General features: G+C 46.3%; 1 protein-coding gene across 2 annotated transcripts; it reads right to left on the bottom strand.

Annotated features, from left to right (window-relative positions):
• Positions 1-4,027: 4,027 nt before the first annotated feature.
• NYX (nyctalopin) lies at positions 4,028-22,821 on the bottom strand. Of its 2 annotated transcripts, XM_010334808.2 has the most exons (3): positions 22,648-22,821; positions 22,243-22,320; positions 4,028-6,170 (listed from the first exon to the last, which is right to left on the bottom strand). In XM_010334808.2, exons 2-3 carry the CDS (start codon positions 22,277-22,279, stop codon positions 4,762-4,764), a joined length of 1,446 nt encoding a protein of 481 aa, XP_010333110.1. In that variant the 5' UTR covers positions 22,280-22,320; positions 22,648-22,821; the 3' UTR covers positions 4,028-4,761. The 2 variants fall into 2 exon arrangements, with proteins under 2 accessions (XP_010333110.1, XP_003924078.1); XM_003924029.2 differs by having other exon boundaries at positions 22,243-22,821.
• Positions 22,822-60,948: the final 38,127 nt, after the last annotated feature.

Below are 60,948 nucleotides of genomic sequence, written 5' to 3'. Positions count from 1 at the left end.
CTTGACACCTTTTTCCCTTACCAAGCCAGTGATCCTAGAGGAAGGTTAAACTCGGCCATTTTGCCATTTTGTGTGCATATTTGAGTCCCCTTGGCCAGCTCCTGAGATCTTATCAGGACGCTGCTGATCACCATTTTCAGGTGTTTTCTATCTATCAGCAGCTTGCCTCTCCCTGGCACCAGCTGTGACAAATTATGATTTGAGAGCCACACCTAACAACTACCTGCCCATCACCTGATGGTTGCCTGCCATGCCTGGTAGGGGGAGGGCCCTCTCCTGCCCTGCTCATGTCTGACTGCCTACTCTAACATTATCATAGATTGCTGCAGCCTCAAACTCCTGGACTCAAGTGATCCTCCCATCCCAGCCTCTCTAGTAGCTGGGACTATAAGCACGTGTCACCACGCCTAGCTAATTTTTGTATTTTTTTGTAGAGACAAGGCCTCGCTATGTTGCCCAGGCCTCAAGTGATCCTCCTGCCTCGGCCTCCTGAAGTACTGGGGTTACAGTCATGAGCCACCACACCCAGCCTGAAGCATTACTAGTGTTCACTGATATTTCCAGTTCCCCTCTCCTGGGTGTACAGGGGAACCATGCTTCCTTGTCTCAGTGAAGTTAAGTCTGGCTATGTGACCTTTTTAGTCAATGTGATACAAGCAGCAATAGGTGTCACATCTGGGTGGAGGCATTTAACAGTGATGCATAATTCTACCAAGCTCTCTCCTCTTCCGTGGCAAGCCTTAGAGCCTCAGGTTTGGATAACAATGTCCTAAGATGGTGTATCCTTTGTCAGCCTGCGTCCCTGAATGGCTACACTGAGCAGAGCCCCGCTAACGATCCTACAATGGACAGGTAGCATGAGCAAGAAATAAACCCCCATAAGGCACTGAGCTTTGGGAGTTATATGTTACCGAGGCATAACATGGCCCATCCTGACTGGTACACATAGTTTTGTTCAACAGACTCTATGGTACCTACATTTACTTAAGGTACCAGGTAGCCAGTGATGGGGTGAGAGCCTAAATGAACTCAAAATGGGAATTCTTCGCTCCCTGTTTTCTCAGGAGAGCTCATAACAGCCACAAATTCACTGGGAACTCATTCCAGGCAATTCTGGGTCTGTTTGGCAGTAAGTAGCTCCCACGTTCCCAGAATTCTACTGGGCTGGGTAGCTCTATAAAAACCTGTTTCCCTGGAGGCTATTTTAATGCTGATACTCGTTCAAAAACATTCAGCCAAACAAATGTCCATTAAAAAGCTGGCCATCTAACCACCCAGGCAGAACCGGAGCAGCATTTTGAGGCTGACTCTCACAAACCCACGACAAATGACAGGAAGTACATTCCTCTCAAGGTGGCACCTCGTTCCTCAGTAACCCAGGCTGCGTGTCTGCCGTGGACTTCCATGGATACCTCAATGCAGAGATCTGGTCTCCAGGATTCTCATGATTCTCACTCAGTTACCATGGCCACAACACTCGGTTTGAGCAAGCAACATTTCTGCCCTCATCTGATTCTCACTTTTCAAAAGTAAGACATTTGGAGAACAAATTCACTTTGAAACATTACAATCAATGAACAGGTTTCTAGTTTTGAGTATTGTGACCAAAGCAAGCCATGACCTAGAAACCTCATTTTTCACCCACGGGAAAAAAAATGACTGCTTAATAATTTTGATAACTGTTAAAATTTCAATATAGAGTGATAGAGTGAATCTTTTTTTTTTTTTTTTTTAAGAGAAGAGGTCTTGTTCTGTTGTCCAGGCTGGAGTGCAGTGGCGCGATCATAGCTCAATGTACCTCAAACTCCTGGGCTCAAAGGGTCATGACGTTTGCAACTAACTCAAATTGTTAGTAAGAAATAATAATAAAATGGAAAGAGAGAAAGAAAGCAAATATGATAAAATGTCAGCAATTGGGAAACCTAGGTGAATGGCCAAAGGGTTCATTCTTGCAACTTTTCTGCAGGTTTGAAATTTTTCAAAATAAAAATCACACATGCTTCAGATCAGTAGCTTTCAAATTTTAACCATAACCCACAATAAAATAGAAACTGTACACAATAACCCAGTATACACACACACATATAATTTGAACAAATGCACATATATTAAAAAGTTTCACAGAACAATACTTAGTCTTACAATAGTACATGATGCTCTGTGACTTTTCTATTCTGTTTTTTGGGGTTTTTTAAAATGCTGGTTAAAATAATTTTTCTTTCTTTTTTTTAGACAGGGCCTTGCTCTGTCACCCAGGCTGGAGTGCAGTGGTGTGAACACAGCTGACTTGCAGCCTCAACTTCTTGGGCTCAAGACATCCTCCCACCTCAGTCTCCCGAATAGCTGGGACTATTGGTGCTCAACACCTTGCCCAGCTAATTTTTTGTTTTTTTGTTTTGTAGAGATGGGGTCTCACCATGTTGCCCACACTGGTCTTGAACTCCTGGGTTCAAGCGAGCCTCCTGCCTCAGCTTCCCAAAGCACTGGGATCACAGGCATGAGCCACTGTGCCCGGTCTGGTTTTTTAAAACTTTTAAAACCCATTGAGTTGATGACCATTAATGGTTGAAACATTTGAATACACCTGTCCTCAGCAGTACTTTGTGGGACATTTCCAATACTTAGTATTAAACAGAGACACGGGAGTGTCACCATGAAGAAGTGACAGCTTGGCCAGGCGCACTAGCTCACACCTGTAATCCCAGCACTTTAGGAGGTCAAGGTGGTCAGATCACCTGAGGTTGGGAGTTCAAGACCAGCCTGACCAACGTGGAAACCCCGTCTCTACTAAAAATAGAAAATTAGCCAGGTGTGGTGGTGCATGCCTGTAATCCCAGCTACTCAGGAGGCTGAGGCAGGATAATCTCTTGAACCTGAAGCCAGAGGTTGCGGTGAGCCGAGATCAAGCCACTGCACTCCACCCTGGGCAACAAGAGTGAAACTAAAAAAAAAAAAAAAAAAAAGAAGAAGAAGTGACAGCTTGGTGCGCCCTGAATTCATATGGGTTTTTTTTTTTCTTTCTGAGATGGGGTCTCACTCTGTTGCCCAGGCTGGAGTGCAGTGGTGTGATCTCGGCTCACCACAACCTCTGCCTCCTGGGTTCAAGTGATTCTCCTGCCTCAGCGAATTTTTGTATTTTTAGTAGAGATGGAGTTTCACTATGTTGGCCAGGCCGGTCTCGAACTCCTGACCTCATGATCTGCCCACCTCAGCCTCTCAAAGTGCTGGGATTACAGCGGTGAGCCACTGTGCCGGCCTCCGTGTAGGTTTTCAAAACCCATCTCTTCAAATAGAGAGGACATTAAAAAGATTACAATTTCCAGAGTGTTGACAAATGCAGTCATAGCACTCGCGTAGAGAACAGCTTGGGTTCTTGGGTAAGTGGTGAGCAGCATATGCACTTTTCTTGACTTGACTGCCTCTTAGTCTGGCAGGAATCTGTGCCTGTTGTGACCAGCTCAGGACGGTTCTGCTGCAAACCACAGAGATGGGCACGGCAGGCCAGCAGAACCCGCATTTGCAATTCAGCCTGCAAAGCCTTATTCTTGGAGCCTATGCTAAACGAGCTGCTGATCCTGAGGCGGACAAAACAGTCAAAAGCCATTCGTTCCCACTGCAACCCTGAAAAAAGCTGGGTTTGGTAGGGCCCCTAGGTGGGATTTGGTAGCCCCGCCCTCAGGCACAGCACACCCAGGGGCCGCGCATGCTCGCTGCAGGCCTGGCTGACCTTTGCCCTTGCAGTCAGGGGGAATACAGTTGGCCAACCCCCAACCTGAGAAAGCTCAAAATCCCCTTTCCCAGCTACTGGCTGCCTCCTTCCCTCTTGGCCATTAGTCAGCCTTGAAGTGTGCAGCCCATAATGATTTCCACACCTAATGGAATCATCCAAGCTGGAGCCTCCCTGCCCCGATTCCTGTGTCTTCCGGACATTCTTCCCACAAAACCCTAAGAAAAAAGGATTGTGTGGCCTCCTGGGAGATTCACAATGCATGTTAGCATATGAAAGACTCTGAAAAGTCCAGCACTGGAGAAACCGGCTTAACCTTTTTTTTTTTTTAATCCTCGGATTTTACGAATTTATTTGTCCACAAACACCCCCTGCTGCCCCCTTTTCCCCTACCCTTCCCCTAAAGTTCCTTTGTGGCTGGGGCCACCCCTGGGAAAAACTGGAGTAAATGAACTGGATCTTTGTTTTAAACGCCTCCTAATACATCTCAGACCCCAGGAACCACCGCCGCCCCTTGTCTTAAGTCTCTTTCCCATCTCCCTTCTCTCACGTCCTGCCCACTTTCCTGAATCCTAGTGTCCCCAGACCCCTGGGGAGGAGGAGGATTGTGGTCGAAAACAAAGGACTTGAGTATAAAGAGTTACCCCGCCAGGAGAATTGGCCTGGCTCTTAACTACTTAGCCAGTGGATGTCTCTCTAATTCAGGCCTTGCAGGCACTGTTGCCTGGAAGATGGGAGAAGGGGAGGGGAGGGGGTATGAAGCCCTAGAAGCTTCGGATTCCTAGTCTTCTCACGTGAGGACCCACGTTCATTCTTGCTTCTCTTTTCCAATGGATGCCCGTGTGACAAGAGCAGAAATCCATACCATCCTCCCCTCTCGAGTGGCACGTCCCTGTGTTCTCCCTGGGGCCATCTCTGGAGGCAATCTGCACCTCCCATCCTCCACTGGGATTTTCACCTCTGCCCCCCCATCCCTCTCCCTTACCACAAACACCCTCAAGCCTAGTTAAGCAAACTTTCCCCCTCTGGCCAGGTCAGTCCATCTGTAGGCCAAACACCACGTGCTGGACCACGCTGAGCAGGAGACAAGAGGCTAGGAGAAACCCGGGCTGCCGGCCCGCTCCTCCCACCCCACGGGAGGAGAGGCTGTCGGACAGGGAGGCGTTGGCCAGTCCCCCAGTGATGTTGGCCATCTCTTCCACCGGGACCCTAGGGGCCAGCAGCTTAGAGAGGAGGCTGCTGAACCTGCTCACGGTGGTGGCCGCTGGTTCTGGGGACGGGCCTGGACTGGACGTGGTGAGGTTCAGCTCCTCGGGGTCCACACAGAGGCCATCGGAGGAGCGCCCGAAGGCCACCTGGCTGAGGTCCAGACCAGCCACGGAGCCCGGGGAGGTGCATGGCACGTCGGTGACACGTCCAGAGCCCACCATCCAGTCCCGCAGCCACTCCAGGCGGCAGTCGCAGCACCACGGGTTGCGGAAGAGGAAGAGGCGGCCCAAGAAGAAGCCAGGCTGGAAGGCGGCCCAGGCGAGCACGGTGAGGTGGTTGCCATTGAGGTGCAGGGCAAGGAGGCCCGAGAGGTTCTGGAAGGCGCCCTCCTCCACGAAGGCGATGCTGTTGCGATCTAGGTAGAGCAGCTCAAGCTCGGCCAGGTCGGCGAACCAGGCGCGCGCCACGTGGTCCAGCGCGTTGCCACCCAGGTTGAGTGTGCGCAGGCGCCGCAGGCCGCGGAAGGCATCAGCCGGGAGTTCGGCCAGCAAATTGTCATTGAGCAGCAGGTGCTCCAGGACGCTGCAGTCCCCGAAGGCGCCGGCGTGTACGACGCGGACGCGGTTGGCCTGCAGGCTGAGCGAGCGCAGGCGACGAAGGCCCTGCAGCGAGCTGGAGGCGACCGCCTCGATGCGGCCGCGTTCCAGGTGCGCGTGCGTCAGGTTGGTCAGGCCGCGCAGCGCGCCCGGCACGCGGCGGAACAGGTTGTCGAAGGCTGAGAGCTCGCGCAGGGCCGGCAGCTCGGCCAGGAGGCGCTCGGGCACGCTGAAGAGGCGGCAGGCAGCCAAGTCCAGGCGGCGCAGGCGGCCGAGCGCCACGAAGGTGCGCGCGTGCAGGTAGCGCAGATCACCGTTGTGCGCCAGGCGCAGCTCGGCCAGACGTGGCAGACCCTTGAAGGCGCCGGGTGTGATGAAGGACAGGTTGTTGTGACGCAGCGACAGGCGGCGCAGGGACGGCAGTGTGCCGAAGGCCCGCTCACCCAGGAAGCGCAGGCCGTTCCGGTCGAGGTCGATAGAGACCGCTTCGCACGGGAACTCGTCCGGCACCCGCAGGAGGCCGGCGCGGTCACAACGCACGGAGCAGCCGCGCTCCATGGTGCTGCAGGCGCAGGCGGAGGGGCAGGCGCGCGCGCAGGCCCCCATGGCCTGGGCGCTGGGCAGGCCAAGGACCACCGCTACGGGGACGGGGCGCGTGGGGGTGGGGGGGAGGTGTTGGGAAGGAGGAGAAAAGAGAAAAAAGAAGCAACAGTCAGCCAAAGGTCACCCCAGGAAAAATCCTGCCTGCCCGGGCAGCAGGATGCATGCCCTCCACCGAGTTATCCTGTGTCCTGCACGTGGCCTCTCCCCACCTCCGTGGCCTTACACGCGTTTATCCACCTAAGACACCCACTCCTTTGCTTTCCAGTTACCTTAGTCAGTAAAACTCAGCTGCAATCCCTGCAGCTGACCCCATTCTAAACTCCCTCCTGCCTGTACCCCCCACTTGTGTGCTTCTAGTGTGGCAGGCCAGCTGTCACTCACGCAGCCCTCTATAACAACTATTTCAGCACTGACTGAATAGTTAAATATTAAAAGCTGGTGGGTCCCAGTGGCTGACGCCTGTAATCCCAGCACTTTGGGAGGCCGAGGCGGGCGGATCACCCGAGCTCAGGAGTTCACACCAGCCTGGGAAACATGGTGAAACCCCGTTTCTACAAAAAATACAAAAATTAGCTAGGTGTGGTAGTGGACACCTGTAATCCCAGCTACTTGGGAGGCTGAGGCATAAGAATCACTTGAACCCGGGAGGCGGAGCTTGCAGTGAGCCGAGATCACACCACTGCACTCCAGCCTGGGCGACAGAGCAATACTCAGTCTCAAAAATAAATAAATAAATAAATATTAAAAACTAAAAGAGCCAGTGCCCTTATACAAATGCTGGAAGGTAACAAAAGCCCAACAAGAGTTTTGCCCAGGCCTTTCCTGGGCCTTATAGCATGACAAGATAATGAAACAATTCTTAACAGGACCCATTTAGGACTAAATTTACTGGGGATCTAAACTCCCCAGACCTCCACAAACAAGTTTATTGGGGGTCTGAAGAAACTCCCCAAACCTCCATGATTTAGCAGGAGACAAGATATGGTTAATCACCTGGGCCCATCTAGATTAAGTCAATTTATTGAGGCTCCAAAGGAAGGTCTTCAAAACTCAGATTTTAGTTATAGATTAGAAGAAGTTATTCACTTATGTCTTTAGATGAATGCACACTTACGTGTAGACATATAGCTTAGAAGGTATATAAGTTCTGAGCCGGGCACAGTGACTCACGACTGTAATCCTAGCACTTTGAGAGGCCGAGGTGAGCATTTTACCTGAGGTCAGGAGTTCGAGACCAGCCTGGCCAACATGGCAAATCACCGTCTCTATTAAAAATACAAAAATTAGCCAGGCGTGGTGGTGGGTAATCCCAGCTACTCAGGAGGCTGAGGCAGGAGAATTGCTTGAATCCGGGAGGCAGAGGTTGCAGTGGGCTGAGATAATGCCATTGCACTCCAGCCTGGGCAAAAAAAAAAAAAAATTATAAGCTCTGGAAAACTTTGCAATTTTGAGTTAGCCTGTAGATAAATTTCCAGGCCTCCCTGTAACCAGTTACAGAAATAGTAACTCCCTCTTTTCCTAGTTCATCTGCATCTTGTTATTGGGCCATGAGAAATAGCAGCCCTGCCCTCAGTTTGGTCAGGGAACACTAGAATGCAGCCTTAAGGGTTTGTTGCCCTCAGTTTGGTCAGGGAACACTAGAATGCAGGCTTAAGGAGATCTCTGAGGGCATCACTGTAGCCTACTCTCTAGACCTGTGCTGCCAAATACAGTAGTCAGTAGCCCCATGGGCTACTAAGCATTTGAAATGTGGCCAACCCAAATTGAAATGTGCTATGCATAGAGAAGACACACCAGATCTCAAAAACTTAATACAAAAAAAAAGAGTAAAATACTGCATCAATGATTTTTTTTTTTTTTTTTTTTTTTTGAGACAGAGTCTCCCTCTGTTGCCCAGGCTGGAGTGCAGTGGTACGATCTCAGCTTACTGCAACCTCCGCCCCCTGGGTTCAAGCAATTGTTCTGTCTTAGCCTCCCGAAGAGCTGGGATTACAGGCCCCTGCCACCACGCCTGGCTAATTTTTGTATTTTTATTAGAGACAGCATTTCACCATGTTGGCCAGGCTGGTCTCGAACTCCTGACCTCAGGTGGTCCACCTGCCTCAGCCTCCCAAAGTGCTGGGATTACAGGCATGAGCCACCGTGCCCAACTGCATCAGTGATTTTTATACTGATTACATGTTACAATGGTATTTTAGATTTATTGGGTTAAATAAAATATTAAAATAATGTTAACTGTATTTTTACCTTTTCTAATGGGACTCTTCAGAATTTTTAAACATGTGACTTGTGTTATATTTCTGTTGGTACTACTATAGTCCCTCTCACCAGAAGAATAATTCCTGAGCATCCCCAGTGAGTAAATTATGCCTCAAGGAGAAGGGAGAATTAGGGAGCCAGAGATTGGGAATGAAAGAAAAGCCTATCAATCAATTTCTGTTTTTAACAGTCACTAAAATTCAGCCAAAAGGACAGGATACTAAATAAAATCAATGACCTTCTTGCACATCTCAAAAGAATTAATTTGACACTCTGCAGTGAAGTTCCATTCACCAGTTCTTGCCTGCTAGAAACTTTTTAAAATCATCACAGAAGAGTAAGTTGCTTATATTACTTTCTTTCTGATCATTTGAATGGAAGACCAGATAAAGACTTCAAAAGCCCATCAGTAGGCTTGCCACCTCCAGCAAAGTAGAATATCATGAGGCTGGGCAGGGTGGCTCACGCCTGTAATCCCAACACTTTGAGAGGCCGTAGCAGGTGGATCACCTGAGGTTAGGTGTTTGAGACCAGCCTGGCCAACATGGTGAAACGCTGTCTCTATTAAAAGTACAAAAATTAGCTGGGCGTGGTGGTGCACACCTGTAATCTTAGCTACTCAGGAGGCTGAGGCAGGAGAATTGCTTGAACCTGAGAGATAGAGGTTGCAGTGAGCTGAGATTGTACCACTACACTCTAGCCTGGGTGACAGAGTGAGACTCCGTCTCAAAAAAAAAGTACAATGTCGTGGCCTGCTAACCTGTGGAAGCCAGAGGCCCCAAGCCCAATCTTGAGGACCAATGGAAAAGGCAGCATGGTAGATGCACAATGTTTATTTCATGGCCAGGGGCAGCTCTATCTGAAATTCCTGCAGGGAAACAAATGGTCCTGATGTAAATATGCCCACTGATTCCTAATTTCTACCCCTCCTCATCAGTACTGCTGAATTCCTAGCAAACACCCCTGGCCTGCTGTTCACTTCCTCCCATTCTGTACACATTACCTGGCCTTGCCTACCCAAGTTCCTGCAGAAACCTGAAGGCCCCAAAAAGGATGTGTATAATATGCTCGGTGCCGCCTCTGTAGCTCTGCTTGGTTTCCAGTGTCTTTTCAGGTCATCTGTTACGGACACTCCATGTTTTCTAAGCAGCTGAGAAGTGGATCCAGCCCTCTCAGATGTAGCTGAAGAGCACTCAGGTCTTTGAGCAGCCCTTCAGTTGTAAACTGGAGCCACTTCAACATTCTGATGTTGAGGATGCTTGACTTAGCTTTTCCATCTCCCTAAAAACTGTGAGATAGACACCAGCTTCCAGCCAGGTTCTTGGGCTCTGTGCTGAGCCTGGCTGCAAACAGGGCTGCTGCTGAGCTGTTAGGGAGACAGGGCCAAGAATATAACCCTAACTCCAGGCTTCAGCTGGAAAGAGGCGGAAACTTTTTCTATCAACCCTTCCAACTAGGTCAAGTAGAAGGCATCAGGTTTCTTTACAAATAGTCCCTCATTCTACTCTCTTCTCCTTTCTAATTAAGAAAAGTACACTCTCAATCATTTGACTCATGTTTATACCCCGCAATAGCTAGCATTGTTCCAGGCACACTGTATGGCTCAATAAATGCTTGTAGAATTAAATGATGCCTTCCTCTGTAGGGATTCCTCCATTTATTTTAAAAACTGTTTGTTGGCCAGGCATGGTGGCTCATGCCTGTAATCCCAGCACTTTGGGAGGCCAAGGCAGTCAGACCACTTGAGGTCAGGAGTTCAAGACCAATCTGGCCAACATGGCGAAACCCTGTCTCTACTAAAACTAGAAAAAAAAAAAAAAAAAAAAATAGCCAGGCGTGGTGGCTCATGTCTGTAATCCCAGCTATGCAGGAGGCTGAGGCAGGAAAATGGCTTGAACCTGGGAGGCAGAGGTTGCAGTGAGCTTAGATTGTGCCATTGCACTCCAGCCTAGGCTGCAAGAGCAAAACTATGTTTCCAAAGAAAAAAAGTTATTTTAAAGCACCAGAGAACAACCAAAACAAGCAATCAGAGTCAATGCAACCCTTCAAAGAAGAGATACAAACTAGGTGAGAGGTGTATCTAACTGATTTTTCTCTTAGGACATTTTTTTTTTTTTTTTTTTTTTTTTTTTTTTTTTTTTGGTGAGACAGGGTCTCTTCTCTCTGTTGCCCAGGCTGTAGTACAGTGGTACAATCTTGGTTCACTGCAGCCTTGACCTCCCTGGGTTCAGGTAATCCTCCCACCTCAGCCTCCCAAGTAGCCGAGACTACATGTATGTACCACCGTGCCCAGCTAATTTTTTGTAGAGACAAGGTTTTACTATGTTGCCTAGGCTGGTCTTAAACTCCTGACCTCAAGAGATCCTCCCGTCTCGGCCTCCGAAAGTGCTGGGATCACAGGCGTGAGCCTCTGTGCCTGGCTCTCTCAGGGCATTTTCAAGTCCACACAGCACATGGGGAGTGGAGCTCAAGCAGAAAGCAAGTTGACAACTTAGAGGTCAGCATTTATAGCTGCCACAGTGGCTGGAAATTGAGGAGGGAAAACATGGAAAAGAGTGAGCCTCAAAAGAGGAGCCACAAAGTTAGTACACAGGTTCCCCTTATGTCCTTGGCTGAGTCCTGAAGGGCGTATGTGTGGGATGACTCCAAGGAGCCCAAGGGGAAAATAAGAACTAAACACCAAACCAAACACCAAAAGACCTAAACAGATTTCAGCAATTGCCCAGTGACAGGAAGCAGTTTAAGAGGCCAAGGTCCAGTCCAGGCACAGTGGATCACACCTGTAATCCCAGCACTTTGGGAGAGCAAGGCAGGCAGATCACTTGAGGTCAGGAGTTCGAGACCAGCCTAGCTAACATGGCAAAATCCCATCTCTACTAAAAATACAGAAAAATTAGCTGGGTGTGGTGACACCTGTAATCCCAGCTATTCAGGAGGCAGAGTAGCTGGGGGTATGGGATTATAGGCAGAGGTTGCAGTGAGCTGAGATCACACCACTGCACTCCAGCCTGGGCAACAGAGCAAGATTGTATAAAAAAAAAAAATTCAATGTCTGCCAGGTTAGAGGAGCTTGCCAAATACCTTGAGCTTTCCACTGAAACCCCAGAGCACCATGCCTCAGGAATGAAGACCATTTCCCAGGACTAAGGGTAAAACTCAAGTAAGCCTACCCTGAAAAAGCCTGAAACCAAGCCTTTTGGGTAACAAGGTGATCTGCCAGTAATTTAACTGAATACCAGAACAAAATTGTATACTCTTCAACAGAAGACAAGAGAGTCCAGAGTTTCTACCACTGCCATCCACAGTATCCAGTGTACAAACAACAACTACTAGACATGTGAAGAAGCAGCAAAACATGACACTCATCAAGACGAAAATGTCAGCAGAACCAGATTCACAGACAGCCCACATGTTGGAATTACCAAGCAAAGATTTACTGTAAATATGTTAAGGAACTTACAGGAAAAGATGGGTATCATGGGCAAAGACATGGGGAATCTGAATTTTAGAAGAGGTATGGAAACTCTAAAAACGAACCCAGTAGAAATCTTAGTACTGAAATAATACAATAGGTGAAATTTTAAAAATAACCGAACAAGATAAATAGCACGTTAGACACTGCAGAAGAACATCTTTATAAACTTGAAGAGAGGTCAATAGTTATTAACCAAAGTGAAGCGTAGAGAGAAAAAGAAAAAGACTAGGGGAAAAATTATCAAAGCCTCAATGACCTGTGGAACAATTTCAGGCAATTAGACTGATATACATGTATGTGGAGTCCCAGAGGAGAGAAGATAGAGAAGATGGCCAGAAGATAATGGATGACAGTTTCCAAAATTTGATGAAAACAAGCAGCTTAGCAAGCCCCAAGTCACATAAAACACATACACACGCACATACAGCACATCATAGCCAAACTGCTGAGAACCAAAGATAGAAACTTCTTTAAAGTATCCAAAACAAAAAGATATATTACATAGAATAAAAAATAGTAAAAGATAATCACAGTTATGGTCTGAATATTTGTGTCTAGCTTCCAAATTTATATGTTGAAATCCTAACCCCCAAGGTGATGGTATTAGGAGGTGGAGACTTTGAGAGGTGCTTAGGTCATGAGAGTTAATAATAACGGGATTAGGGCCTAGGCGCAGTGGCTCACGCCTGTAATCCCAGCACTTGGGGAGGCCAAGGTGGGTGGATCACTTGAGCCCAGGAGTTTGAGATCAGCCTGGGCAACATGGCGAAATCCTGTCTTCTACCAAAAAATACAAGACTTAGCTATGTGTGGTGGCATGTGCCTGTAGTCCTAGCTTCTTGGGAGGCTGTGGTGGGAGGATCACTTGAGCCCAAGAGACAGAGGACGCAGTGAGTGGGGATCATACCACTGCATTCCTGCCGGGCCACAGAGCCAGACCTTGTCTTTAAAAAAAAAAAAAAAAAAAATGGGATTAGCGCCCTTATAAAGAGACCTCAGAGAGCTTCCTTCCCTTTCTACCTCAGAGAACTTTCCTTTCTGTCACGTGAGAACAAAAAGAGAAGGGACCTGCAGAATGGGCCTTCACCAGACACCAAACCTGATGGTGCCTGGATCTTGGACTTCCCAGCCTCCAGAAGTGAGAGAAAGAAACGCCTATTGTTTATGACCCACCCAATTCATGGTATTTTTGTTATACCAGCCTGAATGGACTAAGACAATGACTGGCTTCTCATGAACAGTGGAGGCCGTAAGACAATAGAATGATATCTTTAAATGCTAAATGAAAAGCAAAATCTGGCAACCTAGAATTCTCTCTCTCTCCAGTGAAAATGTCTTCAGAAATGAAGGGCAATAGAGATACTTTCAGGTCAACAAAATCTGAGAAAATTCATCTCCAGCAGATCTTCTGCCCAAGACGTGAAGACATTCTTCAGTCTGAAGGAAAATGCTAGATGAAAATTAGGTCTACAGGAAGGAATGAAGAGCAATGGAAATGGTCAGCATGTTTCTAAATATAAAAGACTACTGTTTTCTCACCTTAATGGCTTAAAAGACAAGTGACTATTTAAAGCAAAAATAACAACATATTGTGGAGTTTATAACATATGTAAATGAAAACTATGATAACGGTTATGTAAAGGATGAGAAGGGAGGTGAATTTCATTGCACTCTCGTAACGATCTTATATCGTAGTTGAAGAAGTGTAAGATTCATTCAAGGTAGACCATGATAAGGATGCATAATATAATCCCTGGAAAGTGAAAAGAATCTTAACACGTACATCACACCATACACGACATTCATTTTAGATGGACCGTAAACCTAAATGTAAAAGCTAAAACTTATAAAGCTTCGTGGAGATGACACAGGAGGGTATCTTTGTTACTTAGAGGTAGGTAAAAATTTCTTGGGACAAAAAAGAGGAGAAGAAAAAGCAATAACCATAAAATTTTAAATAATAATAAATTAGACTTCATCAAAATGTCAAACATCATTAGACTTCTGCTCTTTCTTTTTTTTCTTTCTTTCTTTCTTTTTTGTTTTTGAGACGGAGTTTCACTCTTGTTGCCCAAGCAATGGCACAATCTTGGCTCACGGCAACCTCTGCCTCCCGGGCTCAACCAGTTTACCATGCCCAGCCAACTTCTGCTCTTTGAAAGACACTGCAAAGTGAATGAAAATACGGGCAATAGACTGTGAGAAAATATTTGTAAGTCACATATCTCATTAAAGACTTGTATCTAAAATATATAAAGAACTCCTGGCAGGGTGCAGTGGCTCACACCTGTAATCCCAGCACTTTGGGAGGCTGAGGTGGGCAGATCATGAGGTCAGGAGTTCGACACCAGCCTGGTCAACATGGGGAAACCCCATCTCCACTAAAAATACAAAAATTAGCCAGACGTGGCAGCACATGCCTGTAATCATAGCTACTCAGGAGGCTGAGGCAAGAGAACTGTTTGAACCCGGTAGGCAGAGGCTGCAGTGAACTGAGATCGAGCCACTGCACTCCAGCCTGGGGGACAGAGCGAGACTCTGTCTCAGAAAAAGAAAGAAAGAAAGAAAGAAAGAAAGAAAGAAAATATATAAATAACTCCCAAAACTCAGTAAGAAAATAAACAATCCAATTAATAAATGGGTAAAACATTTGAAGAAACATTTCACCAAAAAAGATAGAAGATAAATAAGCACATGAAAAGATGCTCAACATCACTGGTTGTTAGGAAGATGCAAATTAAAGTAGCCACCTATTAGAATGACTAGAATTAGAAAGACTGGCCATACTGTAAGAAGACAGCAGTCTGAAGCCCAGAAAAGAGCCGTCACCAGAACCCAACCATGCTGGCACCCCAATCTTGGACTTTCAGCCTCCAGAATTGTGACAATAAAAATTTCTGTTGCTTATAAGCCACTCAGTTTATGGAACTTTGACACAGTAGCCTGAAGGGACTAGAACAGGTGCCAAGTGTTGGAGAACTTGTGGAACAGTTGGGACTCTCTTACAAGGCCAGTGGAATTGAAAACGGGACTTCCCCACTGTAAACAATGAGGTTGTTTCTTTAAAAGTCAAACAAATGCCTACCTTATAATCCAGCCATTCTGCTCCTAGGGAAGTAAAAGCATATGCCTATACAAAGACTTTGGCAGCTTTATTCTTAATAGCCCCAAACTGGAAACAACGCAAATGTCCATCAAGAATTGAATGGGCAGCCGGGCGCGGTGGCTCAAGCCTGTAATCCCAGCACTTTGGGAGGCCGAGGCGGGTGGATCACGAGGTCGAGAGTTCGAGACCATCCTGGTCGACATGGTGAAACCCCGTCTCTACTAAAAATACAAAAAATCAGCTGGGCATGGTGGCGTGTGCCTGTAATCCCAGCTCCTCAGGAGGCTGAGGCAGGAGAATTGCCTGAACCCAGGAGGCGGAGGTTGCGGTGAGCCGAGATCGCGCCATTGCACTCCAGCCTGGGTAACAAGAGTGAAACTCTGTCTCCAAAAAAAAAAAAAAAAAAAAAAGAATTGAATGGGCAAACAAATGATGATATAGCCATATAATGGAATACTACTCAGCAATCAAAAGGAATGGCTATGGGAAAGTTCTCGAAAGAAGCAATACAAATGGCCAAAAAAACATGAAAAAAATGCTTGGCAGGGCACAGTGCCTCACACCTGTAATCCTAGCACTTTGGGTGGCCAAGGCGGGCAGATCATGAGGTCAGGATTCAAGACCAGCCTGGCCAACATGGTGAAACCCCATCTCTACTAAAAACACAAAAATTAGCCAGGCACGGTAGTGCGTACCTTAGTCCCAGCTACTTGCGGGGCAAGGCAGCGGGGGTGGGGGTGGCGCTGAGGCAGGAGAATCGCTTGAACCTGGGAGGCAGAGGCTGCAGCGAGCCAAGATTGTGCCACTGCACTCCAGCCTGGGTAATAGAGTGAGACTCTGTCTCAAAAAAAGAATTTGCTTAGGGCTAAGCTTACAATAGACATTAGTCCATTTAATATGACAGCCATGCAAGATAAGGATCATTCTTCTCATCTCATGAAGGAGGAAACTGAGGTTCAGAGTGGTTAAATGATGCCAACCTTTGGTTTTCACTATACTGTGCTATCTCCCACCCCACACACCTAGCCCTTCTGCGCTTTCATTGCTTTAACTATAAACTGAAGAAACTGCATACTATAGTTTGAATATGTTCGCCAAAGTTCACATATTGGAGACTTAAACCCCACTGCAACAGTGTTGAGAGGTGGGCTCTTTAAGAGGTAGTTAGGTCGTGAGGCCTCTGCTCTCATGAATAGATTAATATCATTATTGCAAAAGGAGATTGGTTATAAAAGCAAGTTCAGCCCCAGCTTGCTCTCTCACACTTCCACCTTCTGCCGTGGGACAGCACCCCACGAAGGCCTTCCCTTGATGTGAGCCCCTCGGTCTTGGACTTCCCAACCTCCAGAACTGTAAGAAATAAAAATCTGTTCTTTATAAATTGCCCAGTCTCTAGTAATAGCAGCACAAAATAGACTAAGACACTGCACTTCCTGGTCTTTGAGAGCCGTTGTAGCTTTCATTTTCCCTGGTTAGACAGCAGGTGTTACCAACCACTGCCTCTAAGAAAAAAATTCCCCACTCAGAGCTCCACGTGTCTCTGCCGCCTCCTCCCAGCCACAGCTGTTTGCACTGCAGATGAACACTTTGACCTAAACAGAGCTAATCAGATTCTTTCCTTCTCTGTGAAAATGGAATAGGCACTGAATGACTGGTCAGGAAGTAAGGCCACGTGAGCATCAGCCTTGTTTAGCTTTGGGGCTGGGGTTTGTACCAAAGCCATGTGCAGGTCAAAGTTATGGGGGAGCAGGAGCCAAAGGCAAGGTGAGGAAGCTGGTGTATTGTTTTAATCAGTTCAGGCTGCCGTAACACTCTACCATAGACTGGGTGGCTTACAAACAACAGAAATTGATTTCTCACAGTTCCGGAGGCTGGAAAATCCAAGATCGAGATAGATTCTGTGTCTGCCAAGGGCCCATTTCTTGGTTCATAGACAGCTGTCTTCTCACTGTGTCCTCACATGGTGGAAGGGGCATGGGAGCTCTCTGAGGACTCTTTCATGAGGGCACTAATTCCATTCATGAGGGCTCCACTCTCAGGACCTGATCGTCTCCTACAGGCCGCACCCCCTGATACCATCATCTTGGGGAGTTGGGTTCAATATATGAATTGGGTGGGGAATGGGGTCACAAACATTCAGACCATAGCACAAGCAGAGAGAGGAATAGATCTGATGTGAGAATCACAGAGATGGAGCTCACAAAGCCCATGGAGAGCAGGAAGCTGCTGGCCAGCCCTCTAGTTCCCATGAGACCCTACTAGAGTTCTTTCTATGGCATTTTTCTGGTTCCATTTCAGAAATTCACTAAAGACATCTTTGTGGACAAGTAGATTTCTGTTCCTTGCAAGCAAACCATCTCTGACTGTAGTCGACATTTGACATCTTTTCTGGCTCCCCAGCACCTTTTAAGCACTCTTTCCATATTTAGGGAATTTCTAACATCATACGTCCTGCCTCCTCAACATGGAAGTCGGAAACTCTCTTTCTCAACTCCCCTTCCAGTTAGGGCTCAGTCATGTGACATAGCTTTGTCAATCAGACACCCAGCAAGACTTGGATTCAGAAGTAGGCAGCAGGCAGAAACCACTGTCTGGCCAGAATGGTGGCAGAGGCTTTTAGGCTTGCATTTCTGGCACCCAGTACCCAACATGATTCCCTGGCGCTGCCACGTATGGCCACCAATGGCAGTGGCCACAGGCTTTTTGCTGGAGCTGCCCACTTCCTGGTTTAGGCATTGCTCTTGACAGGGTGGCCTCTAGTTGGAAGCCTGGGAATACCTAATGTCCCTAACTAAACTCCTTCTTGGCTTCAATGACCTAGAGTAGATGCTTTGCAACAAGAGTCCTGAGCAATGTTCTGAATCAGACAGGCTCCCTGAATCTCTCTAGAACCGTCTCCCTCCTCCTGGCCTCTCCACCTTTTCCTGAAGAACTATGTGATGCAATGGTGGGATCTCAGCTCACTGCAACCTCTGCCTCCCGGGTTCAAGCGATCCTCTTGCCTCAGCCTCCCAAGTAGCTGGGACTACTGGTACGCACCACCACACCCAGCTAATTTTGGTATTTTTAGTAGAGACAGGGTTTTACCATGTTGGCCAGGCTGGTTTTGAATCACCTGCTCAAGTGATCCACCCTCCTCAGCCTCCCAAAGTGCTGGGATTACAGGCATAAGCCACCGCACCCAGCCAGTGACCTCTTCACCTTGACAGAGAAAACAACTCAAATTCAGTACAGGCAGCACCCCTCAACCAAAAGGAAACTCCTCCCCATTCATTGACAGGAAATATATAACATGGAATCAAACACTGTTTAGGACACCCCTGGTTTTGCTGAATCCAAATGAAAAAATAGTCTTTCCCGGAATCAGCAGTGATCATTCCAAAAACAAATCTCCTTGGCCATTCAGAGCTGAGTTCCATGGGAATACCTTGGCCAGAAAAACATTTACCAAATTAAAAATAAAGATTACAGTTTGTGAAAAGAGAAGGTAAAACTCATTTGGCAGTTGCTTAGCAATTTCTCTTCTTGCACCGGTATTTTGGGGAAGGATCCATCTGGAAATTGGAAAAGGCTTCAGTCTTTTTTTTTCCCCAGCCTGAGGCAAGGAGGGGAAGATGGGAAATGTAGCAGGACTGGCCTGGGCTCACGATAGGTCCCTACTCAGCCAGCCTCTGTCGTTACTCCCGGATTCACATGCAGGGCTTTCCAGAACATTCAGTCTTAAAACACTCCCCCGAAGACACAACCTCTTGACCTAGTTCTCTCATAAACTCTGAGGACACTAACTCTCTTCCCTGTTCTCTCACACTGCTTTCTTTTTTTTTTTTTTTAAACAAACAAACAAACCTCAGGCTGGGCACGGTGACTCACACCTGTAATCCCAGCACTTTGGGAGGCTGAGGCGGGCGGATCACCTGAGGTCAGGAGTTTGACACCAGCCTGGCCAACATGGTGAAACCTTGTCTCCACTAAAAATACAAAAAATTAGCTGGGTGTGGTGGCAGGTGCCTGTAGTCCCAGCTACTTGGGAGGCTGAGGCAGGAGAATCACTTGAACCTGGGAGGCGGAGGTTGCAGTGAGCCAAGATCGCACCACTGCCTTCCAGCCTGGGCGACAGAGCAAGACTTTGTCTCAAAAAAAAAAAAAAACTTCAGACAACCTCTGTCTCTCGGTTTCCTCATCTGTAATGTGTAGACAGCTATGGGGGACAGATGCATCTCATTGCAGATAAATGTGAAAACACTGACCCAAGCTAGGCGTGGGTTCTATGAACCATTCTTGTCACAGGATTTAACCTCATCAAGGCACAAATTCTTCAAAGACCATGTGGAGGCCAGGGGCAGTGGCTCACGCCTATGATCCCAGCACTTTGGGAAGCCAAGGTGGGAGGATCACTCGAACCCAGGAGTTCAGGATCAGCCTGGGCAACATGACAAGACCTCATCTCTATGAAAAATACAACAATTAGCTAGGCGTGGTGATGCACACCTGTGCTTCTAGCTACTTGGGAGGCTGAGGTGGGAGGATTGCTTAAGCCAGGGAGGTCGAGGCTGCAATGAGCTGTGCCTGTGCCACTGCACTCCAGCCTAGGTGACAGAGTGAGACCTGTCTTTAAAAAAAAAAAAAGGGTTGGCTGGGCACGATGGCTCACGCCTGTAATCCCAGCACTTTGGGAGGCTGACGCAGGCAGATCACAAGGTCAGGAGTTCGAGACCAGCCAGGCCAAGATGGTGAAACCCCATCTCTACTAAAAATACAAAAATTAGCTGGACGTGGTGGCGCATGCCTGTAACCTCAGCTACTCGGGAGGCTGAGGCTTGAGACTCATTTGAACCCGGAAGGCAGAGGTTGCAATGAGTCAAGATCATGCCACTGCACTCCAGCCTGGGCAACAGAGTAAGACCCTGTCTCAAAGAAAAACAAACAAACAAAAAAAAACACAAAAAAACACATACACACAACCCCTGACCCTCTTTGAAGACTCATAGTGTAGAGCAAGTCACATAGGAAAGACCCTTTAAAGCAAGTTAAGAGGTTCCGATATTATGCTGTGAACAGCGGGAAGAGCCCAGGGGTTAACATGGGAGAAGGAGGTCGAGGTATTTGCACCTATGCATCTGAGAAGTGGGGCACTTCCAGGAGCCCTGTGTGTCCAGAGGAGAATTTCTCTTGCCCCAAATTTCCCTGCTGCGAGCCACTTCTGATTTCCCCAGGTCTTGTTTTGTGAGGCTCACTTAGTCATTTTTTTTTTTTTTTTTTTTTTCTGGCCAAGGAGGTAGGGCACTATCCCTGCCTGCTTCTCGGGAACATATTGTCCGTATTGCTTGTGACTTGCAGTCAGAGAAATATTCTCTGTGCTTGCTAGAGTGTGTTTTAAATTAAAGTGCCAGGGGATGTGGAGATGGTCATTAATTTTAAGTGCATCTATTGTTAGCAAATGATATCACTGCTGAGCTCTCCAACTTGTCACAAGAAGTCTGGATATATTTTGGGTTTCTGTAGCAGGGACAGTTCCTGTTTTGCAGTGTGCAGCTATGAATACTGTCTGCTTTCTGTGAGGAACGATGGAGATTTTGGTGCACGTTTAAAATGATACTGGCTCTTGGAAGCAAACATTCTGTCCCAATGAGTCAATCAAGTTTCATATCCTTTCAAGGTAGGAGGAATGGCTAGAAGTTGGCTTTTGGCTGGGCACGGTGGCTCACCCCTGTAATCCCAGCACGTTGGGAGGCCAAGGCGGGCAGATCACCTGAGGTTGGGAGTTCAAGACCAGCCTGACCAACATGGAGAAAGCCCGTCTCTACTAAAAACACAAAAATTAGCTGGGTGTGGTGGTGCATGCCTGTAATCCCAGCTACTTAGGAGGCTGAGGCAGGAGAATTGCTTAAACCTAGGAGGCAGAGGTTGCGGTGAGCCGAGATCATGCCATTACACTCCAGCCTGGGCAACAAAAGGGAAACTCAGTCTCAAAGGAAAAAAAGAAAAAAGGAAGAAGTTGGCTGTTAGTAATTATATAAATATCAACCTCTGTTCTTTAGAGCCTCCTCGAGGTAGGAAGTCCTGTCCTATTTATCAAAGTGTTCCATGTACCTTGCTCCAATTTTTGTATTGCTTATTTATTGAATATCTTATAAAAGAATTTTCTCAAGGACAAAGACCATGCTATCGTATTCCTCATAAATATCCCTGGAGCATATTGAAGGCACCCAGTATATGCCTGTTGGTTGAACAGAGCAAGTTCTGGTTTTTGAACAGGTGGAATAAAGGGAGGAAAACTCCATTATTCCTGTTTTAGAACAATCTGGTAAAATATTCTCTACCAGCATCGCATACAGAGGTCTGTTACATAGACCATCATATCTCAAATAATTAAATTCACTTGAGGGTCAGAAAAAAACAGATTCTTTGTGTAGAATCATTTACTGAAAGACCTTAAAGGATTTTTCCTCGGGTTATCTCAGTCAGATTGCAACAGCTAGAGCTGGGGAAATTATTGCATAATGAGTCTTCTTGGTATATTAAAGTGCATATAACAGGGCAAGAAACTTTGAAAAATAACTTTAACAGCCATAATCCCACAGTTCCAAGACATTTTTCATTTTTTCTTTTTCCTTTGGGAAGGTGGTTTCTTTAAGGGACTTTTGTTTTTAACTAAATGAGCTTAAAATAATGTGATTAGAAACCACTGTAGACCGGGCACAGTAGCTCACGCCGTAATCCCAGCACTTTGGGAGGCCGAGGCAGGCGGATCACCTGAGCTCAGGGGTTCAAGACCAGCCTGGGCAATATGGCAAAACCATGTCTTTACTAAAAATACAAAAAAAAAAAAAAAAAAATTAGCCAGGAGTGGTGGCAGGTGCCTGGATACTCAGGAAGCTTGAGGCATGAGAATTGCTGGAACCCAGGAGGTGGAAGTTACAGTGAGCCGAGATCATGCCACTGCACTCCAGCCTGGGTGACAGTGAGACTCTGTCTCAAGTGAAAAAAGAAAAGAAAAAAAAAAAAAAAACACTGTAGCTTTTGGTTATCACACCAATGAATTCATATCTGAAATTAGAATAAGAAATTCACCAAGAGGACTATTTCATATATTCAGCTCAGGAGTTTTGCTTTAGGCAAACAAAAATCCCCACCACCTGCCATCAGTGAAACCTGATCAGAAGTCCAGATACAGCTGTCCCAGAACCCACTTAAAGACTCTATGGGTAGAAGTTCTGTGGCTTCCACGCCTCTTCCCACCCCTGCACCCACCGGCAGGAGAACTCACCATGCAGAAGCAGGACCAGCATCCCTCGGCCCTTCATACACCCGGCGGCTTAGGACCACCCAGCCATGGGATCCCTACCTGAGGGGAGAAAGGACAGATCACCCAGTGCCCAGGAGGGCCCCATGAGAACCCTCCCATGCCTCCACACTTCCTCCTGAATGCCTTGCCTTTCTTTCTTCCTCACATTCCTTCCTCCTCAACCACCCAGGTGTTGAGCTAAGAGAAACCAGTAACAACAGACAATCAGAAACTACCCACAAATGGATGGATCTATCAGGAAACCCTTCATCAGGCTACAGCCCTGACAGCAACTCAGATGGCATCACTCACAACCCAGCAAGGAAATGGATGGAGCGGAAACCTCTAAGGAGAAGGGTTAGTGAATGGTCCTCAAAGGTTGCTTACCGTCCTGGAAGTCTGCCTGGTCCCGCTCCTCTAAGGCACCCCTCCACTCCCCCAGCGCATCCATCTCCCAAGTCAGGCAGCCACAGAGGCTAAAAATGGTCTGAGAGAGAAGTGGAGGTGGGGTTGCGGGGACGGGAGCGAGGGGTGAAGAGGAATAGTTGCTTGTGCAGGTTTGAGTGCTTATTTTTCTTTCTCCAGATTTAATGGCAGGAAAATCCTCTGTATCAGATGAGGATTAACAGAGATGAAAGAATGTGTCTGCCTTTCGAATCACTAAAGCCAGTGACAGATTTTGCTGACATACCAATCGGCTTTAGCCCCAGGCCTTGACCACCCTGGCCCTCCCGTCCTCTCTCCATCTGCCTGGCCCCTTTCTCTCCTTAAACCCTCCCCGGGCCGCATCCCCTTCCCTGACCCCAGCCTCAGCCCCAACCCGAAGCAATATGTAGCCCGAAATTGGCTTCCTGCCACCCAAATAGCATTATCAGCATTTTCAACAAGGACACATTACATAACTTGGAGAGCTGGAGAAGGGACAGGACAGCTTAAAATGATATTTCCCCAAAATGCAGGCTGCTGATTTCCTTTCTTTGAAGTGGTTGATGGTGAATGATCCAAAAACAGACTAGAGAGAGGATCCTTCCACTACAGGAAGGCTAGAGATTCCCACTAAGGTTAAGGCTGGAAGCGGTGGCCTAAGGCAGGGGGTCCAGGGGTCACCTTCAGAATCTGGCTAAGGTTTCTGAAACCCACCAGGACTCAGTTTAGGCCCTAGCTACTCAGAGTGTGGCCGGTGGACCAGCAGCAGCACCTGAGAGCTGGTTAGGAAAACAGAATCTCAGCGCCCTCTGCCCCGCCCCAGACCTGTCGAATCACCATCTGCATTTTTTTTTTTTTTTTTTTTTTTTTTTTTGAAAAGGAGTCTCACTCTGTTGCCCAGGCTGGAGTGCAGTAATGAGATCTCAGCTCACTGCAACCTCCGTCTCCTGGTTCAAGAGATTCTCCTGCCTCAGCTTCCTGAGTAGCTAGGATTACAGACGCGTGCCACCACACCCAGCTAATTTTTTGTATTTTTAGTAGAGACAGCGTTTCACCATGCTGGCCAGGCTGATCTTGAACTCCTGACCTCAAGTGATCCACCTGCCTCGGCCTCCCAAAGTGCTGGGATTACAGGTGTGAACCACTATGCCTGGCCAGCATCTGCATTTTAACCAGGTTGGGAGGAAAGGGGGATTTCTGTGCCCGGTAAAGTTTGGAAAGCCCTGTTTTAGGAGACTGATGGAGTGGATCTGAACAAAATGAGGGCAGCAGGGGGCCTGTTTCTCTAGCCCTTCTCGCCAGCAGTTCAGGTGCCTCCACATTCTCCTGGCCCCAGCAAGCCTTTGCTGTCTGCTAGGACAGTGCTCCCAGGTATCCATGTCAACCTGCCGGGTTCTGGCCACGCAGGGCATGGTGAGCCAGTGCTGACGGGAGGAAGCCAGGAGTTCCCTTCCCACAACAAGGGTTCTGGATGCAAATCTAAGCATCTCAGGCCACCATGCCCTGGGGAATTTTTGTTTTCTTCCATTTGAACCTTGAAATCCAAAATGTGGCTAAACTTGTCTAACCTGCTGGAAAGAGGAGAATACTAGGATGTGGTAGGGATGTGGGTGGGGGAAACCTCTCAAACGACATCTCTATCCCCAGGGTTGGACTCGCCTTGCTTATTAGATGACAGTAATGGGTAGCCTTCTCATTGTGACCATCGGCATTAGAGGTGGTCCCTGTAGCCATCACTCCAAGCCTTGGACCGATGAAGCCCCCACTCCCCCAACAGCAGTCCAGAGGCCGAATCACAACTGTGAGAGCCAGCCTGTCTGCACCCACAACCTTCGTTCGCAGGTTTTTGGGTAGATCTTGCCTTCCACCTTCTCCAGGCCAGTGGGCCTGGTGCTCTGGCACTAGGATCCCACTAAGGAAGACCTTCTCCCCAACCTGTGAATTGAAACACTTCTCCCAAGTGGAAAATAAGGAGGCATCAGAGACTCTTGGCATAGAAAGGAAGGAGCCCATCCACCAGGCCTGCTGGTGTCACCGACTTGGGAGGATGAACAGCCCTTAATCAAAACCTTGCTCCAGGGAGAAACGCAGGTGGGCCGGGGTTGTTACAGGAAATGTGATTGACTGGCATCCCCTGGGAGAAACTTAAAGATCAAGGTGGGAGAAAGGCCTTTCCTTTCAGAGCCTACTCCAGCCACTCATGGGCTGCTGGGGAGATTTTTGTTTTTATGGTTTTTTTTTTTGTTTGTTTGTTTTTTTTTTGAGACGGAGTTTCACTCTTGTTACCCAGGCTGGAGTGCAATGGCGCGATCTCGGCTCACTGCAACCTCCGCCTCCTGGGTTCAGGCAATTCTCCTGCCTCAGCCTCCTGAGAAGCTGGGATTACAGACACGTGCCACCATGCCCAGCTAATTTTTTTTTGTATTTTTAGTAGAGACGGGGTTTCACCATGTTGACCAGGATGGTCTCGATCTCTTGACCTCGTGATCCACCCGCCTCGGCCTCCCAAAGTGCTGGGATTACAGGCTTGAGCCACCGCGCCCGGCCTGTTTTTATGTTTTTAACTATACTAAGTTCTGGGGTACATGTGCAGAATGTGCAGGTTTGTTACATAGGTATACATGTGCCATGGTGGTTTGCTGCACCCATCAACCCATCATCTACAATAGGCATTTCTCCTAATGCTATCCCTCCCCTATCCTCCCACTCCCCAACAGCCCCCAGTGTGTGATGCTCCCCTCCCTGTGTCCATGTGTTTTCATTGTTCAAGTCCCACTTATGAGTGAGAACATGGTGTTTGGTTTTCTGTTCCTGTGTTAGTTTACTGAGAATGATGGTATCCAGCTTTATCCATTTCCCTGCAAAGGACATGAACTCATCCTTTTTATGGCTGCATAGTATTCCATGGTGTATATGTGCCACATTTTTCCTGTCCAGTCTATCATCGATGGGCATTTGGGTTGGTTCCAAGTCTTCGCTATTGTGAACAGTGCCACAATAATATGCATGCATCTTTATAGTTGAATGATTTATAACCCTTTGGGTATATACCTAGTAATGGGATTGCTGGGTCAAATGATATTTCTAGTTCTAGATCCTTGAGGAATAGCCACTTTTTTCGGTTTTTGTTTTTGAGACAGAGCCTCACTCTGTCACCCAGGCTGGAGTGCAGTGGCGTGATCTCAGCTCACTGCAACCTCTGCCTCCCAGGTTCAAGCAATTCTCCTGCCTCAGCCTCCTAAGTAGGTGGGACTACAGGTGCACACTGCCATGCCTGAGTACTTTTTTTTTTTTTTTTTTTTTTTGTATTTTTAGTAGGGATGTGATTTCACCATGCTAGCCAGGCTGGTCTCCAACTCCTGACCTCAAGTGATCCATTCACCTTGGCCTCCCAAAGTGCTGGTATTACAGGCATAAGCCACCATGCTCAGCCCTGCTGGGGCAGTTTTGTGCCCATGCTAGCTCTTGGTATTCATGCAGTTGGTAGCCAATAAAAGAAGCTGGATAAAGGCATCTGCCAAGTATCTTGGTATTAAAAAAAAAAAGAAGAAGAAGAAGCAGCTGGAGGAGGGAGGAGAGGGGAAGTAACCTTAAGAAATAGTGATGGCCCAAGATGCATCATTTTGCCAATCTCCGCCTCCCGGGTTCAAGCAATTCTCCTGCCTCAGTAGAAGTAGCTGGGACTACAGGCATGAGTAGCTGGGACTACAGGCATGCACTACCATGCCCAGCTAATTTTTGCATGTTCAGTAGATACTGGGTTTCACCACGTTGTCCAGGCTGGTCTCAAACTCCTGACCTCAAGTGATCCACCTGCCTCGGGCTCCCAAAGTGCTGGAATTGCAGGCGTGAGCCACTGCACCCACCCAAAGTTCATAGTGTTTGGATGGATGGGCTCCTTGGAGGGGCTGTGCTTGATCCAAGTCTGCACTCCCACAATGGCTGGTGTCGCCTTCAGACAGGGCAAGATGCAGGGAGACATAGGGCAAGGAGTCATTGGGCCCAAGGGACTTGCCCACCCAGAACCATGTTCTGGATATCTAGGGCCTGGGAATTCCCTGCCTGCCCAACAGGTTCTGAACCCACTTCTCTAGGTCCAGTCTCCTAAAGGTGGACCGTCTCACCAATGTGCACACTCAAGAAGTGACCCTTTAAGGGGCAGACACTTGCAGAGATGTGGACAGAGCTTGCACATGAGGACGTGTATGGGAAAGATCCCTCATAGCATAGGATGGATCCAGCCTGGGAACAGAGGGAAGCCACGTCACAGCCTGGAGCTGGGACCACTCTCTGTGCCATCACACTCTAGCCCAGAATGCTGAGGAATACAAGAACTGCAGACTTGAACTTGACCTTTCAGATTGTTACAAAGGTGTATCTGCTCAGATAGGAGGATAGAACATGTTTTATTTAACAGTTTGTTAGCTTGATGTGTAGGTTTTAAATATTCAGACATACGCTGTGTGGCCCTCTGTGCATGCCCTTGCCCCAGGCTCCGCAAACATTGGGCCTGAGCCTGTGTTTGGATCACAGGCAGAAGTTCAAAATTGTTTGCTGAAGGGAACTGAAGCCCATGTGAGAATTTGTAGCTACAGAAAGAGAGCCAGGTGAGTGCTGACCCTTCCTTTTTCTCTGACTTACTGGATGGTGTCGGGACAGGGACTCTCAGTTCCTAGGCTGCAGATAGTACTCAAAACATATTCCATAATCTTGTCCAGACCCCTCATTCTTTAAGTGAGGAAACTGAGGCCCAGAGAGGTTAAGTGACCTGCTCCCCAGAGTGACAGATGAAGGTGGAGCTGGGACCCAGTGTGTACCCAGTCCTCCTGCCTTCCAGTCCCTGGGTTTTTCTCAGGCCCTAACAAGGACACACACAGCCCCTGTGGCCACCCCTGCTGCCTGCCTCAGAACAAGATGGGGAAGGGGTAGTTACCCCCCTCTTGCCGGGCACCTCTAAACGACCTTGGCTGAGCCCATTCCGTGGCTAAAGCACCCAACTCCATTGTTCTTTATTCCTAAGCCATCCTAATTCGGTCGTTTCACAGCCTTCCAATCCAAACCCCAGCTGGGGTGGGGGCTGGTTAGATCAGCCTGGGCTCTGGGGCCTCATTTCTGGAATTGTAGGGAGGAGAACGAGAGGCGAGAGTGCCCTCATTCTGCTGACTCCCAGTGTAGTGACAGTGACGTCGCCCCAGCGGCAGGCCCAGACGCAGTCAGGGTGCAGGGTGCCGGCTCGCGCCCCATCGGGTGCCCCGGGGCTCAGAGCACACTGCCGTGGTTTTGGAGGGGCAGTAGGCCGCGAGTCACTGGGCTGGACGTTTCCGCCCCGGCCCCTCCCTCCGCGGGCTTCGGAAAACTAGTTCAGCTCACTAGCCCTGACTGGCAACCGTGCATGATGGTGTTTTTTTTCTCATAAATGTCACGTCCTTGCGAAACCTCTGCAGCCTTTGCGGGTAACCACCACCCTGCTCCACCTTGGGAAGAAGGGGCGGAACCTCCAGGGCGAGCCCCGCCCCTGACTCGCCCCATCCCGCCCAGCGTGGCCGACAGAGGGCGCCGAGGTCTGGGAGCCGGGGTGTCTGCTCCCCGCCCCCGCCGCGGCACCCACGCCCACTCGGCGGTGGCGGGGCTCAGGTCTCGGGAAAGTCCCAGGGCGCACCTGGTGCCGGAAATGTTCCTCACGCACCTGGAGTTGCAGAATGCCCGGGCTGCAAGTGATGTCAGGGTGGGGGCCTAATCTGCCAAAGCTCACACTCTGGAGAAGGTCTCTCAGTGTGACCTGGCCACGTAGCTCGGATGGCCTGTTTGTCACCTGTTTGTCAACGTAAATGAAGGGTTAGCTCATCAACAAGCCCTGCCCACTGCTCACAAATACACCATCCTGAGGCCTCTTCTGAAATCATCACTCTTTACAGGTATTGCATCCAAAGTAGGTTTCTCTCCCATTGCAGCAGATATCAAACAAAAACACGGTAGGCCTCTCCAGTTCCCGATACAGTTGACCCTTGGACAATAGGGGTCTAAACTTCGCGGATCCACTTATACTTGGATTTTTTTTTTTTTTTTTTTCCAATAAAAGTTACACCAAGGGCTGGGCACAGTGGCTCACGCCTATAATCCCAACACGTTGGGAGGCTGAGGTGGGCAGATCACTTGAGACCAGGAGTTCCAGACCAGCCTGGCCAACATGGTGAAACCCCATCTCTACTTAAAAAAAAAAAAAAAATTAACCAGGTGTGGTGGCGCATGCCTGTAATCTCAGCTACCTGGGAGGCTGAGGCAGGAGAATCACTTGAACCCAGGAGGCAGAAGTTTCAGTGAGCAGAGATAGACCACCACATTCCAGCCTGGGTGACGGACTGAGACTCCATCTCAACATCTCAAAAGTTACACCAAGTGTGCCACCTGCCTCCCTTTGCACCTGCTCTGCCTCTTCCCTCTCTGCCACCCCTAAGGCAGCAAGACCAACACCACTTCTTCCTCCTCCTCCTCAGCCTACTCAATGTGAAGATGATGAGGATAAAGCCCTTTATGACGATCCACTTCCACTTGATGAGTAGTAAATATATTTTCTCTTCCTTATGATTTTCTTAATATCATTTTCTTTTCTCTAGCTTTTTTTTTTTTTTTTCTTTTATCTGAGACGGAGTCCTGCTCTGTCGCCAAGCTGGAGCGCAGTGGCACGATCTTGGCTCACTGCAACCTCTGCCTCTCAGCTTCAAGTGATTCTCCTACCTCAGCCTCCCAAGTAACTGGGACTACAGGCGCCTGCCACCATGCCCAGCTAATTTTTGTATTTTTAGTAGAGACAGGGTTTCACCATGTTGGGCAGGATGGTGTCAATCTCTTGACCTCATGATCTGCCCACCTCAGTCTCCCAAAGTGCTGAGATTACAGGCATGAGGCACCGTACCCAGCTCTCTAGCTTACTTTATGATAAGAATAATGTATATAATACATATACAAAATATGGGTTAATGGACTGTTTATGTTATTGGTAAGGCTTCCAGTCAACAGTAGACTATGAGTCGTTAAGTTTTGGGGGACTCAAAAGTTATACCTGGAGTTTCAACTGTGTGGAGGTTGGCACCCCTAACCTCTGCTTTATTCAAGGGTCAGCTGTAAAAGGAACCAGAACTCCTTGAACAAAAGACTCCTTCCAGATCTGAGGCAGACAAAGCACAACATAGTCCTGGAACATCTTATTTCAGAAGACAGGCCTTCAAAGATACATAGGTGGATGGAGAGTTGAGTGGTTTCACCAGCCAAAGGCAGAGCAAGCATCAGTAAGAATAGTGACTGTAGGCTGGGTGCAGTGGCTCCTGCCTGTGATCCCAACACTTCAGGAGGCTAAGGAGGGAGGATTGCTTAAGCCCAGAAGTTTGAGACCAGCATGGGCAACATAGCAATACCTCATCTCTACAAATAATTTTTTTAAAAAAGAAAAAGAATAGTGACTGTAATGAATTGAAATAAATCAACTAAACATATATTTTTAAGTCCGTGAGTTTATAATACCTAAAAAAAAGGCAAAGCCTCTGGCCAGGTGTGGTTGCTTATGCCTGTAATCCCAGCACTTTGGGAGGCTGAGGCAGGCAGATCATGAGGTCAAGAGATGGAGACCGTCCTGGCCAACATGGTGAAACCCCGTCTCTACTAAAATGTAAAAAATTAGCCGGGCACAATGGTGCGCACCTGTAGTCCCAGCTACTCGGAAGGCTGAGGCAGGGGAATTGCTTGAACACCTGGGAGGCACAGCTTGCAGTGAGCCTAGATCACACCACCACACTCCATTCAGCCTGGTGACAACAAGACTCCATCTCAAAAAAAGACAAACCTCACTGATAGACTCTGAGGGTTGGGATTATTCTGAAAAGTGCCAACTAAAGGAAAATATTCACACATGTATCTTGCTTTTGCTTTATGGACTATATTTCAGGATAAGCAAATACAGTAGTTGATAAAGGAAAGTTTTTTGTTCTTTTTTTAAAACAGGGTCTCACTTTGTCACCCAGGCTGCAGTGCAGTGGCTCAATCATAGCTCACTGCAGTCTCGACCTCCTGGGCTCAAGCGATCCTCTCTCCTCAGCCTCTTGAGTAGCCGGGACCACAGGCATGCATCACCACACCTGGCTAACTTTTTGTTCTTTTGTAGAGATGGTTGTCTCCCTATGTTGCTTAGGCTGGTCTTGAACACCTAGACTCATGTGATCCTCCTGCCTGAGTGCTAGGATTACAGGTATGAACTACTGTGCCCAGCAGAAAGTTTTTCTTTCTTTCTTTCTTTCTTTTTTGTGACAGTCTTGCTTCATCACCCAGGCTAGAGTGCAGTGGTGTCATCTTGGCTCACTGCAACCTCTGCCTCCTGGGTTCAATGGATTCTCGTGCGTCAGCCTCCCAAGTAGCTGATATTACAAGCACATGCCACCACACCTGGCTGCTTTTTGTATTTTTGGTAAAGACGGGGTTTCACCACATTGGCCAGGCTGGTCTTGAACTCCTGACCTCAAGTGACCCACCCGCCTCAGCCTCCCAAAGTGTTGGGATTACAGATGTGAGCCACTGAGCCTGGCTGAAAGTTTTTCTTTATGAAAGAATCACAGCTAATAGATGCAGACATGATAGAACGAGAAAATCAGTATGCTGCAATGACATCACGGATCCTATCCGGGTTTTTTTTATTTGTTTGTTTTGAGACAGCGTCTTGCTCTGTCGCCAGGCTGGAATGCAGTGGCACCATCTTGGCTCACTGTAACCTCTGCCTCCTGGGTTCAAGCAATCCTCCTGCCTCAGCCTCCCGAGTAGGTGGGGTTACAGGCATGCGCCACCACACCCAGCTAATTTTTTGTATTTTTAGTAGAGACAGGGTTTCACCATGTTGGCCAGGATGGTCTAGATCTCTTGATCTTGTGATTCGCCCACCTCGGCCTCCCAAAGTGCTGGGATTACAGGCTTGAGCCACCGGGCCCGGCCATGGTTCTGTTTTTTTAAAGTTCTTATCCATTAGGAAAAAACACGAAGTATTTATAGTGAAATGATGTCTGGAATTTACTTAAAATGCCCTGACGAAATGAGTGGCAGGGGAGAATTGAAACAAGAATAGCACAAAGTGAAAACTGGGTGAATACATGAGGTCTCTCCACTTTTGTGTATGCTTGAATTTTTCATAATGGCTTTTAAAGAATATGCCCCTCATTTTGTTCCTTGCATATATATAACTAAATATATTTGGTACAAAGAAATTTTTCTATTTTTCTCTATATTTCTTCCCATGCATTCCTATCAACATTCCTATATTTCCTTCATCTGAAAGTGAAAATGACCTATAAAAAGTGGGATAATTAGCAATCTTTTTTCTTGTTTGTTAAGATAATCTTAGAAGATGGCTCATCATAAGCAATTTCTTACAGACCCCAAAATGTGCTATTTTTGGCTCAGATGTCTAAAGTGTCAAGGTGGGTACAAATTCGTGTTCTTCATTTAAAGCCTTTGAATGTCAGTTGTTGGTGGAAGGAAAGGAGAAAGGTTCAGCTCTCTGCTGAGCTGTGGGGAGTCAGCTTTATTCTCCCAAAAGCCTTTCCCCAAAGATCCTTCTAGCATTTCATTTTCCTCTTTTGTAAAATGGGGCTGTTTTACTTCCTAATTAAAGCCTGTGAAAGTACTTTTAAAGAAGATCGTAAGATGTACGATGCTAGAGAAGTGAAAACTATCATTAATATATTTTAATCATCGTGTTAAATACCCACATAGACACACCCACCTCTTCACCATTCAGGCAGATCTTGCAAAGAGGTAATTAACAGTAGTGATGTCATCACCATCGCTGCTTTCATCCTGAAAGCTGTAAAGTTTCCAAATGCATACTAACTCCTGATTAGGCTTTTAAAACATACCAAATAAGTACAAACTCCCCATATCTGAGTGAAAGCCTGTGGAGAGAGAAATCTTTTTGCTTTGTGAATGGAGCAAATGATCATGAAAAGCGGCCATACTTCTGGTAAGCCTACCAAAAACCCAGAGGGTAGCAGTAATGAAATAAAATGCTGAGATTGTATGTTTGGAAAAATGAATGTGACTGCCTCCAAAGACTCTCAGGGACTTGGAGGTGAGGAGCTACAAGTTTCCTGTCTCCTGGCACCTGATGGGCAATTTTCCAGCCATTAAATGCCAAGCCCTCTGGAAAGTAGCTGACCAGCGCATTGACAATCCAGACTTCAGTTGTAGTAATGCAGCACTTTAAAATTTGAATACAATGAGCTCAAATCCCTTGCAGTGGGAAACCCGTTCCCTTTTCCAGAATCTGCAGATACTCTGCTAGGATAGTGGGATGGGGCACAGGAGAACCTTACGTTTCACCCAGTGACTTCCGGTTTTGATTTCTGGCATGCTCAGAACTCTTTGTCACCTGCATTTCACTATTGTTTCTCTCCATTCCATGTCAGGCCTGACATGTAATAAAGCTCCCTTTCCTTGATTTCCCTAAACACCACTCGCCAAAGCTGCTATGAATGTCTAGCAGACTCTCACTGAGGATTTGGAGGCAGCAATGGAGAGCTGCCTCACAGAAGAGCACCAGGGAGTTTAAATCAGAAGAGTAGATGGCCATCAGCCATCCCTCCATCTCCCCCTACCCTTCATTCCCACCAGGGTTCCTTCACTGGCCATCTCTTCTACTCAACTCTGCCTCTAGCCACATTGCGAAGCCATCTCCCTCTCCTTTATCACAAATACCTCAATTTTTCTTTTCTTTTTAATTTTTTTTTTTTTTTTTTTTTTTTTTTTTTTTTTTTTTTTGAGACAGAGTCTCACTCTGTCACCTAGACTGGAGTGCGGAGGCGAAATCTCAGCTCACTGCAACCTTCACCTCCCGGGTTCAAGCGATTCACACCACCATGCCTAGCTAATTTTTTTTTGTATTTTTAGTAGAGTTGGGGCTTCACCATGTTGGTCAGGCTGGTCTCGAGCTCCTGACCTTGTGATCTGCCCTCCATGGCCTCCCAAAGTGCTGGGATTACAGGTATGAGCCGCCGCACCTGACCCTTTTAAATTTTTTCAATTTTAATTTTTTTTTTTTTTCAGACAGGGCCTCGCTCCCTATATTTTTTGAGACAGGGTGTCACCCAAGCTTGAGTGCAGTGGTATGATCACTGCCCAATGCAGCCTCCAAGTCCTGGGCTCAAATGATCCTCCCACCTCAGCCTCTCAAGTAGCTGGGACTATAGGTGAGCAACAGCATGCTAACTTTTTATTTTTTATTTTTTAGATAAAGTTTCACCCCTGTCACCCAGGCTGGAGTGCAACAGCACAATCTCAGCTCACTGCAACCTCCGCCTTCCAGGTTCAGGAGATTCTCCTACCTCAGCCTCCTGAGTAGCTAGAATTACAGGTGCCTGCCACCATGCCCGGGGAATTTTTTTGTATTTTTAGTAGAGACGGGCTTTCGCCATGTTGGTCAGGCTAGTCTCAAACTCCTGACCTCATGATCCACCACGTTGACCTCCCAAAGTGCTGTGATTACAGGGGTGAGCCTCCATACCTGGCCTGGGATTTGACATTTTAAGAGAAAATTTTTGGTTGGTTGGTTGGTTTGGTTTTGATTTTTTTAGGGGGGGTGATGAGCTTTTTTTTTTTTTTTCTTTATTTCTTCTAAGAAAAGAAAACAGGATATATGTGCAAGACTTGCAGGTTTGTTACATAAGTATACGTGTGCCATGGTGGTTTGCTGCACCTACTGACCCATCCTCTAAGCTCCCTCCCCTCACCCCCCACCCCACAACAGGCCCTGATGTGTCTGGTTCCCCTCCCTGTGTCCATGTGTTCTCAGTGTTCAGCTCCCACTTATGAGTAAGAACATGCGGTGTTTGGTTTTCTGTTCCTGTGTTAGTTTGCGGAGGATGATGGACATGTACTGTTTTTAGAGGTGTCAAAGAGCAAAGTTTCAAGAAACTGAGTAAGATCTAATTGGTTTTTATTCATGATTCATGAATTGGGTAGTATCCTGTGTACAAAATAGAACCAGCCTTGCTGATCTTGGCAGACTAATCAGCTTTTGTAAGGCAGACCCAGCAGGAAAAAGGAAACAGCATGATGCAAAAATCGTATTCGTTAACATCGGGTTACTTCAGGTGACTTTACTCATGCGGGTGAAAGCAGACAGGATGCCTTTGTCCGTTTGGTGCTGCTATAACAGAATTCCTGTGCTATGGTTTGAATGTTTGTCCCCTCTGAAACTCATGTTGAATCTTAATTTCCAATGCAACAGTATTTAGAAGTGGGGCGGTCAGGCGTGGTGGCTCATGCCTGTAATCCCAGCACTTTGGGAGGCTGAGGCAGGCAAATCATGAGGTCAGGAGTTTGAGATCAGCCTGGCCAACATGGTAAAACTCCGTCTCTATTAAAAATACAAAAAAAATTAGGTGGGCGTAGTGGCAGGTGCCTGTAATCCCAGCTACTTAGGAGGCTGAGGCAGGATAATTGCTTGAAACCAGAAGGCAGAGGTTGCAGTGAGCCAAGATGGTGCCCATTGCACTCCAGCCTGGATGACAGAGTGAGATTTCGTCTCAAAAAAAATGAAGTGGCCTTGGCCATGTGTGGTGGCTCACGCCTATAATCCCAGCAGTTTGGGAGGCCAAGAGTTCAAGACAAGCCTGGCCAACATGGTAAAACCCAGTCTCTACCAAAAAATACAAAAATTAGCCAGGTGTGGTGGCATGCACCTGTACTCCCAGTTACTAGGGAGGCTGAGGCATGAGAATCGCCTGGACCTGGGAAGCAGAGGTTGCAGCCAAGATTGTGCCACTACACTCCAGCCTGGGCAGCAGAGTGAGACCATGTATCCAAAAAAAAAAAAAAAAAAAAAAAAAAAAAGAGGTGGGGTCTTTAAGGGGTAGTTGGATTAATCGATTGATGGATTATCACAATAGTGGTTTGGTTATCACAAGACTGGATGTGTTATAAAAGCCAGTTTGGCTCCCAGAGCCCCTCTCGCCCTATGATACCTTCTGCCATGTCATGACACAACCCAAGGCCCTCACCAGAAGCTGACCAGATGGACTTCCCAGCTTTCAGAACTGTAAGAAATTAATTCTTTTTTTTTTTTTTGAGACCAAGTCTCCGTCTGTTGCCCAGGCTGGAGTGCAGTGGCAGGATCTCAGCTCACTGCAACCTCCACCTCCCGTGTTCAAGCAATTCTCCTGCCTCAGCCTCCCAAGTAACTGAGACTACAGGTGCCCACCACCATGCCTAGCTAATTTTTTTGTATTTTTAGTAGAGATGAAATTTCACCTTGTTAGCCAGGATGTCTCAATCTCCTGACCTCGTGATCCATCCACCTCAGCCTCCCAAAGTGCTGGAATTACAGGTGTAAACCACTGTGCCCGGCAATCTCTGTTCTTTATAAATAATCTAGCCTTGGCCGGATGCAGTGGCTCACACATATAATCCCAGCACTTTGGGAGGCCAAGGCAGGCAGATCACCTGAGGCCAGGAACTGAGGCAGGAGAATCCCTTGAACCCCAGAGGCAGAAGCTGCAGTGAGCCAAGATCATGCCATTGCATTCCAGCCTGGGCAACAAGAGGGAAATTCCATCTCTAATCATAATATAAATAATAATAATCTAGTCTCAGATATTGTTATACCAACAGAAAACAGACTAAGGCAGTTTGAGATAGGGTCATTTATAAAAAGCTGAAATTTATTTCTCAGAGTTCTAGAGGCTGGGAAGTCCAAAATCAAGGCACTTTTTTTTTTTTTTTTTTTTTTTTTTTTTTTTTGAGACAGAGTCTTGCCCTGTCTCCCAGGCTGGAGTACAATGGTACAATCTCAGCTCGCTGCAACCTCCACCTCCTGGGGTTCAAGCAATTCTCCTGTCTCAGCCTCCTGAGTAGCTGGGATTACAGCTGCCTGCCACTGCACTCAGCTAATTTTTGTATTTTTTAGTAGAGATGGGGTTTCACCATGTTGGCCAGGCTGGTCTCAAACTCCCGACCTCAGGTGATTCACCCGCCTCGGCCTCCCAAAGTGCTGAGATTACAGGTGTGAGCCACCATGCCCGGCCATCAAGGCATCTTAACAAGGGCTTTCCTGCTGCATCCTTGCATGGCAGAAGAAGGCAGATGGGCAAGAGAGAGACAACCTCTGTGTCTTCACATGGCGGAACAGCATGTGTGACTCCATAGAAGCAGCATGAGTGACTCCATTTTGGGTTGGTCTGTTGGGGCTTTGTGCAGGAGCTCAGTCCAATCAATGGTCTCCATAAATTGTATTTAACAGAGATGACTTTCAAATTTGATGCTTAATAGCCAACAGCCAATAAAAACATGGAAATGCAATTAATTACAGAATTCCACTGTTACTAAGGAAAATTTCGTCTCCCAGGCCCACACACATACATACATAGAGGCACTGTGATATTTAAAAAACCAAAAACAAACTTTGAAACCCATCTCTATAATAAAGAAGGAGCTAAATAGGACTACTTATTACCATCTTCAACATGAGTGGAGGGCATAGTGCCAAGGCACGTTTCCATAAATGTTCTACCACAAATGCTCACCCTGATCGGGCACAGGTACACAGCTCTTTGATGATCCAACTTAAGCCAAAAGTAAAATTTCGAGACAATAGAGGTTTGCAAGCAGCAAGAGGCAAATGAGAGATCAGTACATTCTAACGTTACTAAAGGACAAGTTTGACAAGAAAAAGTAGAATAAATCAGTAAAAAATTTTTAGAATGATTGTTACAGGTTGAATGTCAATGAGAATATCTAGTAATCATAGATGATGGGGGTGGGCAGAGAATAAACAGAGAATAAAGTTTTAAAAACTACATGTTGTAGATGGGCATAGTGGCTCACACCTGTAATCCCAGCACTTTGAATGGCCAAGGTGGGCGGATCACAAGGTTAGGAGTTCAAGACCAGCCAGGCCAATATGGTAAAACCCCGTCTCTACTAAAAATACAGAAATTAGCTGGGCATGGTGGCACACACGCCTGTAGTCCCGGCTACTCAGGAGGTGGAGGCAGAGAATTGCTTGAATTCAGGAGGTGGAGGTTGCAATTAGCTGAGATCGAACTGCAGCACTCCAGCCTGGGCGATGGAGTGAGACTTCGTCTCAAAGAAAACAAACAAACCCCACAAAAACCACAATTTTAACATCTCCACATGAGAATTCAAAGTATCCTAAGAACAGAAGTAAATACTGTAACAAAACAGTTGTGTAAAAACCTAACAAATAGAAAGGTTAGAAAAACAAAAATTAGGCCGGGCGTGGTGGCTCACGCCTATAATCCTAGCACTTCGGGAGGCCAAGCTGGGTTGATCACCTGAGGTCAGGAGTTCGAAAGCAGCCTGGCCAACATGATGAAACCCTGTCTCTACTAAAAATACCAAAAAAAAATCAGCTGGTCGTGGTGGTGGGAATCTCTAATCCCAGCTACTCAGGAGGCTGAGACAGGAGAATCACCCGAACCCAGGAGGCGGAGATTGCAGTGAACCGAGATCACGCCATTGCACTCTAGCCTGGGCAACAAGAGTGAAACTCTGTCTAAAAAAAAAAAAAAAAAAAAAATTCTCAGTGAGTTGGCAAATAAACAAATAATTTTTTTTAAATGGCAGCCTACTGACTGCCTGCAACAAAATCTAACAATTTGTTGCAAACAGGAGACTCACAAACCAAAATCATCATAAAGAGAGTAGTAATGTTGGAGGATATCCTATGTGAACAGAAGAAAAGCTGGGATTACTATTTTAGTAGCAGATAAAGCAGATGTCATGTCATAGCAAAAGGCAGTACAATAAATAAATAAGGTCATTACATAATGCTCAAATGTATATTACATCATAAAAATCAAAAATACTAAATGTATGTGTTACGAAACCATTGTAAAAAATCCATAAAAGAAAATAGACAAAAAGGCAAGAAGAAGTAAAGACAAATGTGATTTTAAGTGGAACCCTCCATATTCCATTTCTGGAAAAAAATAGACAAAAACTAAATTGGAAAATACCATGTAATTGACCCGGGCATGGCGGCTCACACCTGTAATCCCAGCACTTTGGGAGGCCAAGGCAGGTGGATCACAAGGTCAGGAGTTCCAGACCAGCCTGGCCAATATGGTGAAACCCGTCTCTACTAAAAATACAAAAAAATTAGCTGGGTATGGTGGCACGCACCTATAGTCTCAGCTACTTGGGAGGCTGAGGCAGAAAAATCGCTTGAACCCAGGAGGCAGAGGTTGCAGTGAGCTGAGCTTGCACCACTGCACTCCAGCCTAGGCGACAGAGTGAGACTCTGTCTCAAAAAAAAAAAACTGTATAATTGAATCATTCATTCAAAAAACTGTTTTCAGGGGTTACTAGGTTCCCAGTCTGTGCTTAGAGGACAAGTGCTCGAACAATATGAATTTAACAGGAGAGATAGGATGGGACAAGTTAATATTGTCTCTTTTCAAGTGTACATAGATCATACCATCTGCAAACAAACATATGAAAAAGCTAAGATCCTATATTGGACAATAAAGACTCATTCTTTCGTTAGCTTAGCACACATTAACCAGTTTATTCAATGTATTAGGTTGTTTTGGTATTCACAGAAATGCAGAAATACCATCCACCAAATGGTCAAACCACAAGGCAATACAATTTTAAAAATATAAAAGCAAGCCAGGCTTGGTGGCTCACACCTGTAATCCCAGCACTTTGGGAGGCTGAGGCGGGCAGATCACCTGAGGTCAGGAGTTTAAGACCAGCCTGGCTGACATGGTGAAACCCCGTCTCTACTAAAAATACAAAAATTAGCCAGGCGTGGTGGCGCACGGCTGTAATCCCAGCCATTTGGGAGGCTGAGGCAGGAAAATTGCTTGAACCTGGGACACAGAGGTTGCAGTGAGCCAAGATCGAGCCACTGCACTCCAGCCTGGATGATAGAGCAAGACTCTGTCTCAAAAAAAAAAAAAAAAAAAAAAAAAAAAGGTACAATTCAGTAGCAGTAGGTTCATTTACATTGTTGTGTAACCATCACCACTATCCTTCTCTAGAACACTTCCCTCATCTCACACTGAAACTCTATACCCATTAAGCAATACCTTCTGATTCTTCCTCTCTCCGAGAATTCACTTTTGAGCTTAAATTGTTTTGAGTTAGATACCTGTACCTTGTAATCAAGAGTCAACTAACACAACTTTGTGAGAGACAGAAAAGTATTCAAACTCTTTGTCTAAAGAGAGAGAGAGAGAGAAAGTCAGAGTTTTGGCCGGGTGTGGTGGCTCACGCCTGTAATCCAAGCACTTTGGAAGCCAAGGTGGGCGGATCACCTGAGATCAGGAGTTCAAGACCAGCCTGGCCAACATGGTGAAACCCGTCTTTTTTTTAAAAAAAAAGAGAGAGAGAGAAAGTCAGAGTTTCACTCTGTTACCCAGGCTGGAGTGCAGTGGCACAATCTCGGCTCACTATAGCCTCAACCTCCCGTGCTCAAGAGATCTTCCCACTTTAGCCTCCTGGACTACAGGCATGCACCACCATGCCTGGCTAAATTTTTTCAATTTTTGTGTACAGACAGGGGCTCACTATGTTGCTCAGGCTGGTCTTAAACTCCTGAACTCAAATGATCCTCCTGCTTTGGCCTCCCAAAGTGCTGGGATTATAGGCATGAGCCACTGTACCCAGGAGAGAATGTTTGTTTGTTTGTTTGTTTGTTTTGAGATGGAGTTTCACTTTTGTTGCCCAGGCTAGAGAGCCATGGTGCGATCTTGGCTCACTGCAACCTCCACCTCCTGGATTCAACTGATTCTCCTGACTCAGCCTCCCGAGTAGCTGGGATTACAGGCATGCGCCACCACGCCTGGCTAATTTTGTACTTTTAGTAGAGACAGGGTTTCACCATGTTAGTCAGGCTGGTCTCAAACTCCTGACCTCAGATTATCCATCCACCTCAGCCTCCCAAAGTGCTGGGATTACAGGCATGAGCCACCCTGCCCGAACTGTTTTTTAAACAATGAAAACAGAATACAACATATAAAATTATATATAACAAGAACTATAAAAGTATTCAAACTCTTTGACACAGTAATTTTATTCTGGAGAATATAACCCAAAGAACCCTTTACCACCACACACACACACACACACACACACACACACCCGCACACACACAAACTATATTGAACAAAAGCATTCATAGCAGGCTATTGATAATAAATTATGAAAACAACATACTACAATATGAGTGACAACTAAGAAAAAAATTTAATGACATGTGTGTACCATGTACAAACATGAAAATGTTCCCACGTGTTATGAGAGACGCAGTGGGAAATAATTGAATCATGGGGACCAGCCTTTCCCATGATATTCTCATGATAGTGAGTAAGTCTCACGAGATCTGATGGGTTTATCAGAGATTTCTGGTTTTGCTTCCTCCTCATTCTCTCTTGCCATCACCATGTAAGAAGTGCCTTTTGCCTCCTGCCATGATTCTGAGGTCTCCCCAACCATGAGGAACTAAAAGTCCAATTAAACCTCTTCTTTTGTAAATTACCCAGTCTCTGGTATGTCTTTATCAGCAGCATGAAAAGGGACTAACACGATGTTCATATAAAATAAAAGAAACAAGAAAAAATGCAGACATGCACTGATTGTAAATATAAAGGAATGAATGACCTGAATGCACACTTACAAAAGAGAGTGTCTGAATGGCCAACAGGCTCATGTAAAGTTACTTGATGTCATTAGTCATTAGGGAGTTGCAAATTAAAACCATAAGGCAATACCACTTCACACTCACCAGAATGGCTCAAATTAAAAAGACAATACCGGTTGGGCACAGTGGCTCACACCTATAATCCCAGCACATTGGAAGGCCAAGGTCAGCGGATCACTTGAGGTCAGGAGTTCAAGACCAGCCTGGCCAACTTGGTGAGATCCTGTCTCCACTAATAATACAAAAAATTAGCTGGGCATGGTGGCGTGTGCCTGTAATCCCAGCTACTCAGAAGGCTGAGGCCGGAGAATTGCCTGAACCCGGGAGGCGGAGGTTGCAGTGAGCCGAGATTGCGCCACTGCACTCCAGCCTGGGCAACAGAGTGAGACTCCTTCTTAAAAAAAATAAAAGACAATACCAGGGTGTTGACAAGTATATCGAATAACTAACACTCCTATCCACAGTTGCTGGGAGTGTACATTGGTACAATCGTGTTGGAAAGCTGTTTGGCAGTATCTATTCCACTCCTAGGCATACACCCAAGAGAAATTCATGTACTTGAATATTCATAGCAGCACTGTTCTTAATAGCCCCAAACTGAAAACTACGCCAATGCATGTCAGTAGTAGAAAGGAGCAAGAAATTGTGGATAGTCAGACAATAGAATATGCAGGGGTCAGCATTCTATGGCCTGCAGGCCAAATCCAGCCTTCTGCCTGTTTTGTAAAGTTTTATTGAAACACAGATGCACTTATTTATGTATGTATTGTCTATAACTGCTGTCACCCTACAACTGCAGGTTAAGTAGTTGTGCTAGAAATCACGTCCCACAAGCCTAAAATATTTACCATCTGGCCTTGAACAGAAAAAGTTTGCTGACCTGGACTTTGTAGCAATGAGAATGAATGAACTACAACTACATGCAATAGCTGAATGAATCTCACAAACAGATTGTGAGGGAAGAAAAAAGCCAGATCCACAATAGTACGTGTTGTATGATTCCATTTACATAAAGGACAAAACCAGGTGATACTGTTCGGTACTATGAAAGGTCAGGATGTTCTGTTTCTTGTTCTGGGTGTGTGAACAATAACCAGGCTGGGCATGGTGGCTCATGCCTGTAATCCCAGCACTTTGGGAGGCCAAGTTGGGTGAATCACTTGAGGCCATGAGTTTAAGCCCAGCCAGTTCTGGACAACATGGTGAAACCCCATCTCTACTAAAAGTACAAAAATTAGCTAGATGTGGTGGCAGGCACCTATAATCCCAGCTACTTGGGAGGCTGAAGCAGGAGGATCTCTTGAACCCAGGAGGCGGAGGTTGCAGTGAGCTGAAATCACACCACTGCTCTCCAGCCTGGGCACCAGAGTGAGACTCTGTCTCTAAAAAAATCCCAATCACCAAGCAATGAGCCTCTGATATGTGTATTATATTTTTCTGTACATGTGTTATACTTCAGTAAAAAGTGTAAAAAGTGAAAGTGGAAATGTTTGAAAAAGCTGCATGCTCTAAGTGCAAATACTAGCTCACCCTGGATCCTAGAACAAAACAAAAAAAAAAATCACATTAAGGGGAAAGCTGGGGAAATCTAGACAGTCTGTTGTTTGGTTAATAGTAATGTGCCAGGCAATGTGCAGTGGCTCATGCCTGTAATCCCAACACTTTAGGAGGCTGAGGCGGGGGGGATCACCTGAGGTCAGGAGTTCAAGACCAGCCTCGCCAACATGGCGAAATCTCATCTATACTAAAAATACAAAAATTAGCTGGACATGGTGCTGCATGCCCATAGTCCCAGCTACTTGGGAAGCTGAGTCAGGAGAATCGCTTGAACCTGGGAAGCAGAGGTTGCAGTGAGCTAAGATCGTGCTATGCACTCTAGCCTGGGTGATAAAGTGAGACTCCATCGCAAAAAAACAAACAAACAAACAACAACAACAAAAAAAAACGTAATGTGCCAATTGTTGGCTCCTTAATTTCAATGAATGTACCATGTATACTGCGCAAGATGCTAACAGTAGGGGCAACACAATGAGGGCTATATAGCAACTCTGTACCTGTCATTACAACTTCTCTGTAGATTTTTTTTTTTTAATAGATTTTCGCTTTTGTTGCCCAGGCTGGAGTGCAATGGTGCGATCTAGGCTCACTGCAACTTCTGCTTCAGTCTACCGAGTAGCTGGGATTATAGGCACGTGCCACCACACCTGGCTAATTTTGTATTTTTAGTAGAGATAGGGTTTCTCCACGTTGGTCAGTCTGTTCTCAAACTCCTGACCTCAGATGATCTGCTCGCCTCGGCCTCCCAAAGTGCTGGGATTACGGGTGTGAGCCACTGCGCCTGGCCAATGCAGATTTTTTTTTTAACACAATGCTAAGCAGCAGATGCTAAGGTCAGGCATGTGAGGAGAGTGTATCCTGCTCCGGTTTTATTCAGGAACTCATACCAGGGCTTTGAGCTTTTGAAGTTTCAGTGCACAAATGTGCCCAGGCCTGCCCTGCTTAGAAGTTGCAGGGCATGGGGGTTGGGGAACTGCTGCCAACAGGGCATCATTAGGCCGGGACAACACAGGCGCCTGCCAGCCTGCCCCAGCTCTGCCCAGTACCGCCAGCACAACTCAGGCAATAGCTACCTTCTGTTTGTTTATTCTTTATATTAACTAGTTTTTATTTTGAACTTTTCGTTGAAGTGTAACCTGGATGTGGAAAAGGGCACACATCATAAGATACAACTCCATGAATTCCTGCAAAATGAGCCCGACCCACATAGCCCTAACCCCAAAAGCCCCCCCAGCCCCCCAACAGTGGACCCCATTCCCCCTGAAATCCCTCCCACTCCCTTAAATAATCACCATCCTGACTTCCAACACCACAAATTAATTTACCAGTTTCTTTTTTCTTTCTTTTTTTTTTTTTTTTGAGACAGAGTCTTGCTCTGTCGCCAGGCTGGAGTGCAGTGGTGCGATCTCAGCTCACTGCAACCTCCACCTCCCAGGTTAAAGCAATTCTCCTGCCTCAGCCTCTCCCGAGTAGCTGGGACTACAGGTGTGTGCCACCACGCCCAGCTAATTTTTGTATTTTTAGTAGAGACAGGGTTTCACCATGTTGGCCAGGATGGTCTTGATCTCTTGACCTTGTGATCTGCCTGTCTCGGCCTCCCAAAGTGCTGGGATTACAGGAGTGAGCCAGCGAGCCCGGCCTTAGTTTGCCAGTTTCTATACATAAATAGAATAAACTGTACATCTTCTTTTGTAGATGGTTGCTTTCATTCAGTGTTACATCTGTGCGATTATCCATACAATCCGCATGTAGGTTGTTCATTCTCATCGCTGAATAGCAAGTATTACATTATATGAATTCCTCTGCATGATATATTATATTCACATGAAAGTGTATTCATATTCACATATACAGTATTCTATTGTATGATTCCCTGTATGAATAGACTATAGCTTGTTTATATATTCTCCTGTAGATGGATACCTGAGCTATTTTCATTTTTTTTTTGTTTTTGTTTTTTTTGAGACGGATTCTCACTCTGTAGCCCAGGCTGGAATGCAGTGGTGCAATCTTGGCTCACTGCAACTTCCTTCTCCCGGGTTCAAGCGATTCTCATGTCTCAGCCTCCAGAGTAGCTGGGATTACAGGTGCATACCACCACACCTAGCTAATTTTTTTGTATTTCTAGTAGAGATGGAGTCTCATCATGTTGGCAGGCTGGTCTTGAATTCCTGAACTTGTGATCCACCCGCCTCGGCCTCCCAAAGTGCTGGGATTACAGGCTTGAGCCACTGCACCCGGCCAGCTATTTCCATTTTGGGGCTACTATGAATAAGTTTGCCATGAACATTCTTGTAGAAATCTTTCTGTCAAAACATTAGGTAGTTTTAAATGTAAACTTACCACGGTCACAGTTTTTTAAAAAAGAATCCGACAGTACAGAAGGCTATAATGTGAAAAGTAGAAATTGCCTTCCCCGTCTCTGCCTCCTTTCAACTCCTTTGTTGTGAGCCTTATTAAGTTTCTCATGAGTCCTTCCAGAAATTTCTTAAGCATATAAACACCCACACACGTACACACAAATGAGATCATCTTCCTTCACTTAGGTTTTTATCATTTAACAATTACCGTGGGGATTCTATTACTCAGAATCGGCCAAAATATGCTGATCTAATAGAAAGCATCCGAAATCTCAGTGGGTTAAAATTGCACATGGTTATTTCCCATTCATAATACATGTCCAGTCGGCACAAGGAAGAGGACAATGCTCACCACAGTCACTTGGAGACCCGGGTGCCATCTCAGCATTTGTGTCCACAGTCACTGGGCCAGGGACAAGGAGATGCCATGCATCAGCACTTAAGGTGTTCACCCAGAAGGGACACTTCTTTTTAGATATCACTGGCCACAAGCCACACGGCCACATTCATCTATCTTCAAAGGAGTTAGGAAAATGCAACCTTACCCTGTGTGCAAAGGGAGGAGAGAGGCAGAACGTTTGGGAATAGCTTTATTTTATTTTATTTTATTTTTATTTTTTATTTTATTTTATTTTATTTTTGAGACGGAGTTTCGCTCCTGTTACCCAGGCTGGAGTGCAATGGCGCGATCTCGGCTCCCCGCAACCTCCGCCTCCTGGGTTCAGGCAATTCTCCTGCCTCAGCCTCCTGAGTAGCTGGGATTATAGGCACGCACCACCATGCCCAGCTAATTTTTTGTATTTTTAGTAGAGACGGGGTTTCACCATGTTGACCAGGTTGGTCTCGATCTCTCGACCTCGTGATCCACCTGCCTCAGCCTCCCAAAGTGCTGGGATTACAGGCTTGAGCCACAGCGCCCGGCCTTTATTTATTTTTTGAGACTGTCTTGCTCTGTTGCCCAGGCTGGAGTGCAGAGGCATCATCTCGGCTCACTGCAACCTCCGCCTCCCAGGTTCAAGCAATTCTCCTGCCTCAGCCTCCGGAGTAGCTGGGATTATAGGCACCTGCCACCACACCTGGATAATTTTTGTATTTTTAGTAGAGACAGGGTTTTACCATGTTGGCCAGGCTGGTCTCCAACTTTTGACCTCAGGTGATCCATCCACCTCGGCCTCCCAAAGTGCTAGAATTACAGGTGTGAGCCACCACACCCAGCCTGGGAACAGCTTTAATAATGACTACCACCAAGATCCTTCCACATCAGTGCCCTAGATCTACCTGATTCTACCACGGAAAATGTACTATAAATTACTTAATCGAATTCGGTTTTTTTGTTTGTTTGTTTGTTTTTGAGACAAGGTCTCGCTCTGTTGTTCTAGCTGGAGTGCAGTGGCACAATCATGGCTCACTTCAGCCCTGACCTCCTGGGCTCAAGCAATCTTCCTGCCTCAGCCTCCCAAGAAGCTGAGACTACAGGCTTACACTACCATGTGTGGCTAATTATTGAAATTTTTTTGTAGAGACAAGGTCTCACTATGTTGCCTGGACTAGTCTCAAATTCATGGACTCAAGTGATTCTCCTACCTTGGCCTTCTAAAGTGTTGAGATTATAGGCATGGGCCACCACACCCAGCCTACTTAACCAATTTCTATCATTACACAATACAAGCAATGCTACATGAGCATCCTTTTACATTAATCCTTACCACTTGTTTCAGTGTATTTCTTGGATAAATTCCTAGAAATAGGATTACTGGGTCAAAGAGTTTGTGCACTTTTTTTTTTTTTTTGAAACAGAGTCTCACTCTGTCACCCCAGCTGGAGTGCAGTAGTGCTACCTCGGCTCACTGCAACCTCTGCCTCCCAGGTTCAAACAATTCTCCTGCCGCAGCCACCCTAGTAGCTGGAACTACAAGCACGCACCACCACCCCCAGCTATTTTAATTCTCTGATCATTGCACAAACTAAGACGGTTTCTTTGTTTGGTTTGGTTGGTTGGTTGGTGGAGACAGGGTCTTGCTCTGTTACCCAAGCCGGACTATAATGGCTCAATCTTGGCTCACTGAAACCTCCACTTCCCAGGTTCAAGCGATTCTCCCACCTCAGCCTCCCGAGTAACTGGGATTACAGGCATGCACCACCACACCCAGCTAATTTATAGCTTTTTTTTTCTTAGTACAGATCAAGTTTTGCCATACTGGCCAGGCTGGTCTCAAACTCCTGGCCTCAAGTGATACACCCGCCTTGTCCTCCCAAAGTGCTAGTATTAGAGGCGTGAGCCACTGTGCCCAGACAAACTAAGACAGTTTTAATTTGCATTTATTTAGTTAGGAATTATATCTAGCATCTTATCACATGTTAGCCACTTGTATTTCTTTATTTTGTGACTTACTGGTCCCTGACTTTTTGCCCATTTTCTGCTGGGTTATTGGTCTTTTTTCTCATTAAAGAGCTCTTTGATTACTCAGGAAACTAGTCTCTATGCTATCATGTGTATTTCTTTCTTTTTTTTTTGGGACAGAGTGTCACTCTGTCACCCAGGCTGGAATGCAATGGTGCAGTCTCGGCTCACTGCAACCTCTGCCTCCTGGGTTCAAACGATTCTCCTGCCTGAGCCTCCCAAGTAGCTGGGACTACAGGCACACGCCACCACACCCAGCTAATTTTTGTATTTTTAGTACAGATAGGGTTTGACCATGTTGGTCAGGATGGTCTCGATCTCTTGACCCCATGATCCACCCACCTCTACCTCCCAAAGTGCTGGTACTACAGGCATGAGCCACCGCGTCCATCCTGCATTTATCTTCTGTCGTTAGTTATGGTACTTTTCAGTCATATAGACATTATTAATTTTATATAATCAAAACTACCAGTTTTTTTGCTTTGTGGATTCTGAGTTTTGGAACTTGTTTTAAAAGGCTTTTCCATATCTATATTTTAATCCTCTGTGTTTCTTTCTAAAACTTTTCTATTCCTCCCTCTTGAGGGGAGCTCCCCCTCCCAAAAGACAGGGGTGGTGTTACTGAAAATAAGCTTCTTACAGAAAGGGGTGAGTAAGTACTGAAACTCTTCAATTATCTTGCATCTGAATTGCCCCCAGAGACGTGCATGTTGAGCTTTAAAACTCTTTTCCTAAATGCACTCAATTCTTTCTCCGGGAAAATACCATTACTGGCCTAATTGCAGAGATTTCACTTGGAAAAAATTGATCTGGGTCAGCAGGAGCTGTTTCTGCCTCGTCTTCAAGTCTTGTTTCCTGCACATAGACACCATAATTATAGGCGAATTCAGCTGAGTTGATATAACAAGCAAGTAGATGCCACAAAACTGGCAAGATAAAAGGAAAACCAAGAAAACTGAAGATGACTACTTTGTATTCCACTTTTCCTAAGACTGGGAACTTCAGAAATCCGCAAACTAAAAGTATATGCTACCTAAACTTAAGTTAAAGAAGCAGAAGGGGATGGAAATGTATATTCTCATGGATACATAAAAATGACACTGTTTTCTGGTTTAAACTTTAACAAGTTTGTGCATTGAATTAAGTAAGATGAAATCTAGAATTTTTCATTTTTATTTTCATTTCTGTGTCTCTTAGGAACAGACTTTTTTTTTTTAGATGGAGTCTTGCTTTATCATCCAGGCTGGAGTGCAATGGCGCCATCTCGGCTCACTGCAACCTCCGCCTCCCAGGTTCAAGCGATTCTATTGCCCTAGCCTCCCAAGTAGCTGGGACTACAGGCATGCGCTACCACACCCAGCTAATTTTTGTATTTTTAGTAGAGATGGGATTTCACCGTATTGGCCAGGATGGTCTTGATCTATTGACCTCGTTATCCACCCGCCTCAGCCTCCCAAAGTGCTGGGATTACAGGCGTGAGCCACTGTGCCCAGCCAAGCGCAGACTTTCAATTTGTGCAATGCATTTTATCTGGATGTTTGTTTAATCTTCATAGTTAGGTAATCTAAAATCGAGTGTTCCAAGCAAAATCCTGGCATGTGTGCGCCAGGATACATGTGCAGAAATCGTCATGGTAGGGCTGGGTGTGGTGGCTCACCCCTGTAATCCCAGCACTTTGGGAGTCAGAGGTTGGTGGATCATTTGAGATCAGGAGTTCAAGACCAGCCTGGCTAACGTGGTGAAACCTCGGCTCTACTAAAAATACAAAAATTAGCCTGGTGATAGTGGCACATGCCTGTAATCCCAGCTACTCAGGAGGCTGAGGCAGGAGAATCACTTGAACCTGGGAGGTGGAAGTTGCAGTGAGCCGAAGTCGCACCACTGCTCTCCAGTCTGGATGACAGAGTGAGACTCCATCTCAAAAAAAAAAAAGAAAAAAACAAAAACAGGCCAGGCACAGTGGTTCATGCCTGTAATCCCAACACTCTGGGAGGCCAAGGCGGGTGGATCACGAGGTCAGGAGATCAAGACCATGCTGGCCAACAAGGTGTAACCCTGTCTCTACTAAAATACAAAAAGTTAGCCCAACATGGTGGCACATGCTTGTGGTCCCAGCTATTTGAGAGGCTGAGGCAGGGGAATCGCTTGAATCCGGGAGGCGGAGGTTGTGGTGAGCCAAGATTGTGCCACTGCACTCCAGCCTGGTGACAGAACAAGACTCCGTCTCAAAAATCAAACAAAACAAAAACAGTCATGAGTCATGGTTGCATTATTTCTAGGTGCTCCAAACTGGAAATAGCTTAACTGTCCATCAACAGAAGAAAGGATCGATAAATTATGTAATGTCTGCTGGACGAAGTGGTGCGCACCTGCAGTCCCAGCTACCCAGGAGGCGGAGGCAGAAGGATTGCTTGAGCCCAGGATTTCAAGGCTGCAGTGAGCTATAGTCACGGCATTGCACTCCAGCCTGAGTGACAGAGCAAGACCTCATCTCTTAAAAAAAATTATGCAGGGCCGGGCGCGGTGGCTCATGCCTGTAATCCCAGCACTTTGGGAGGCCGAGGCGGGTGGATCACGAGGTCAAGAGATCGAGACCATCCTGGTCAACATGGTGAAACCCCGTCTCACTAAAAATACAAAAAATTAGCTGGGCATGGTGGCGCGTGCCTGTAATCCCAGCTACTCAGGAGGCTGAGGCAGGAGAATTGCCTGAACCCAGGAGGCGGAGGTTGCGGTGAGCCGAGATCGCGCCATTGCACTCCAGCCTGGGTAACAAGAGCGAAACTCCGTCTCAAAACAAAAAATAAAATAAAATAAAATTATGCAGTATCCATAACATGGAATACTATACTACAATGAGAGTGAACAAACTAGAGCTACAAGACACAACATATAGTGTTTAGACCTCCCCCCCAAAATATATGCAGTATGACTTATTTCTCTAAAATTCAAACACAAAGAATGCAGACATGAGTAGTTAAAGTATAAAGAAAAGCAACAAAATGATTACAATAAAAGTCAAGAGATACCAAGCGTGGCGACTCATGCCTGTAATCCCAGCACTTTGGGAGGCCGAGGCCAGAGGATCACCTGAGATCGAGAGTTCGAGACCAGCATGACCAATATGGAGAAACCCCATCTCTACTAAAAATACAAAGTTAGCCAGGCGCGGTGGCACGTGCCTGTAATCCCAGCTACTCAGGAGGCTGAGGCAGGAGAATCGCTTGAACCCAGGAGTCAGAGGTTGCAGTGAGCTGAGATCAAGCCATTGCACTCCAGCTTGGGCAACAAGAGTGAAACTCCATCTAAAAAAAAAAAAAAAAAGTCAAGAGATGGATTATTTTTAGTATATGTGCTGCCGAAGCGAGCACGAGATGGATTATTTTTAAAGGAAAATGGGAACTGTGATCAAGAGGGATACCTGGGGGATTTCCAAGGTGTGGGCGATGTATTTCTTGGTTTGATTGTTGCTGATGTGGGTGCTCACTCTAGAAACATCTGTTAAACCACACATGTAAGTTTTGGACACTTCTCTGTTTTGTACTTTGCAATGAAGACTTTAAAAAACCTTAAGCCTTAAAAGAAAAAAAAACTCTAGCAGGTTACACAAATTTGAATTACAGTAAGAATTCTAAGCAGATTAGAGCAGACCGCAAGCAAGTCTGCTCCTTACATTTGAAGAATCTGGGTAAGATTTCCAGATAAATACGAGGATGCCCAGTAAATATGAATTTCAGATAAGTAACTTTTTAGTATATTTCAAGTATCGCATGAAATATGCTAACGCTAGAAAAGGTATGCCTTGTTTATTTGAAAGTCAAATTTAACTGAAACATCTATATTTTTATTTGCTCAATCTGGCACTTGTAAACTGTCCAGGACAGGAGTACAAAAGTAGGCCCTATGCCCATATATAGAAAGGTTTTTTTTTTTTTTTTTTTTTTTTTTTTTTTGAGACGGAGTCTTACTCTGTCACCCAGGCCGGAGTGCAGTGGTGCGATCTCAGCTCACTGCAACCTCCGCCTTCCAGGTTCAAGTGATTCTTTCGCCTCAGCCTCCTGAGTAGCTGGGATTAAGGGCATGCGGCACAACACCCAAATAATTGTTGTATTTTTAGTAGAGATGGGGTTTCACCTTGTTGGCCAGGCTGGTCTCAAACTCCTGACCTCAAATGATCTGCCCACCTTGGCCTCCCAAAATGCTGGGATTATAGGCGTGAGCCACCGCGCACCACGAGATTTTTTTAAATTTATTTTTCGAGATGGAGTCTCGTTCTGTGGCCCAGGCTGGAGTGCAGTGGCGCGATCTCGGCTTACTGCAAACTCTGCCTCCTTGGTTCAAGCAATTCTCCTGCCTCAGCCTCCTGAATAGCTGGAATTACAGGTGCCTGTTACCACACCCTGCTAATTTTTGTTTTTTAGTAGAGCCAGGGTTTCACCATGTTGACCAGGCTGGTCTCAAACTCCTGGCCTCAAGTGATCTACCCGCCTCAGCCTCTCAAAGTGCTGGGATTACAGGCATGAGCCACCATGCCCTGCCTTAAAGATTTTAAGTTATACTCCAAACTAACAAACTTTTAAATAAAATATGTTCCATTCTCCTATCTTGACACATACAATGACAAGATTGAGAGCATATATCTAAAGACTACAGAAATCAGCTACGTTTGTGCATCTCTGTTTATTCTAGAAGTTTGGATAAGTAACAAAGACATAGATAATTCACATATTAGCATATGTAGTCCATAAAGCTTATTTTACACAATCAAAATTATGCTACTACAATAAAAATTTCACATAATTTCTAATTTGGTCATAATAATTAAAGGATTTTAAAATAAAATTTAAATTTTATTAAAATTGGACACATTTTAAGTATATTTACATCCAAAATTTAAATTAAAGCAGGTAGGGGCTCGTCAAGGTGACTCATGCCTATAATCCCAGCACTTTGGGAGGCCAAGGTGGGCAAATCACCTGAGGTCAAAAGTTTGAGACCAGCCTGGCCAACATGGCAAAACCCCATCTCTACTAAAAATACAAAAATAGGCTGGACATGGTGGCATGTGCCTGTAGTCCCAGCTATTCAGGTGGCTAAGGCACGAGAATTGCTTGAACCTGGGAGGCGGAGGTTGCAGTGAGCCGAGACTGCCACTGCACTCCAGCCTGGGCAACAGAGCAAGACTCTGTCTCAAAATAATAATAATAATCATAATACAGCAGGTAGGAAAAATCAAAATATTTTCATTTTTTATTTGCAAAATATTTTGGTGAGTGGGTGCAGTGTCTCACGCCTGCAATCCCAGCACTTTGGGAGGCCAAGGCAGGTGGATGACGAGGTCAAGAGTTGGAGACCAGCCTGACCAACATGGTGAAATTCTGTCTCTACTAAAATACAAAAATTAGCCAGGTGTGGTGGTGTGCACCTGTAATCCCAGCTACTCAGGAGGCCGAGGAAGGAGAATCGCTTGAACCCAGGAGGCAGAGATTGCAGTGAGCCAAGATCATGCCATTGCATTCCAGCCTGGGCAGCAGAGTGAGACTTAGTCTCAAAAAATATAAATATTATTTTTACTTGGTGTGGTGGCTCATGTGTGTAATTCCAGCACTTTGGGAGACTGAGGAAGGAGGATCAGTCGATGCCAGGAGTTCAAGACCAGCCTGGGCAACATAGCGAGAGACCCTATCTCTAGGGGAAACTTTAAAAATTAGCCAGGCATGGTGGTGCTGCCTGTAGTCTCCACTACTTGGGAGGCTGAGATGGGAGGATTCCTTGAACCTGAGAGGTGGAGGCTACACTGAGCCGTGATCATGCCACTGCACTCAGCCTGGGTGACAGAGCAAGATCTTGTCTCAAAAACAAATCCCTTTGAAAATACTCAAAATAGAGCATGGCACGGTGGCTCACACCTACAATCCCAGCAGTTTGGGAGGCTGAGGCGGGCAAAATCACAAGGTCAGGAGTTCGAGTCCAGCCTGGCCAACATGGTGAAACCCTGTCGTTACTAAAAATATAAAAAATTAGCTGGGTGTAGTGGTGTGCACCTGTAATCCCAGCTACTCAGGAGGCTGAGGCAGGAGAATTGTTTGAACCCAGGAGGTGGAGGTTGCAGTGAGCCGAGATTGTGCCACTGCACTCCAGCCTGGGCAACAGAGCAAGACTCCATCTCAAAAAAAGGAAAAGATTCAAAGTTATGTATCAAAAGTAAATGGCAGTGGTTTCCAGGGGCTGGAGATAGAGGGAAATGAGGAGTTATTGTCTAATGCCCCAGTCCCCAAATTTTGGGCACCAGGGACTGTTTTCATGGAAGACAAATTTCTCACAGATGGGTTGGAGGATGGTTTCAGGATGAGACTGTTCCACCTCAGATCATCAGGCATTAGATTCTCAAAGGGAGCACGCAGCCTAGATCCCTCACATGTGCAGTTCATAGTCGGATTTGCTCCTGTGAGAATCTAATGCTGCTGCTGATCTGAAAGGGGTTAGGGCGGCAATGCTCGATTGCCCGCTGTTCACATCCTGCTATGAGGCCCACTTTCTAACAGGCCGCAGACTGGTACTGGTCTGTGGCCCAGGGGTTCAGACACTTGGTCTCACGGGTACAGAGTTTCAGTTTTGCCAGATGAAAAGAGTTCTAGAGATTGATGGTGCAGATGGTTAAACCATGGAGTGTACCACCATTGAACTGTACACTTAAAATGATTAAGATGGTAAATCTTATGTGTATCTTATTACAATAAAAATTGTAATTAAGTAGCAAATATAAAACAGATATCAGAAAAAAATTTTTTTTTCTGTCACCTAGGCTGGAGTGCAGTGGTGCACTCTCTGCTCACTGCAACCTCCACCTCCTGGGTTCAAACAATTCTTCTACCTCAGCTTCCCAAGTAGCCGGGACTACGGGTGCCCGCCACCATGCCTTGCTAATTTTTTGTATTTTCAGTAGAGACAGGGTTTCGCCATACTGGCCAGGCTGGTCTCAAACTCCTGACCTCGTGATCTACCCACCTCATCTTCCCAATATGCTGGGATTACAGGTGTCAGCCACCATGCCAGCCTTAGTGTTTTTTTGTTTTTTTGAGACAGAGTCTCCCTCTGTCGCCCAGGCTGGAGTGCCGTAGTGCTATCTCAGCTCACTGCAACCTCCACCTCCCAGGTTCAAGCATTTCTCCTGCCTCAGCCTCTCAAGTAGCTGAGATTACAGACACAAGCCACCACACCCAGCTCATTTTTGTATTTTTAGTAGAGACGGGGTTTCACCCTATTGGCCAGGCTGTTCTCAAACTCCTGACCTCGTGATCCACCAGCCTCAGCCTCCCAAAGTGTTAGGATTACAGGCGTTAGCCACTGCACCTAGCCCATGAATTGAGGTTCTAAGAGAAGTGAAAAAATGGACTCTCAGAATCACTGGGAGAAGCCCCAACTAAGGATCTGAGAGGAAGGAGCTGACAGGGTCAGTGTTGTCTTTTCTCTGACCAAGCACTTCCACATCTCAGAAATTCCTCCTCACATTCTAAAGCGTTGTCTACCTCCGACATCTTCACCAGCACAATTCACAAATCTCCACATCATCTGGCCATGGTCACCTTTTGCTTGCAGGACACAGAACAAGACCTGCGGAGAAGTGTTTTCCTGGAGCCAGTCATGGGCCAGGCTGGGCCTCTGCGGACCACTTGACCCTGAGACTAGCATGCCCATGTGTTTATCTAGAAACACATTTTGGTGTATGTTTGTGACATGTAGGGCTCTTTGAAATGCGTGGCCCGGCCTCTGGTCCAGATCTAAGAGCAATACTGGCTATGGGAACTTGATCATGTCAAAATGAATTCAAGACTGGACACGGTGGCTAATGCCTGTAATCCCAGCACTTTGGGAGGCCAAGGCTGAGCTCAGGAGTTCAAGGCCAGCCTGGCCAACACGGCGAAACTCTGTCTCTACTAAAAACACAAAAAATTAGGCTGGGCACAGTGGCTCACGCCTATAATCCCAGCACTTTGGGAAGCCAAGGCGGAAGGATCACCTGAGATCGAGAGTCCGAGACCAGCCTGACCAATATGAAAAAATCCCGTCTCTACTAAAATACAAAAATTAGCTGGGCATGGTGGCACATGCCTGTAATCCCAGCTACTCGGGAGGCTGAGGCAGGAGAATCACTCGAACCTAGGAGGCGAAGGTTGTGGTAAGCTGAGATCGTGCCATTGCAGTTCAGCCTGGCCAACAAGAGCAAAACTCCGTTTCAAAAAAAAATTAGCTGGGCATGGTGGCAGGCACCTATAATGCCAACTACTTGGGAGGCTGAGGCAGGAGGGTCATTTGAACCTGGGAGGTGGAGGTTGCAGTGAGCAGAGACTATGCCATTGCACTCCAGCCTGGGCAACAAGAGTGAGACTGTGTCTCAAAAAATTAAATCAAATTAAAATTAAAATTAAAAATACAAAAAATTAGCTAGGCGTGGTGGTGGGTGCCCAGCTACTTGGGAGGCTGAGGCAGGAGAATTGCTTGAACCCGGGAGGCAGAGGTTGTAGTGAGCCGAGATTGCGCCATTGCACTCCAGCCTGGGCCACAGAGCGAGACTTAAAAAAAAAAAAAAAAAAAAAAGAATTCAAAAAGCAAATAAGCATCCAGACCTTTGGCAAGAGTAAGTTTACCAAGTTTCGCCCCGGTTCTACAAGCAAGAGAAAAAATCGGTGCTTTTGTAGGAAGTGCCACCATGGCTACAGCTGAATGTTAACCAGGAAATAGCTAATGAAGCTTAGCCAAACCTGACCCAAAGCGTGCAGGAAGGTAGCAAGGCCTTCATTTGTCTCTTTCCTGCCACCAAGTAGGGACAGGGAGGGGGTTGCTAACCTTGGCCTGTCTGGATAACATCATTTTTCACTCCTCCAACAGAAGAGATGCTCTCTCTTCAATTTGAGGCCATTTTACTGAATATTAAAGTTTTAGAATGCCAAAGCTAGCAGCTTGGCAGCTGGCCAGGAAGGGGCATTGGGCTTGGACTGAACTTTGTTCTTCCTGCTAGCTGGGTGTCTCCACCCTGCCTGCCCTTTTCAGCTCTGAACTCTATTCTATTTCAGCAGCTAGCAAGTTCTCTGCTTCATAAGGGTGTGTCCCATCTCATCCCCTGCCCCCACCCCCATGCTTAGGGAGATTCTAGAACCTTCTCTGTGCAAGAAGCTGAGATTGCCTACCAATGCAAAATCTGCAGAGGACTTCTCACTTAAGGAGGGTGACTTCTGGTCTTCTACCCTGTTAGCCTGTGAAGGAAGCTGATTTTGACTATTCTTGAAGTTTTGTTTTGTTTTGTTTTGAGATGGTGTCTCGATCAGTTGCCTTGAAGAACAGTGGTGCGATCTTGGCTCACTGCAACCTCCACTTCCTAGGTTCAAGTGATTCTTGCACCTCAGCCTCCCAAGTAGCTGGGATTACAGGCACATGCCACGACACGCGGCTAATTTTTGTATTTTTAACAGAGACGGGGTTTCACCATGCTGGCCAGGCTGGTCTCAAACTCTTGGCCTCAAGTGATCCACCTGCCTCAGCCTCCCAAAGTGCTAGAATTACAGGCATGAGCCATCGTACCTGGACTCTTGAAGCTTTTATTTATTTATTTATTTGAGACAGAGTCTTGCTCTGTCACCCAGGCTGAAGTGCAGTGGTGTGATCTCAGCTCACTGAAACCTCTGCCTTCTGGGTGCAAGCAATTCTGCCTCAGCCTCCCTAGTAGCTGGGGTTACAGCCATGAACTACTGTACCATGCTCAGGTAATTTTTTTTTTTTTTTTAGTAGAGACAGTGCTTCACCATGTTGGCCAGGCTGGTCTTGAGCTCCTGACCTCAGGTGATCTGCCCGCCTTGGCCTCCCAAAGAGCTGGGATTGCCGGCATGAGGCACCATGCCCGGCCCATAGCTTTTTTTTAATGTATTTTTAAACAGAAGTATTCCTATTTAAACCACCTTTGCAAAATTATGATTGAGATAATGAAAGAGATCTGACTTAACTGACTCCATCTTGCTTCTAAGTTGGAGGTTACAAGATTCTGACTCTCCCTAAACTACTCCTAAGGCACCATCCAGATCGACAAACGGGCTCAACAGATCGTGTGGCCCCCACCCAGAAACTTACTCAGTGCAAGAAGACAGCTTCGACTCCCTATGATTTCATCTCTGACCAATCCGCATTCCTGGCTCACTGTCTCCCCACCCACCCACCAAGTTATCCTTAAAACCTCTGCTCCCCGAATGCTCAGGGAGACTGATTTGAGTAGTAATAAACTCCGGTCTCCCACACAGCCAGCTCTGCGTGAATTACTCTCTCTCTATTGCAATTCCCCTGTCTTGATGAATCCACTCTGTCTAGCAGCTGGCAAGGTGAACCCCTTGGGCAGTCACACTATGTCCCAGAAACCTATTTCAAAAATTATTCCATTTCATTATAACATTACTAATTATCCATTTAAAATATGGTTTGTTGCATAAGCTTATGTATAATATACTGAAATTGTTCCATAGGTAGTGAGACTTAGGTATAAGACAAAATAAACTAATCCCAAATCAAGTCAGAGTTAAATCAACCTCCTATTCCTGGTTCTCCTCATTTCCAACCATCTTCCCTTTGGCTTCATCCTACAGTCCTCTCTGGATCTTTTTCAGACAGAACTATGAATATTTTATTTCAGAGAATTAAAGCTTTGCTGCTGTCGCCCCAGCTCCCAGAACTGTGCCTGGCACTTTGTAGGCACTCAGTAAATAGTCATTGAATAACTGGATCAATTCTCTTAAAGTTTATTGGGGTTCATATGAATGACTACCAACAAGAAGAGTTATAAACAATAGAAAGTTTTTTAGGATTGTAATTAATCAAGTAATCTGTGTTCATAATTAATATCAGCAAAAAAAAAAGAAAGAAAGAAAAAAAGAAAGGAGGAAACAGTGGCATTTTCAAAGTAGAATGGCTAGACCGAGACTTGAGCTTTAAAGAAAGTGGTTTGGCTGGACGAAGTGGCTCACGCCTGTATCCCAGCACTTCGGGAGGCCCAGGCAGGTGGATCACAAGGTGTGGAGTTCGAGACCAGGCTGGCCAACATGGTGAAACCCTGTCTCTACTAAAAATACAAATAATTAGCCAGGCATGGTGGCGCACGCCTGTAATCCCAGCCACTCAGGAGGCTGAGACAGGAGAATCACTTGAACCTGGGAAACAGAGGTTGCAGTGAGCTGAGATCACCCCACGGTACTCAAACCTGGGCAACCATCTCAAAAAAACAAGAAAGAAAGAGAAATTATCCAGGACTGCCTTAGGGCTTGGAGCACAAGGTCAAGGCCTGGCCCAGGCCCACATTTGCAAGGCCTCATGTAATATCTAATTACTTAAAATGTATACATCAAAATGTAAAGTAAAAATGACCTAAATTAAGCTAAAATTTTATTAGCTATTTGAAAATGTAATTAAACCTTGTTACATGTTGTTTGTTTGTTCTTTTTTTTTTTTTTTTTTTTTTGAGACAGAGTCTTGTTCTGTCTCCTGGAGTGCGGTGGTGCCATCTCGGCTCACTGCAACCTCTGCCTCCCAGGTTCAAGCGATTCTCCTGCCTCAGCCTCCCAAGTAGCTAGGACTACAGGTGCATGCCAGCACACCCGGCTAATTTTTTTGTATTTTTACTAGAGACGGGGTTTTACCATGTTAGCCAGGCTGGTCTTGATCTCCTGACCTCATGATGTGCCCACTTCAGTCTCCCAAAGTGCTGGGATTACAGGAGTGAGCCACCACGCCCAGGCTGAAGTGCAACGGCACGATCTCAGCTCACTGCAACCTCTGCCTCCCAGGTTCAAGCAATTCTCCTGCCTCAGCCTCCCAAGTAGCTGGGATTACAGACATATGCCACCGCGCCCAGCTAATTTTGTATTTTTAGTAGACAGGGTTTCTCCATGTCAGTCAGGCTGGTCTTGAACTCCCAATCTCAGGTGATCCTCCCTCCTTGGACTCCCAGAGTGCTGAGATTACAGGCATGAGCCACTGTACCCGGCCTACTCGGTTTTTTGTGTGTTTGTTTGTTTTGTATTTTTTGAGACAGAGTCTCTCTCTGTCGCCAGGCTAGAGTGCAATGGCACGATCTCAGCTCACTGCAACCTCTGACTTCCTGGGTTCAAGCGATTCTCCTGACTCAGCCTCCCAAGTAGCTGAGGTTATAGGCATGCGCCACCACATCCAGCTAATTTTTGTATTTTTAGTAGAAACGGGGTTTCACCATGTTGGTCAAGCTGGTCTCAATCTCCTGACCTCGTGATCTGCCCACCTTGGCATCCCAAAGTGCTGGGATTACAGGCGTGAGCCACCGCACCTGGCCACATCTTTTTATAAATATATGAATTTTTGTATTTATCAGTGTTCAATGTCCATTCAGGTTCCATTGTAAAGAACTGATATTATGCTCCCTGCATATTAGGAGTGTGTGTGTGTGTGTGTGTGTGTGTGTGTGTGTGTGTGTATAACATGCACATATATACATCTAAGAAATATGAAATGTTTAATGTCTTACAGTGTTGCTTAGCTACCATGTGGTACCTTTAGAACCATAAAATTGGAACACAAATAGAAGCAAGAATATGGACACACAGCACCAGTGGGAAATGGTATTTGGTTATGTGTGAATCTCTCACATTCATGCTATCTGAAAGGAAGGGTTTGACAACTTAATTTGTCTTTCCTTTCACCTAAGCCTTCTGCAGCTGAAATCCTCCCCCGCACTCTGAATTATGGGTCATTTCCAAGATCTGCGGAGGCACAGCCCACAAACTTTCACAGCATCCATAAATAGCTGCCTTTTGTTTCAAGAACACAAGGCAACTGCTGTGCAGTATTTCCCTGAGTGGTCTGAACAGCGTTCGTTCCTTCTCGTGGCTATCCCGAGAAGGGCATAGCTCAGGGTTACAGGGAAAACTGACCGTTGGATCCCAAAACAGCAGAGGTGCCAGGCAATCTCTGCTACATGTACTCTGTATGCTTTTGTGGCGTGTGACAGCCTCCAAAGCACGGGGCCCAGGGCAGGGCCATTTAGCCTTGGGCCAAGGGCAATAGTGGATTTGGAGCTCCCTTTACTGCCTGGAGAAGCCCATGCTGTAGACCCACCCAGGCCTGGGGAGGAAAAGACTACGATAAAGAACCTTCTGGACGGCCGGGCACTGTGGCTCACACCCGTAATCCCAGCACTTCGGGAGGCCAAGGTGGGTGGATCATGACCAGCCTGG

Source organism: Saimiri boliviensis, chromosome X (assembly GCF_048565385.1).
Source record: "Saimiri boliviensis isolate mSaiBol1 chromosome X, mSaiBol1.pri, whole genome shotgun sequence".
Classification (NCBI taxonomy): Eukaryota; Metazoa; Chordata; class Mammalia; order Primates; family Cebidae; genus Saimiri; species Saimiri boliviensis.
Note: the sequence above shows the minus strand (reverse complement) of the source record. Positions and strands in the feature narration are given on the sequence as shown.

Coding starts and splice junctions, on each gene's coding strand:
- NYX (XM_003924029.2), bottom strand. CDS start 22,279: ATGAAGGGCCGAGGGATGCTGGTCCTGCTTCTGCATG. Junction 6,171..22,242: donor GCTGGTCCTGCTTCTGCATG/GTGAGTTCTCCT, acceptor CCGTCCCCGTAG/CGGTGGTCCTTGGCCTGCCC.